The sequence below is a fragment of the Dryobates pubescens genome, chromosome 27, assembly GCF_014839835.1.
Source record: "Dryobates pubescens isolate bDryPub1 chromosome 27, bDryPub1.pri, whole genome shotgun sequence".
NCBI lineage: Eukaryota > Metazoa > Chordata > Aves > Piciformes > Picidae > Dryobates > Dryobates pubescens.
This window is the reverse complement of record NC_071638.1, coordinates 10,006,770-10,077,420: the sequence shown is the minus strand read 5'-3', so window position 1 is coordinate 10,077,420 and position 70,651 is coordinate 10,006,770. Positions and strand designations below refer to the sequence as shown.

Genomic DNA, 70,651 nt, shown 5'->3' with positions numbered 1-70,651 from the left:
AACTAGTCAGTGCTGCTCTGCAGCTGAGTGGCAGCTTGTCTGAATCACAGACTAGACACATCATGGGGCTCTGGACAGAACCAGCTCCATGCCTGTTTGCTACCCCTGGGACAGCCCTGGATGAGTGCACCTGTATCGTTCCACACTCCAGCCTTGAATCACAGAATCAGCCTGGCTGGAAGAGACCTTAAAGATCACCAAGTCCAACCAATCACCCAACCCTAGCTGGTCAACCAGACCATGGCGCCAAGTGCCTCATCCAGGCTTTGCTTAAACATGAACTCCCTCCTGGCTACAACCTCCCTTCAAGGAGCTGTGGATGGCAAGAAGGTCTCCCCTGAGCTTCCCCTTCTCCAGGCTAAGCAACCCCAGCTCCCTCAGCCTCTCCTCACAGGGCTGTACTCCAGACCCCTCCCCAGCTTTCTTGCTCTTCTCTGGACACCTTCCAGCATCTCAACATCTTTCTTGAGGGACCCAGAACTGGACACAGTACTCAAGGTATGACCTAACCAGTGCTGAGCACAGGGGCAGAAGCAGTGCTTTAGGGTGGCACCAGCCCAGGTAGTAAACACTCCTGCTCTGCCATATTGCAATGAGTCCCCTCAAGGACCATGGAGCTGCCATTGCTCACAAATGAAGGAAAAAGATAAAATACTGAAAAGCCATGGAGATACCACTGCTTATAGGATGACAGATCTAGGCCAGCTTCAAGCAAGCTGGCTAGTGGCCTTGGGGCAAGATAAGAAAAGTTGAGGCAAGGGAGAAAGAAATGTGACATAAGCAACAGTAGCTCTGATGACTACTTCCCATGTGATAGAAGGAAGGAAGCTGAAAACATGACCACAGTGACAAGCTCTTCTGCTCCCCCAAAAGGTTTATTAGGCTGGGTGCAGAGTTAGATGGCACTGGCTTGGTTTCAACATCCAGGCAACACACTTCTGCACCCAAAACCTCCAGATACAGTGGCAGGTTACCAGAGCAGCTGTGTGATGGACACTTCTAAACTTCAGTAGCTCTGTTTACTGCTTCACCAGGCTCCATCACACAGGACAGACACTTCCATAAGCCTAGGTTCAGGAGCTCAGCCTTGTCCTTACTACCTCCTGTCTGGGTGAAAAGGGCTGCCCACTACACACAGGGGCTTTAGGTTTCAGTGCGGCACCTACCTCTGCAAATACTGAATGGAACTAGCACTGAGCATAAGACTCCACTCTGAGGGTCAAGGACCTAAAAACTGGTATTGACATCCTCTGTGTGCCTAAAACAGTTTTCTGTCTCTGGCTACCACTACATAAAACAACTGCATTGTGCTGTGCTGGCCATGCAAATGTTTGTGTCAGTTTAGAGCTAGCTACTGGCAGTAGCTACACAGATTGTGAGGCAGTGAGGAGCCCAGTTTCAGCCCTTGCTCTAGCCTGTACCTCCTCAGATGGCTGGAACTGCTCAGGTGGAAAAAACACCCCAGACCTCATTCCCCAGAAAAGCTGACTTCTGAGGTTCAGCAGTCATGTGAAGCCTTTTTTTCTTTGGCAACAACTCTCTCCTCTTAGTGGCCAAAGTCTGCCTAAGATGCTCCTTAACTTCGAATTTGGATGTGAGCGATTCCTTGTCATTACCTGAGAGTCTCTTCAGTCCTGCTGGCAGTAGTGGTTTTTCCTCACTCTTGGTTGTTAAGAAGTTATTTTCCTTCTCTGTTTTGGCAGCCCTGTCTTTAGAAGCTGCCACCAGACAGGCTAGTTTTGCTTAAGTGGAGTGCATGCATAATGTGAGGGACCAGTGGGAACTGCTCTCCTTTCTGTGCAAGGTTGATGGGCAGCAAGTCCAGTGACAGCTTTGCTGATGCAGGGGAACTTGACAAAGCAGCAAGCTTTAAAGATCTACTGCAAATGGACAGCTCTGCCTGCCTGCCTCCTGACTTCTCAGTGGGTGAACACTTTAAACAAAGACAAAAACGAAAAGCTGACACAGTTTGCAGATGAGAAGAGTTGTTACACAAGAAATATGGACTGCTAGATGAGAAGAGATGTCGGGTTTAAAGATACCTCAGTGCCACAAAGAGAGACTGCTTAAAGAGAAGACCTGGGGCGGTTTAGTCTTGAGAAGAGAAGGCTGAGAGGGCATCTGGTCAAGATCTGTAAGTATCTGAGGGGTGGGTGCCAAGGTGAAGGCAATGGTCTCTTTTTGGTGGTGCCCAGTGACAGGAGAAGGAACACCAGGTACAAGCTAGGACACAGGGGGTTCTACCTCAATATAAGGAGACACTTCTTTACTGTGAGAGTGATGGAACACTGGAGCAGGCTGCCCAGAGAGGTGGTGGAGTCTCCTTCTCTGGAGACTTTCACCCAGCTGGATGCATTCCTGTGTGGCCCGCACTAGGTGATCCTGCTCTGGCAGAGGGGTTGCGTTCAGTGATCTCAAAGATCCCTTCCAACCCCTAACATTCTGTGATCCTCTGAAGAGTCCTTTGCAAATGAAAATTGCCTGTGCAAACTTAAGGTATTTATTTAGGAAGAGGGCACTTAAGAGCCTTTGAATAGCTATGGAGGTACACAGCAGCAACTTCAGAAGACCCAGAGACCATGAGAGAGAAGAGTTTCTTACAGAGCTCCCATTGCAGTGAGGGTACAAGGAGGACTGGTGTAATCTTTGCATCAGAAGCAAGGAGAACAGCAGTCTGAAAACTTCTGCAACAGATTGTTTCCATCCTGGTGGAAATGCTGGCTTCATCAGAACCAAGAGCTTCACAGGAGGACGGCCAGTTCGGGGGAGTTTTAGGCTATGCCTTTAATTTCTTTCACAGAGCTTGAATAGAAACATAGTAAAATGTAAATAAATCACTGCTGGGTGTAAACAGGAAAACCAAGACAATTCTGAACAACATCATTGGAAGAGATAAAGAACTTAAACTGGTGGTAGATTTGGGAGGAGATGTTGGTCAGTTAGAGGGCAGAAGGGCTCTGCAGAGGGACCTTGACCGACTAGACAGATGGGCAGAGTCCAACAGGATGGCAGTCAACAAATCCAAGTGCCAGGGGCTGCACTTTGGCCACAGCAACCCCATGCAGAGCTACAGGTTGGGGTCAGAGTGGCTGGAGAGCTGCCAAACAGAGAGGGACCTGGGGGTGCTGATTGACAGCCACCTAAACATGAGCCAGCAGTGTGCCCAGGTGGCCAAGAAGGCCAATGGCATCCTGGCCTGCATTAGGAATGGTGTGGCCAGCAGTAGCAGGGAAGTCATTGTGCCCCTGGACTCTGCATTGGTTAGGCCACACCTTGAATCCTGTGTCCAGTTCTGGGCCCCTCAGTTTAAGAAGGACATCGAGACACTTGAACATGTCCAGAGAAGGGCAACAAGGCTGGGGAGAGGCCTTGAGCACAGCCCTGTGAGGAGAGGCTGAGGGAGCTGGGGTTGTTTAGCCTGGAGAAGAGGAGGCTCAGGGGTAACCTCATTGCTGTCTACAACTACCTGAAAGGTGGTGGTAGCCAGGAAGGGGTTGGTCTCTCCTCCCAGGCAACCAGCACCAGAACAAGAGGACACCATCTCAAGCTGTGCCAGGGGAAGTTTAGGCTGGAGGTGAGGAGAAAGTTCTTCCCAGAAAGAGTAACTGGCCATTGGGATGTGCTGCCCAGGGAGGTGGTGGAGTCACCATCCCAAGAGGGGATTGGACGTGGCACTTGGTGCCATGGTCTAGTCATGAGGTCTGTGGTGACAGGTTGGACTTGATGATCTTTGAGGTCTCTTCCAACCTTGGTGATACTGTGGTATCAAAACAATCTCTCTTCTCTTCTCGCTTCTTCACTCTGGAGAGACACTATCTCCCTTCTGCTTGGCCTTGGCTGCACTGTTTTGGTTAAGTCTAACTTCTCTGCTCCTTTCTCTTTTCCCTTTTTGTCCAGGCAGGGGTCTGAGTAGGCAGAAAAGGAGAAGCTAGTAGCTTCCCCTGGTATCTTGGCCAGGGGGGTTCTTGTGCTGTTTATCAATTGTAAATCCCTGTCAATATTGTAACTCCTGGATATTTTTATACATATTCATTGCATTCCATTACAGAGTGTAGTTCTGCTTGTAAGTACAGCTTCCATTTGCTTCCAACTGAGCCGGTCTGGCGAAGTTAATGCTGGGGGTGGGGTGGGGAGGAAATTTCAACCCATCACACAGTTGAAGAAATCAGAAGATGTACTTTGACACATAGAGTTTGCCTGGTAACATCCTTGGTGAAAATTTAAGAACTCTAAACTAGAATACCATTATAAATATCCATAGGAAGCTTCCAATTCCCTTCTGCATGCAGTGGTGGGCAAAGATTTTGTACCCTGTGTGACACAGTAGTGAGCCTGGTACAGTAAGAAAATAAACAGCTGGGGTATCTGCATCTTAACAACACAGGCAAGAAAACCTGGAGAAGCTGATAGGGAAAAGAGAATGCATGAGCATCAGAAAACAGCTTCTGAGACCATTAAAACAAACGAGAGGTGACTCGCTCATGGTTCCAATACTGCCAGGGGGAGAAGGAATACAGAACACAGCATGCAGAATAGAATACAGAGTTAACCAGGTTGGAAAAGACCTCAGAGATCATCTAGTCCAACCTATCACCCAACACCATCCAATCAACTAAACCATGGCACCAAGTGCCTCATCCAGTCTCTTTTTAAACACCTCCAGTGATGGTGACTCCACCACCTCCCTGGGCAGCACATTCCAATGGCCAGTCTCTCTTTCTGGGAAGAATTTCTTCCTAACATCCAGCCTCATCCTCCCCTGGTGCAGCTCGAGACTGTGACCTCTTGTTCTGCTGCTGGTTGCCAGGGAGAAGAGACCAACCCTCCCCCATCTGGCTACAACGTCCCTTCAGGGAGTTGTAGAGAGCAAGAAGGTCTCCTCTGAGCCTCCTCTCCTCCAGGCTAAACAACCCCAGCTCTCTCAGCTGCTTCTCATAGGGCTGTGCTCCAATACCCTCACCAGCCTTGTTGCAGGTTCAGGGTAGAAGAGCATAGCAGGAACCAACATCTTGAAACTGAAGCCAGACAAAATCCAGCTAGAAATAAGGGGAGAAAAAATAGTATGGACAATGGCATAATATTTAAGCAAACTGTAGTGGAAATGATGGATTCACAGTCTTGTCTTCAGATCAATACTACACACTGCTCTGGAACACAAGCTTTAGCCAAGCAGAAGCCCTTAGGATCAATACAAGGATAATGAATGTAATTTAATGGCCTGCAACACATGGCAGGTCAGAGCAGATGATCTAATGCTCCCTGTGGCTTTGTAATCCAGGGACAGTTGTGCAAGATCAGAAGGTCAGGGGCAGAGCACTGAAATGCATCAGGGGTGTGTATGGCAGCCAGTGCCAGGACTACTATGCTACAAAACTAAGAAATATGGGACTTTGTTTTCACTTCCCTGCATGTCCATCTGTTGATTCTGTTCCTCCAGCAGAGGGTATTTAGTAGGTAAATGACATCACTGACTGTACATGTTCTTACAGAACTCTTTGGATAGCATGTCATTAGGGTCATATTTGCACTTCTGTTATAACATTTGTGATCATCATTTCCAGGCACAAGCAATGATGCTGATAGAGAAGCCTGGCAACCAAAGCACTTGGGAAATGGGAGACTGATGCACTGCCTTCCTTTACTGGAATGGCTTCCAACATGTAGATCTTGCCTGTCATTCACCTGAGCCATCCAGCTGTGGGTCTACTTGGGGCCCCTCTCTGTTCCTCCTGTAGGAGCTGGGGCTCTGTATTACAGTGAATGTAAACTTCCAAAGCATGGTGAGAGAAGGGCCTTGTTGGTTGTGGTTGCTGCTCCCAGCCCTGCTTCTGTATTTAGGCCATGGCTATCAGTACCAAACATCCACAGGATCACTTCTAACACAGCTTCTTCTGGCTCTTCTCTCATGCCAAACAGCCGTGGCTACTGCCCATGCTGGGGCAGAACGTGCCTAGCCCACGGCAGCCTGAGGTGATTGAAAGGTGAGGACTTCCAAGCTGCCTCAGGGGGGATATGGCACCAAAACCAGCAGCACTCTTTGAGTGCAGCTGCCAAGCCAGTTCTGTATCCACAGAGTTGTCCATCCATCAAAGCTGTATTTTACCAGCTTGGAGAGCAGGATGTTGTGTGGGACAGTGTCAAAGGATCTTATAGAAAAGAGTAGGATGAACAAATATATTTTATGCTAGACAACTTTCTCACATTGCAAAGCAGCAATGTCCGTAGCACGGGTGGGTATTTGCTATGCCCAAATCTCTGCCAGTACCTCCCATGAAAGCAGCTTCTCCAGCCTAAATGCACTTATGTTCCCCAGACTGAGCCATCACAGTGTCCCTTTACACCCACTGAAGCTCCTACAGCTGCCCATCTGGTGCCATGTCTCACTTCTCCCACTTTAGTCTATATATTCAACTCATAGCCCTTACTGTACCCAGTGCCAATCTGGGCCCTAGCACCCCTCTGAAGCACTGGGCTAACAGCCCTCTCCTCCTGAATGTTTTCTTATTTTTCCTTCTGCTCCTCATTCCCATGCTGAGCTTCACAACACCTTCTGGGGTGAAATTTCACCTAGCAAACAGGCTGGGCTTCCAGCCTGCCACAGATCTGACTCACTTGCCTGATCCTCAGCAGAACATGGTGTTTCCAGAACAGACCTATTACATAACTTCAGCCAACTTCCTTCAAGCAGGAAGCAGCTCAGCTGCCAAGAATAGCATGCATGTAAACCACCAGCAAAACTAAATGGTCTCAAACTTAGAATCACAGAATTGTCAGAGTTGGAAGGGACCTCAAGGAGCATCCAATTCCAACCCCCCCCCCCCCCCCCGCCATGGCCAGGGACATCTCACAGTACATCAGGCTGCTCACAGCCACATCCAGCCTGGCTGCAAAAACCTCCAGGCATGAGGCTTCCACCACCTCCATGAGCAACCTGTGCCAGTCTCTCACCACCCTCATGGGGAACGACTTCTTCCTCACATCCAATCTCAATCTCCCCATTTCTAGCTCTGCTCCATTTCCCCCACTCCTATCACTCCCTGACACCCTCAAAAGTCCCTCCCTTTCTTGGAGCCCCCTTCAGATACTGGAAGGCCACAAGAAGGTCTCCTTCTCTGGAGCCTTCTCTTCTCCAGACTGAACAGCCCCAACTCTCTCAGTCTGAATCCATAGCAGAGCAGCTCCAGCCCTCTGCTCATCCTTGTGGCCCTTCTCTGGACCCCTTCTAGCACCTCCAGATCCTTCCTGGAACAGAGGCTCCAGAACTGGACACAGTGCTCCAGGTGTGGTCTCACCAGAGCAGAGTAGAGGGGGAGAATCCCCTCCCTGGCCCTGCTGGCCACACTTCTCTTGCTGCAGCCCAGGCTCTGCTTGGCTCTCTGGGCTGCAAGTGCTCACTGCTGGCTCATGTTGAGCTTCTCCTCCACCAGCACCCCTAGGTCCTTTTCTTCAGGGCTGCTCTCAAGCCAGTCCCTGCCCAGCCTGCATTGGTGCTTGGGATTGCCCAAGCTGCAGGACCTTGCACTTGGTGCTGTTGAACCTCCTGAGGTTGTCATGATTCTAATAAGAGCTTTAGTAGCAATGCAGTTTACATCCAGAGGCATCCTTAACCTAAAGTAAGAAAAGTCACAAGGCCTGAGTGTCAGTTAAGGCCCCAGGTCTACCCCAGAAGCAAATCATGGTATTACAAGTCGGTAACATCTCAATTAGATGTGCGGCATTGCCAACACAGGCTGCAGGTGATGCTGACTTAAGTCTGACCTAAGACCAAGAATGCATTTTTCTATGTTGCATTACTTAGTTAAGTATAGAACTAAAGGGGCCAGGTGGCAACTTCGTATCGCTGGCAGTGCAGCAGACAAGAAGGTTCATAGGATCACAGGATGTTAGGTGTTGGAAGGGAACTCTGGAGATGATCCAGTCCAAGCCCGTGCCCGAGCAGGGCCATAGAGTCCAGCACAGGTCACACAGGAATGCATCCAAGGTGAGTTATCAAAGTCTCCAGAGAAGGAGACTCCACAACCTCTCTGGGCAGCCTGCTCCAGTGCTCCGTGACCCTCATAGCAGAAGTCTTCCTCCTGTTGAGGTGCAATCTCCTGTGCTGGAGTTTCTCTCCACTGCCCCTTGCCCTATCCCAGGGTGCAAGTGAGCAGAGTCTGTTCCCTCCCTCTTGACCCCCAGCTCTCAGATAAACATTTATTAGATCCCCTCTCAGTCTTCTCCCCAGACTGAACAGCGCCAGGGCTCCCAGCCTCTCCTCATCATGCAGTGCTCCTGTCCCTTCACCATCCTCACAGCCCTCCATGGGACTCTCTCGGTTTGGTATCATCAGCAAACTTGCTGACCAGAGTTTGTCTGTCTGTCCCCTCATCAATGTCACTGATGAAGGTGTTGAACAGCACTGGACCCAACACTCATCCCTGGGGGACTCCACTAGTTACAGCTCTCCAGCTGGACCTGGCACCCCTGACCACCACTCTTGGGACTCTGTTTTGTAACCAGTTCCTGATCCTGGTCGGCTCTTCTATCCCACACTTCCTGAGCTTGCTCACAAGGTTCTGAGTTCAGCTACTGAACTTCCCCTGTCAGCTTCTTCACTTTGGCTTAGAGTTCGTGCCTGGGCATGTTTAGGTTTTCCATGACTCTGCACCTCTCACAATTCTCACGAGTCTCTCTTGAGAGCTCCTGTTGAGTGACAGCATTACTAACACCACACTCATTAGATGTGTCACTCTGTGTAACCGCTAGAGATGCAAATACACACGGAAACAGTTTGCAACCACAGAATTCATTAATTAAGACCAAGGCTTAAAAGCATAAAGGGCTTTTTCTTTCTTATAAAAAAAAAGAGATTTCTCTGGGAGTTTATATGCCATTTGCTTTGACAAACTGTGGTGTACTTGAATTTCCTGAAAGATAAAGACTAAGACTGAATAAATTAAAGGTATCACAAGAGGATTGGGTTGTCTATATCCTTACTGAAAAAACCAAACAAACAAATCCCCAAACCCCTGACTATTTCTGTAGCTCAAAAATTAACCAATGAGTATTTTTATGAATTATCTGACATGTGTGTTGGAGTTTTTATTCTGCGGCAACTCATAACTAGCTCATGAGCAATTTGAAAGGGAAATCCTTTTTATGGCAAACCAAGATAGGAGTAATGCACCAGCATGCCTGTCATTAGTGTAACCAAACAGAGAAACAAACCAACAAAGTATCTGAAGCACAAAATCAATTTAAGAAGCAAAATTAATTACACTACATGGAGGAAATGTCTCCTAAAAGTCACAAGTTTAATGCAACCACTTTCAAGTCTGAAATAGCTCTGCAGAGAAACAAACAAACAAACACACACAACACTCAAGCTGTTATTTAGACAGTTTTCCGATCATCTTTCAGTAATATTGTGCCTCCGTAAGTCAGAACTGGACCAGCTGAACACTCGGCACTGCACAGCTCCGCAGGCTGCCCGGATCTCGCCTCCTCGCCCCGGTACGCTGTGAGCTGCCAAGGGAGGGAACGGCACCGCGCAGCTTGACTCGGGGCTCCCGCGGTTTCCCGTGTCCAGATGCTCCCCTCAGCGCCCGATCTTCCCGGCAGCTGACCCGTTCCGGGGGGCGACTGCAAACAATCCCACCCTCTCCAGGATGCCCAGGGCTGCGCCGCAGGCTCCTCGCACCGGCCTCGCCAGGGGAGCTGCACAAGCCCCGTACCGAGCAGCGGGAGGAGCAGCACCCCAGCGCCCGGCCCAGCTCCCAGCCCGCCCCTGCGGCCCGGGCCGCTGTTCGCCACCAGCCCGCCGGCGTTTCCCATGCAGAGGCTGCCCGCGCCGGCCCGTGCCTCAGCCCTTCCTCCCCGTGTCAGAAGGCGCCGGAGAGCAGCGTCCCCACCTCTCACGCTGTCGCCTTCCCCTCAGGAATTAGCCCCTCAGCGACGGAGCCGCCGCAAGACCAGCCCGAGGGAAGCCCGCACACGTCCGGGGGAGACAACCCCACCGCCCCCAGCCCCACCTGTTGCCCGCCCTTCCCCGCTGGCCCTCCGGCGGCCCTTTCCCGCCTGGCGCGTCCCGCCTGGCGCTGGCGGCCCAGCGGCGGGCAGGGGGAGGGTCGGGGGGAGGGGCAGGGCCGCTGGCGACCGCGCGCAGAAAAGGGAGCGAAGCTGCCCCGCGCGGGCGGGAGCTCCGTCCCGCGCCCAGCTGCCGCGCGCCGCCTGCCCGAGCGCTGATTGGGCGGCCGCGCTGCCGGGGCTCCCCGGCGGGCCGCTCCTGATTGGCCGGATTGTAAAGAGATGTCTGAGGGCGCCTGGCGGGAGCTGCAGAGACCCGCGCCCCCCGCCCGCCCGCCGGGCCGCCCGCCGCCGAGGTGAGGCCGCCGCGCCGCCCGCCGCAGGGGCCGGGCAGGCTCTGCCCCCCCCTCCCGCCCCTGGAGCGAAGTCCCGTGCTGCCGCGCTCCCTTCGCGTCCCGCCGCGGACGGGAGCCCGCTCGGGAGCGGCTCCTCTTAAGGGCCGGGCTAAAAGTGCCTTCTCGCTTTGCAGATGGAGGTGAGCGTCCTGTCGCTGCGGGACCTGGCGAGCGGCCGGCCGGGGCGGCGGGGCCGCGCCGAGGCGGCCCAGAAGGTGAGCGGGCATGGGGAGTTGTGGGGGAGGTGAGCGGGAGGTTTGATCTGTCTTCAGCGCCGCGGGGTCCCCTTGCACGCTACCGCCTCTCCCGGTGCGGAGCATCGCGCCGGCCCGGCCGCAGCGCGAAGTTCCAGGGGGGCGCCCGGGACTGCCACCCCGGCGCCCGGGACGGCTACCCCAGGGCAACGGCGCCTGAGCCCTGTGCGTGCTGCCTGTACGCGGCTCCGGCCCAGTTGGTAAGGCTGGGCGGTCAGGCCTGTGCCCCCCGGGTTCTTTCCCACTCCCTCCCTCTGGTAACATTTGGGGTGCTGCCTTTTGGACCGGCACACCTGCGCTGCCCTGTCGGTCTGTACATCTTACAGATGTGCATGTGCATGGTACCTGCTGGCACTCGGAGTACAGGGGCATCCGACACTACCCCAACGAAACAGCCATGAACCACACCACCGTTGTCAGCAAGCAGGGTGCATGCACGCAGGCTTTATTTCCAGGGAAGCAGGTTTTGGCTTTCACTTCAGCAAAACTCACATGGCAATTCGAGCATCCCAGGAGCTACTTCAGTGTAAGGTGGAGGAGGAGGTTTTTGTACAGGTTCAGCATTCAAAAGCTAACAAGTGGCCGGCCTGACATGTCACAGGAACAGTGCATTCCTGTTACATAGCAGCAGTTTGAGCATGAGGATAGGTATGTCCACTCTGCTTGTCTTCTGGCCAGGCAAAGTATGCCTGTAGCCATACAGTGGTGTTAGCAGGTAAAGAGCCTGTGCAGTGACATGCAGCAAGGAACAGGCTTATGGCTCCTCTCTTGCCTCACCAGCTAAGACACAGGATGTCTAACTTAGGGCATGCCTTGCTTAGTAATGCCTCCTGAAATAGACCCAATTCATCACCCAGTCTCCATGTTCAATCCTCCCAAGACCACATAGTTCTTGTCAGACTCAGTTCCTGTTATCTCAGGTGTTTGTTTTGATTCCTGCTGACATACTACGTTCATTAAGCCAGGCCTTCTTGTCCTTGTTGTTGTAAGCCATCTCTGCTCAAATCAAAGTGGATCTCGTACTTCTACCAACTGCCCTTGCAGTTTTGTGAAACACAGCTAGGAGTTTGTTGAGCACTGCAGCTACTGGGGAGGGAAAAAAGTGGGGGGGAAGAGGTAAAAAGCAAAATAAAGATCTGAAAAGTTGGTAGTAGACATGGTCCTACTGTAGTGCCACTGCCTTTTTTTAATTTTGGGGTATTTTTTTAGTGATATTTGTACAAACAGAAAATTTTGAAGTGGTAGAACAGCAAGATGCTTCAGCTGTCCTGACTGCAGATCCATTAGCACTAACCATAGTGAGCAGGAACTTGAGGGGGAAGGTAGACTTTCTCCATTACAGACCGAGTGTTGGTTCACTGCCAAATGTGAAATTGCAAGAACACATTGTGTGCCAAGGCTGTGTGAACATACAGTCTAAGAAGCATCCTGGCCTCAAAATTGACCCCTGTTTATCCTAGTGTAGTAAGCCTCAACTGGCTAACTCTTAATTGCTAAAAGGAGATATATTTGTTACATCCTTTGGGGTAATTTGTAGGTGGATGTATGCAGAAGTGTTCGCTGCAAGTACTCAGGGCACAACCTTTTTGACATGCCAGATTTGTTTCTACTTTGAATTGCTTCAGTTGTTACTAGAATTCCTCTCTGCTTTCTACCTAGGCTGTATCTAATAAGGTGATTTTTTGGAATCCCTTATTTAAATACCTGTATCAACTAAGTGATAGCTCAGTGGCTTCACATAAACAGCCAAACTTGGGAAAGTTCATAGAGCAAACCATTAAGAAGGTTTCCATTTAAGAATTCGACTTACTGCACCACAACCTCCCCCCCCCCTGCAGTAACACTCTCCAGCCTCCAAGCAGTCTTCATTGTGAAGAACAAATGAAGTGGTGATCGTAGTCTGAGCAAGAAGCTTGCACAGTTTGAGACCAACATCAACAAAGCCACAGCTAGACTGAAAAGCCAACAACTTCAAGCCTGATTTATAGTTTTTTAGAAGCAGTTTTCTGTTCTAAAGGCTTCACTCCCAACTTCAGCAGGTCACAAGATCTACTGGTTTTCTGGCTGATTATCTGGCTGCTTGGCTTTCTCTCGCTCAAGGTGCATGCAGTCATCTCAAGGGACTAAATCTCAACAGCACCAGGCAATATTAGCTAGAGCTCCAAGTAACACAGTGCCCAGTTTGTAGGGTACTAAGGTGAATTAAGTGATAGCTGGACTACAGAGCATTGATTTCACTGGACAGAAAGAAACAGCACAACTTTATGCATAGGCATTTCTGGAAGTCCTGCTCTGTGCCAGGCTTAGGATACCTGGACCTCAATTTTTTATACCCTGCAAAAGAAAGGCAGTATGGCATCCTCCTACTCCAGTCTGGTAGTCTTCATGAGCTATTGGCTCTAAATGCCAGAGTGGTGTTTCTTGGGTCTCAAAAACGGATGCCTTGGCACAAGAATATGGCTGATATTTTCTTCAGCCCTTTGGAATTAGTTGATCTGAATGTTAGGGAGAAATTCTTCACAGGAAGAGTGATTGGCCATTGGAATGAGCTGCCAAGGAGGTGGTGGAGTCACCATCACTGGAAGTGTTTAAGAAGAGCCTGGATGAGGCACTTGGTGCCATGGTTTAGTTGATCATATGGTGTTGGTGATGGGTTGGACCTGATGATCTTGAAGATCTTTTCCAACCTGGTTAATTCTGTGCTAATTCTTGCAGTAAGAGGAAGAGGTAAAGTTGGACCCAGGGAAGTATGAAAAAAACCTTAGACTGCAGAGAGGGACTGGAGGGAGTGGAGCTTCATTCAAAGAATGATAGAAATCAGCTGATGAATTAGACTTCTTTCTAGCAGCTGTTAGCTGTAGTCCAGGAGTATTGTAACAGACAATTTCTCTGCTGTACTGATCAGCAGATAGTGCAGATGCTGAGGTGGTTTCACTTTCACCTGAAGTTACATCCACTTTGGTGTTTTATGACAGCTCAGAGCTGCATCCTTGGAATGGCCTTTGACTGGGGACTTTTCAAGCAGAACACTGTTTTCTTGCTCAGTGTAATGTGACCAGTGCATTATTTCAGTTTCAATCCCAGTTTGGTGATTTATGTTTGTGGGCAATGCTGTCATACTAACAGTGAGGATTTAAAAGCCTGCAAGGCCACAGTTTGACTGCTTGACCTCAGGGTCTGTAATTCAGGGCAATATCTCATACACACTGCCTCTGGTACAACAGCATGCAGAATACCTGTACTGCTTCCAACAAAGGCAGAACAACTGTGCTAAATAGGAGTGTCAAGGCATGAGTCATTAAATTACCTCTGTAAGAGCAATGAAATTGATTGTGGAACTGTTTTCTTTCCTGTTGTGCCTAAAGAACTTTTTGTTTAATAGGAAAACATATTTGATCGATCCAGGATGGCTCCAAAAACTCCCATTAAGAGTGAACCGGTTGATTTATCAAAGCAAAAAGGCTGCACCCCAGAAAGAAATCCAATTACACCTGTAAAGCTAATTGACAGACCTCAGCCTGATCCCTGGACCCCCACTGCTAACCTGAAGATGCTTGTTAATGCTGCTAGTCCTGATATGAGGGACAGGGAAAAGAAGAAAGAGCTCTTCAGACCCATAGAAAACAGTGACCAGAGCGACACACCGGATTCATTACAGGTGAGGCTCAGAACGTGGTTACCGTATGTTCAGTCAAGACTCAGACCTTCCTTAGGTTGTGCTTCAGTTTTCTTCCAGCTGGTCCTTTGCTCCTAAGGGCAATTGTCTCTACAGCACTGGCTGAGCAGCAGGACTTTCCAAAGCTAGAAGTAACTGTCTTACAAGTAACCCCCCAAGAGCCTGGCTATTACTGTAAAGGACTATGAAGGAATTAAAGCTTGAATGTGTCATTTCTCCCCACTTGAAGCACTTCTGAGGCTATTTTCTGACCTGCATTAGAAAGGAAATTGCCAGATCAGTTTTAAACAGGCAGCATTTTCAAAAGCAATTTGACAGGGGGAAGGAATGTTTTTCAGCATGCTTTTGAAACCTTGTCCACAGAAGCTTTGCAGAGTGGTCAGCTGAAACCACTTTCCATCAAACAGTATGGCCAAGTGTTTGGAACACTGACTTGCCAAGACTCAGGCAATGCATCATTACAGTTTTCTTCCTTTAGACTTTGTTGTTGTTGTTGTTCCAACCACAACTTTGATTATTTATGTTTTTTTCCTGGAGAATATCTGCTGATATCAGTGAGAGGAAGATAGTTCTGGGAACCTCCTACATTATTTTGTAGGTGCAGATCACTCTGTAAGTTGCACACCACCTACAGTAGTCTGAAGGATTCTGCACTTTGGATAGTCATAAAGGAATCAACAGTTGTCTAAGGACAATTCCTAACAGAGCTTCCAGTTAGTTAAAAACAGTTGATGTTAAAGCCTGCTAAGACCATGTAGCATTTTGGGGGTGGCAACTATAGGGAGTTCAAATCTTTTCTAGTTAGTAAGGCTTGCACTTAATAATTTTCTCCACACAGAAAGCTGGCTTGGAAAAGGTGTGAAAGAGTTCCTGTGAGAATGCTGCTATTTCCATATCATAAAAAAAAATCAATTGAATCAGAGCAACAGCCTGCCACAAGGTCACTTGGTCACAATGAAGATCTCCTAAGCAAGGAAGTCTGGGGTTCAACAGCTGCCTCCACTCTCAGCTTTTCTGTGCCAGATGCTGATTAGCTTTTTCCTTTCAAAACAAAAAATTGACACAGTGCAAAAAAACCCCTTCCATCATTCTCATTTTGTAAGAAACAAACACACCTCTCCATGTGTTCTTGCCATCACACTTCTGCTGTTTGGTGGGGGTTTCTTCTTCTCCTTGCAGGCACAGAAAGGCCTGCAGCGTTCACTGAATTAACAGCTTGACTGAGTTTAAGGTTCAGAGGCTGGCTGGTGCCTTCTGTAACCTCTCACCATCATGCCTCCTCCCCACTACCAACCCCCAGTTTCTTACAGTTAGAGAGGCAATGTGAAGGGCAGTAAAATCTCTTGAAAGAAGGACTCTGTGATGGCTTGCACAGCTTCTGGATTAGAATAGAATTAACCAGGTTGGAAAAGACCTTCAAGATCATCAAGTCCAACCCAGAGCCTAGACACAGAGGTGTTTGATGGAATATTCCTCCTCCTCTCAGAAAGAATCATAGAACTGCTAGGGTTGGAAGGGATCATCTAGTTCCAACCCCCCCTGTCATGGGCAGGGACACCTCAGACTAGATCAGGTTGCTCAGAGCCACATCCAGCCTGGCCTTAAAATCTTCCTTCCATCTGCTACTCTTGGGTGTTTGGTCTTACTGCTGCTTCCTTAAGCATAACCATTTTTTCCATTATTAGAAAGTCTGAGCTCAAATGTTGCTGACATATGAAATGTGCCTTCTCTGGCTATGCCTTCCTTCTAAAGCTCTGCACTCAAGGGTCAACCTTTTCCTTTTTCCCAAACAGTATGATGTGGTAGAAGACAGCACGGTTGATGAATTTGAAAAGCAGAGGCCCAGCAGGAAACAGAAAAGCTTAGGCCTCTTGTGCCAAAAGTTCTTAGCTCGTTACCCAAGTTACCCATTGTCAACAGAAAAGACTACTATTTCCTTGGATGAGGTGGCTTCCATTCTTGGTATGTATACCTGCAAGCATGAGGTAACAACTGGTCACCTGGGCTAACAGAAGAGGAGAGCCTTCAAAAGATCAGCTCTCAGAGAGACTACATTCAGGCTCTGTCTTCCCCCCTGCTGTGTCTGCGTGCTCTTCTAAGCCTACCAATCAAAAGTTCAAAATGCCTAACACTCCTAGGTCTCTTTACTGCTCCACAGCACTGCTGTTCTCAAATTTGCTCCCTGAAGGTACTTTTTGCTAGGCAGATCTTTCCTTCATCTGTTTTCCAGCTCTGTTGCTTTCCTCAGTTTTCAATTTGCTGAACACCAGAGGAGTTACAAGTTGCCAACTCTCTGAGGGAGGGCTTACAAACAAACAAAGTCTGTCAAAAGGGAAGGCTTGGGGAAACAACTGCCAATTAGTGGGTGCAGGAAATCAGTTTGGTTTACTGCCTGACTTCAGCAACACACCTGACCTTGTGTCTTCAAAGATCTCCTGGCTCATCAAGGTTGTCTTAGCTTTAAATTCTGTCTTGGGGGAAGGTGGCCAGGAGACCTGCAAGAGTAGAAGGAGACAATGTGTTCTGTTGAGGTGGTGAGAAAGCATTGAGGAGCCTGTTTTCTGGGCCTGCTCTTAGGTTTGGTTGTAGTATCAAAGATTGATAAAATATCTGAGAGAAGTAATAAAACTCAGGAGAGAGAACTGAGCCAGGTCACACTAACACCAAAAAGATCCAGGTCCTTGGCAAGGTTGTGCCTTAGCTGGGAAGGGCTTTACAGATATTAAATGAAATCAATACTGTATCTACATTTAGAATTCAGGTATCTTTTGGGGGGGGGGGGGGGTGTGGGAAGAAAGTAGCAAGTTTGAAAGGTGTCAGTTTGGGGAAGAAAGGGACCAGAAGGGTGATGTCCCCTGTGACTCTTGTTCGAAAGTCATTTAAATACTCATTTGTTTGCCTCGGTAATGGGAAGTGGAAATGAGAATGCAGATGAAATAAATAGTTAAAGTGCTTCCAAGCAAATTGTTCTTTTAGATTTTGCAGTTACTCCTCTCTCTGTTTGCATGAGAGGCTCGTGCTCCAGCCCTGTTCAGCTAAACACGAGCAGGGCTCTATTCTGTGCTGGGAGAGATGCTACTTTGCTTTCCTAAGCACTAGAACCTTCCTGTTGGAGGTTTCACCTCTGAGAAGTTGAGTGTGTTTTAATTTCCCTTTGGCTTGTCTGTACCTACTTGCTTCAGAGACCACAACATTTACTGCTGATCTTTGTTACACAGAGAGCAGCAGTAAGTGTTGTAATACAACTTTGACTTACAAATGTCTGCTGAAAACCTGTGGAAAGCCCACAGAGGGGGTGACAGTGGTGTCCCTCTCTTTCCCTTACTAACTAACTGACTGGTGTCTGTCAGGCTGATGCTGCCTGACAGACACCAGGATATGTGTAGCACTCTTGTTTTGCTAGAGTATCTCTCACTCTCAAGTTCTCCATGTACTTGGAAATATTCAGAGATTGTTTATCCTAGCATCTGTTTGAGGCTGGAAAGTATTACCCATGTTCTGCAGGTGCAGCAAGGCCTTGTGAAGCCTTGCAAAACCTTTCCTCTAGGCTAGCACTTCTGCTCCACCCATGTTAACTGTTAGGAGATTTCTGGGGCAGACGATGCCACCAGTGTATAGTGCACTGTCTCATATACAGCAGCTGTGCTTCAAACAATCCTGAATGTGAATATTTGGGGCAGTGAGCAGAGCCACCTGTGTGTTATTGAATCCCCAACCTTGCACACACAAGTCAGCTGAACCCAAGTTAGACATACTTCACAGATTTCATGTTGGGGTAGACCCAGCCAGCGCTGAGGACTCATTCCTGCAGCATCTAGGAACAAAGGGTTGCTCTGCACCTTATGAAGCCTTTGATTCTCCATTGCTTGGTACCTGCTTAGCAAGTAATTGTGCCATTGGAAGTGCAAATGGAGGACTACTGGTTCCAGCAGGAGTGGGCTTTTATATCTACTGTGTGTCAGTGCCAGGCTCAGAGGCTTTCCTGCCTTCTGTTACACACAGGCTCTGAAGCTCTCTGACAGGAAGGGCCAAAGGGCTTTGGGGGCTTCTTGGCTTTTGGGGTTTTAGCTCAGAGCACTCTGAAAGGGCCTGAGTGGGGCTTGGCAGACTGCAATCAGTTGTCCTAAACACAGTGTAGATGCTTGTGATGAAGCTTATGATGAATTGCTGGGCCAGCAATTTAGTAAACAGACCAAGAGCATCAGACCATGAGGCTAGCCATAGGCAAGTCAGCTGTGCAGATGTGGGCAGATCCAATGTGATGTGTCCAGGTGAACAGTGAGAAACGTCTTGTGAAGGCTCAGGTGTGAAAGAGCAGCCTGCTCTGTGTTCTGCTGCTTCTGAAGAGCACATTGAAAGTAGACGAGCATGTGTGTCTGTGTTCTTTCCCCCCCTCTTAAACCAGGAGTTGAGCGGAGACGGATTTACGACATAGTGAACGTCCTGGAGTCCTTGCACCTGGTTAGCCGTGTGGCCAAGAACCAGTACTGCTGGCACGGCCGGCACAACCTCAGCCACACCCTGAAAACACTTCAGGAGGTAGGAGAGCTGCAGTATGGGGAGCTAATGGCCTTCTTCCAGCACAAGGAGCAGGACTTGGAGTACAAATTTGGAGAACACAAAAAGGAGCCTGTTCCTGATTCTCAAGACTGTCCCTTACTGGACTTCTCAGAACCAGACTGCACCTCTGGTAAGATAACTGATGTGATACACAGACATAAGCTGCTTTCTCCAGTTTACTAGCTGACCTTTTCCCCCTCACTTGGCTTTGAAATTAAATAATGAGAAAATATCCTTTGCAAAGAGCTGCAGAATTCACCATGGGGGTAACAGAATTCTTCTGTCCTGTCCCTAGCATGGCACTCAGGACAGAATTTTCCCTCTGTCATGAAGTGTGGCAGGAACTTCTGCCAGGCTCTCCACCTGTACCTGACAGTAAATACTTTGTGTCTACAGCAGGTGCCAGCTTCCACTTGTCCACTGTTTGTGTGCTGGCCATGTAATACACAGTGCTTTAAGTTACAGAATCCCTTGGAGTCACAAAATTATTGTGGCACAAAATTATATGGCAACATAGCTTTGAATAGCTCTGAATTGCTCAGTTATTTGCTGCCTTTCAAAAGATTTCTGCTTCCCAGTGAGGAAACAATTCCCCCCACACACCTTTTTTTGTGTGCCAAACCTGCTTGCTAAGTTGTTGAGCTGTGGGGGATGACATGTGCTAAGAGGCTTGGGTGTTATTTGTGACACAGCATCTGCAAACAGCAGAAAGGACAAGTCCCTGCGGATTATGAGCCAGAAGTTTGTCATGCTGTTCCTTGCCTCCAAGACCAAGATAGTCACTCTGGACACTGCAGCAAAGATTCTAATAGAAGAGACCCAGGATACAGTGGACCACAGCAAATTTAAAAGTAAGCTGGCTGTTGAGAGGTGACTCAGTCAGTGAGTAAGGGAAAGAGAGGGGCTTGTTTGGACTGACTCCAGTGGCTAACAGCAAGAGCAGCTCGGGAGTCTTCTGCTGAAATATGGTTTGGTTGTTTGGGGTTCTTTTAATTGCAAGTTGCAGTATGTGGAGATGTACTGTGAGGGTGACAGAACACTGGAACAGGCTGCCCAGGGGGTCGTGAAGTCTCCCTTTCTGGTGATATATAAGACCTGCCTGGATGTGTTCCTGTGTGACCTGCTCTAGGTGCTCCTGCCCTGGCAGGAGGGTTTGACTGGAGAAGCTTTCCAGGTCCCTTCCAGCCCCTAACATTCTGTGATTCTGTGAAAGCTTGGCAGGGGGAAGAGTCAACTTGACAATTATCTCCCAAGTTTTAGCTTCAGAAAGAAGAAAAATAATTTTGGGGGGGGGGTGTCTCTATTTTTTTTGGTATACTCAGCTTCCCTGTACTGTTCTGAGTGATTTTTCAGACCTTAGTGAAATGAAAAATGATGTTTAATTTAATGGTATTGATTATTTTTTTCCTCCTCTCCAGAAATGTGTTACTTCTCATTTTTGCCCCAGCAATCTTTTCACAGCTGGGTGGCAGAGTTTGCTTTTCAGTTAGTGGACATTAGTATTTTGATTCCTTGGACACCATGGAAAATTGGTAAATAGTTCTAATTGGTGAATAATGCTTCTAAACCAAAGACTTTTATTCCAAGTTTTTAAAGCACTTCTAAAATGAAGTACTTGCACTTCAGTTTTAAAGTTCAACCCCAAACACCACGGAGGATGTGAGGAGTTGAGCAGGATGTGCTGTGGGTATCAGCTCAAACTTGCTATTTATAGGAGTCACAGAGATTTTTCTAAGAGTGTTACTTTTTTAAGATGATAAATAGGTGTCCTCTTGTGATCAGCTGTGTACTCAGGTGCTTCTTGCCCTCAAGGACTGGAGCATGTGCCCTGTGAGGAGAGGCTGAGAGCCCTGGGGCTTTTTAGTCTGGAGAAGAGAAGGCTGAGGGGGGATTTAATAAATGCTTGTCAATATCTGAGGGCTGGGGGTCAGGAGGGAGGGGACAGGCTCTGCTCAGTTGTGCCCTGTGACAGGACAAGGGGCAATGGATAGAAACTCCAGCACAGGAGGTTCCACCTCAACATGAGGAGGAACTTCTTCACTGGGAGGGTCACAGAGCACTGGAACAGGCTGCCCAGAGAGGTTGTGGAGTCTCCTTCTCTGGAGCCTTTCAAGCCCCATCTGGCTGTGTTCCTATGTGACCTGTGCTGGATTTTCTGGTCCTGCTCTGGCAGTGGGCTTGGACTCGATCTCCAGAGGTCCCTTCCAACCTATAACATCCTTTGTGAAAGCAGAAAAGGTAGTGCCACCTTTCAGAGGTGTTTGGTGATGTCTTCTCTTGTGCTGAGAAATAATAGAATTGAATCAGACCCCAAGAAAAGCAGCTGAGCTCCTGGAAAAGAAACATTTAGCATGGAAAATGATTGACTGAGTGATGTTACCGTAATCACTTTATACCCCTTCTGGATGTGTTCCTGTGTGACCTGTGCTGGATTCTCTGGTCCTGCTCTGGCAGGGGGGTTGGACTTGATGACTTTAGGAGGTCCCTTCCAACCCCTAACATCCTGTGATGGTGTAAGTGCTTGTCTTCCCTCCACATGAAGACAGGCTGCCTTCTCTAGGCCAGCTGGTGTTGTCATCACTCTTTAACCCATATCCATCAACATGAGGTATGTGAGTTTAAACCTGAGCTCCTAAGGTGGTTCAGCAGCTAAAACACGAAGCAGCAGTAATAAGCTGGTGGAGGCTGGCAGGGTGAGCTTCACAGGAAGTGGATTAAGATTTTACCTGCCTTGTCTGTGAGAATCACAGAATCAACCAGGTTGGAAGAGACCTCCAAGATCATCAAGTCTAACTGATCACCCAAACCTAGCCTAATCAGTTAGATCATGGCACTAAGTGCCTCATCCAGGCTCTTCTTAAACACCTGCAGTGATGGGGTCTCCACCACCTCCCTGGGCAGCACATTCCAATGGCCAATCTCTCTTGCTGGGAAGAATTTCTTCCTTACCTCCAGCCTAAACCTCCCCTGGCACAGCTTGAGACTGTGTCCTCTTGTTCTGGTGCTGATTGTTTGGGAGAAGAGACCAGCCCCCACCTGGCTACACCCTCCCTTCAGGTAGTTGTAGAGAGCAAGAAGGTCTCCCCTGAGCCTCCTCCTCTTCTCCAGGCTAAGCAACCCCAGCTCCCTCAGCCTCTCCTCATAGGGCGTGGTGAGAGTGTGTGATGGAATCAGCAGGCTGGAAGTGTGAGTGCTGACTGTCTGTGCCCTCCCCTGCCAGCCAAGGTGCGCAGGCTGTACGACATCGCCAACGTCCTCACCAGCCTGGCCCTGATCACCAAGGTGCACGTCACGGAGGAGCGCGGCCGCAAGCCAGCCTTCAAGTGGATTGGGCCCGTGGAGTTCCCTGCCCAGACTGGTAACTTGTGTAGCTTCCACTCCTTTCCTTCTTGTTGTGGCAAGTGCTTCCCAAGTGGAATAGAATCATAGAATTGTTAGGGTTTGGTTCTGCTGCTCAGGTGGCCTGTGGTAGACCCCTGCAGTCACATTGCCTTCCCCTGGCTTCCCCTTAATGCTCTCAACCAGCTCATCATCCTTGCCCAGGTGGAGCTCTACTGATTCCAGTTGGTCACTGATACAGAGAGCAACACCTCCTCCCCTCCTGCCCTGCCTGTCCTTCCTAAAGAGCTTGTACCCATCTACCCCTACAGTCCAGTCATGGGAGTCATCCCACCAAATGTCAGTAACAGCCACTATGTCATAACATCCTAGCAGTGCAGTGGCCCTTAATTCATCCTGTTTATTGCCCAAGCTGTGTGCATTTGCATAGAGGCTCTTCAGCTGGGCTGGCCGTGCCACTCTGTCAGGTGAATCCCCCTTGATTCCCTTGGGGTGCCCCAGTGCTTCATCCTTGGCTTGCCTCAGGGCAACAAGTGGAGAGCCTTTGCTAGCATCCATCCCTCTGCCTCCGGTGAGCTGCCCCAATGTTTGTCACAGGCAAGCATGATATTAACAACCCCTTCCCCTTTCGAATCTAGTTTAAAGCCCTATCAATGAGCCCTGCCAACTCCTGCCCTAGAATCCTTTTCCCCCTCTGGGATTTTTCTGTGTGTGAAGAACACTCCAGCATTTCATTCTCTATCCTGTGATTGTTAACCGCTGGCCAGCTCAACGTTTCCCCTTGTCAGACTTTGTACCTAAGAGCTGGAACTGTAGAGGGATGTTGAGGGATTCTGTGTCTTGCTGGTATTTTTACACTGACTTCCACAGCTGTGTGAATAACTGTATGAATCCTACAGCAATGGCAGATAATGCCAACATCTCCAAAGCTGGGTTCCCAGCTTTTCTGGGTTGCACAGTCTCAGTATTTCTGTCATAAGCAGGTGAATTGATGTCTTTGTAAGGGGGTCTCACCAAGGTAGAGCAGAGCTGTTCCTTGCACACATCTCCTTGTATAAAAGCTTTGCCTGCAAAGGAGGCAACAGTGGGCAGAGCATCTCTGCGAGCTGCTGATTTTTGGCTAGAAGCCAGAGCAAAGAGAAGCCCTTTGGGAACATATTTGGGTCAGGCTAGTGCCAGGACCAAGTGAAAGTGAAGGATTGTGTAATGCCATCTTCATACTCCTCCTCCTCCAGACTACACATGCTAGAGTGTAGCTGCAGCTGCCATGGAATGGAAAGGAAGGGGGTCCTTATCTCCCAGTGCTTACTGACCTTAGGTCTGCTTCAGTGGTGTGGGGTTTGAGATGGTACAGAAGTTACCTCCTGTGGCCAGGTTTGGTAACATGGCAGAAGCCTAAGCCATAAGCTGTGTTCCCTGAAGGACTGTTGTACATAATTATGTTCCTGCAGATGAGCCAAGAGGGCACAGCCCATCCTCTGATCCTCTGCCAGGGACACAGAGAGGAGCCTGTGGTAATGGGCAGCACAAGTTTACACGTGGCGCTTCACTGAACTGCACACAGCCTTGTGGAGGGACCAGAAGGAAGGGCAGTTCTGAGCCCAGTAGCCCACATCAAGAGAGGCCAGGTAACTACTAATGAAGCATCTTCTTTTGTGTCTTGCTTGAGCTGCCCAAATATGGCCTCACCAGTCTAAGGCTCTTGACTGGGTGAATGAGCCTAATTAAATATGTGACTTATCCTTGGGAGGAGGTGCCTATATTTCTACTGTTCATGTGAAGAGTCTTCTCTCCTGGACCCTCCAGTCAAGGGCCTGAAGTTAGATGTGGTGCATCTGAGCCATACTGCCTTCAATCTGCAGTTTGTTTTCTGGTAAATGTTTTTGCTCTCTAACTGCATCTATACTACACTTTCTTCTGTTGAAATCTGCTAGAGATAAAGCCACCAAAGCTTGAGTTATTGTGTGGTTCCTTACATAGTGGAATTTACTGTAACAGTCTAATGGAGAGCTGTTGAAAAAGCATGAAGCCATTACAGGGCTTTTCACAGTTCCTTTTTATAGGAAATGGAAATGTTGAGCATCTCTCTGGGACTCAGAATTGAGTGTCTTGCAGGTTGCAGCTCCAGGTGATTAGTGGGGATTATGAAAATGTGCCAGGATAGAAAAAAATTATACCAATTGCTTTAGATGACCAGCATCAAAATATGCTTGCTAAACATACCTGTTACTAATGGAATGCTCCTTTGTTCTTGCAGCCTGTGTTGTGAATTCAGATGAATATTGCTCCCAAATGATCAATCCAGCAGCTGTCTGCAGGCAGGAAGTAGAGGAAGATTTTAGGTAGGTTTGTCTCAACTCCTGTCCAGTTTCAGCCTTGTGCATATCATTGTTAGCTCAGGGCTGGATTGCATTGATGAGACTGGGCTGGAGCACCTCTCCTATGAGGACAGACTAAGAGAGTTGGGGCTGTTCAGTCTGGAGAAGAGAAGGCTCCCAGGAGACCTAATTGTGGCCGTCCAGGATCTGAAGGGGGCCTACAAGAAGGCTGGGGAGGGACTTCTCAGGATCTCAGGGAGTGATAGGACTAGGGGGAATGGAATGAAGCTGGAGGTGGGGAGATTCAGGCTGGATGTGAGGAGGAAGTTCTTCCCCATGAGAGTGGTGAAGCCCTGGAATGGGTTGTGCAGGGAGGTGTTGAGGCCCCGTCCCTGGAGGTGTTTAAGCCCAGGCTGGATGAGGCTGTGGCCAGCCTGATCTAGTGTGGGGTGTCTCTGCCCATGGCAGGGGGGTTGGAACTAGATGATCCTTGTGGTCCCTTCCAACCCTGATAGACTGACAAAGATTGCCAGAGAATCTCATTGCTACCATTTGAATGCTGATAGGTCTCAGTGTTCCCTTCTGGGGTATATGTTTGTTTGTTTTCTTTTTCATGGCAAATTGTACCACTGTTGTCCTTCAGTAGTTCTTCATCTCATGTGTGCTTATATAGGACATCCCTGCCTCCTTTGACCTGTTTGGGTAGGCTGAGCAAATCATGATTCCATGTAAGAGCATTATCTGTCATATCATAGAATTGTCAGGGTTGGAAGGGACCTCAAGGATCAGCTAGCTCCAATCCCCTGCCATGGCCAGGGACACCTCACAATACAGCAGCTTGCTCACAGCTGCATCCAGCCTGGCTGCAAAACCTCCAGGGATGAGGCTTCCACCACCTCCCTGGGCAACCTCTGCCAGTCTCACCACCCTCATGGGGAACAACTTCTTCCTAACATCCAATCTCAATCTACCCATTTCTAGTTTTGTTCCATCCCCCCCAGCCCTATCACTCCCTGACACCCTCAAAAGTCCCTCCCCAGCTTTCTTGGAGTCCCCTTCAGGTACTGGAAGGCCACAAGAAGGTCTCCTCATGGCCTTCTCCTCTCCAGACTGCACAGCCCCAACTCTCTCCGTCTGTCTCCATAGCAGTGGGTCTGTCCTAACTGGAATTTGTTTGTGAATGATTGACTCTGCTCAAGTGCACCCAAGAGCCTTGTTCTGGCCAAAACCTGGGAAGTCTGCATCTCTGTAATGAGACAAAATAAAAAGTGACCCTCTGTGTAAAAGTAGTGATATGGAGGAGGAATTTCTCCACACTTCTGTCTAGCAGTGGGTTTGTTTGCTTTTGAGGATCAAGCAGGGGCTTCATTGTGGACTCAATGTTTTACCATTTCTCATTAGGGTTTTTTCCCCTCTTGTTTGTTTTTTTTTTTTTTTTTAGGAATAAAGCTTGTGCTACAGAAACAAATCTAAATTCAGCAAGGAACCCAAGCATAGCCTCACCTCTCTCCCTTCTTCCAGTTCCTATGGACTCTGATTTTTGTGTCACCCCTTTGCCTCAGGCAGTTTTCCCCCTGGTGCAGGCAGATGTGCCAAGCTTCTCGCTGCCAAATGGCATCAGCAGCCAAACTCTGCATCCTTCCCCACCAGCAGTCACCAAAACAGAAAATGAAAAGCCTGCCCTGCTCCCCAACCAACCCTTCCTGTGCTTCCCATCTTCATCCCTTTTAATGTTGTATGGCAGTCTTCAGGAAAACAACTTCAGGGAGACCACTGCGGGAGATGCGGGAGGCAGGAGTGCCGTACCGCCAGCTGCCTGCCAGAAGCGCAGCTCCCACCAGTGCACAACACACTCTGCCCCTGGACATGATGAAGAGCCAGCTTCTAAAAAGCAAAACTTGGAAGAGAGTGATGTGCCCCTCTCACTTGTAATACCTAAGGTAACAAAGTGAATTTCATTATCACTTAGGCTTCCTGGGAGCGAGGAGGAAGTTTCGCCTAAGAGAGTGTTTTCCCAAGTGAAAATGCACTGCACCACTCTTGTCACAGATCTATGAATCACATTGCAAGAGGCCTGTGTCAGGAAGGAATGGCACAGGCTGGGAGGTGTTTTCACATTACCAGGGGGAAAATGAGCTGTGATTGCTTGGCACAGTGAAGCGATGCTCGTCCGTTCTTTGGACTCAGTGTCCCGAGCGTTGTCTTCAGCAACGCAGCCTGCCAGAGAGGAGGAAATCAACGTGTCTGTACCTCCTGCCTGCTGGCCTGGGGCTCCCAAAGAGCAGCAGCACTGCTTGCTTCACTCAGCCATAGCAAGGGTAGTTTGTACTTTCCCCCAACTCCAGCCTGAGTTCCTCTCTCTCAAGCCTTCTGTTGCCTGCAGTGAGAAGAGGAAATGATGGTGGAGGTGAAGTGCATCTATCTCACAGTTGTGTTTACTACTGAAAATGGGCTCAAGATTGTGTCAGTGTTCAACTACAAGCCATTTGAAACAGGTGGATTTCCTTACCAATAGAGGGAAGGGAATCCCCAGGCTCAGGTGCTTCTTGTCCAGTGCCCCCAAGTACTGGAAGTGAACTATAGCACAGGGCTTGGGCTTCAAAGCCTCCAACCAAATTTCAAGTTTGGTGATTGGCTGGTCACAGTATCACAGTATCACCAAGGTTGGAAGAGACCTCAAAGATCATCAAGTCCAACCTGTCACCACAGACCTCATGACTAGACTATGTCACTATGGCCATATCCAATCCCCTCTTGAACCCCTCCAGGGATGGTGACTCTACCACCTCCCTGAGCAGCACATTCCAATGGTGAACAACTCTCTCAGTGAAGAACTTTCTCCTCGCCTCTAGCCTAAACTTCCCCTGGCACAGCTTGAGACTGTGTCCTCTTGTTCTGGTGCTGGGTGCCTGGGAGAAGAGACCAACCCCCACCTGGCTAGAACCACCTTTCAGGTAGTTGCAGAGAGCAATGAAGTCTCCCCTGAGCCTCCTCCTGTCTAGGCTAAATAACCCCAGCTCCCTCAGCCTCTCCTCACAGGGCTGTGCTCAAGGCCTCTCCCCAGCCTCGTTGCCCTTCTCTGGACACGTTCAAGTGTCTCAATGTCCTTCCTAAACTGAGGGGCCCAGAACTGGACACAGGACTCAAGGTGTGACCTAACCAGTGCTGAATCCAGGGGCAGAATGACCTCCCTGTTCCTGCTGGCCACACTATTCCTGTTACAGGCCAGGATGCCATTGGCCTTCTTGGCCACCTGGGCACACTGCTGGCTCATGTTTAGGTGGCTGTCAGTCAGCACCCCCAGGTCCCTCTCTGTTTGGCAGCTCTCCAGCCAGTCAGTGTTGTGCTGTCCTTTGCACAGATGGCCATTTTACTCTAGCTGAGGAAGGTGCATGAGATACTCTGTACTGTGTTATTTCAGCTTGGACTCACCACTTCCTCTTGTGTTTTTGCTTAGAAGCCTTCTGAGCCAGCTAAGGCAGCAACTACACCAGGAAGTGGCTGTGCCTCTGCTGAGCACCTAGAAGGTTTTCATCTTGACCATACAAGTCCTGTTGCACCAGAAGCTACAGACAAGGAGTCTAGCAGGCCTTTAGATTCTCAAAAGCAAGAAAAATGTTGTCAAAATGAAGACCTTGGTGAACCCTCTCTAGGAAGAGAGCACATCTCTAAGGAAAATGGCAGTCAGCCTTTCCTACCACAGTATCTTTATGTTCAGCCTACTGCAGGTAAGGGCAGCCAGGGGATCTGGAGTCATTCAAAATTCTGCCTCAGTTCACTGCTCTGCTCAAATAAGGATGCCTGCAGATGCATGAAGAAGTCATATTTGGTACAAAAACTCTCAGCAGTTTTCTGTAGCAGTTTCATAGCTCTGAAGTCTCTTGATTCCAGATGTGAACTGTTGCTTCCCTGAAAATACAGGCACTTTTCTGAGGCACCCAAGCATTCAAAGAGATTAATAATGTGGGGGGTTGCATGCCTTGAATTCAGTGCAGCCAAAAAAGGCACCTATGCTGCATTCCAAACTCGGGAGCTGGAAGGCTGGGTTTGGCAGTAGGAGAGCCAGACCTGTGCAGCAGCATTCCCCTCAGTGGGGAATTCACTCATCTATGAACTTTGTAGTGTCTTGCCACCTGCATCACCAGGCTGAGGCACTGGGAGTGTAGCCAGGCCTGCTCGCAGGTCACTGCAGCTGGAAGTGCTACCAGAGGATTCTGTGAGCACCGTTTTGCCTGCCTGGGGTTGTGTGGAGTTTTGTGGGACCAGGATGTGTGTGGCAGATTTCCATGGATACTGCCTTAGTGCTTGACTCACCTGTGGCAGAGAGTGGAGTCTGCTGGGTTGTGTTTATAGAATGGAGATGCTCAGTTTGCAGATGCTGATCCTGGCGTTTTGGAAGGTCAGGCAGACTGAGCAATAGCAGCTCCTGTTTCAAAGCTGTCTGTTCAGCTGTTCTGAGGAAAATGAGCATCTTGGGGCTGTGTCTCTTCTACTTGGTGGTTGGCTTGTGTTTTCCCCTCATTGCAACCAGTGTATATTTCCATGCAGCAGTGGATATGATTCCTGTTAGTGGGAGGAAAAAAAGAGTTGTGTTGGGCCAAGGTGTTGCTTGTAACTGAAGTTAGGAGCAGGGAACGGCAAGCTGTGTGGTTGGTGCTTAACAGGAGCAACGTCAGTGGCTGCAGATACAGTGGTCAGACAGAAGGGGGGGAGCTGGAGGCAGGTAGGAGAAGGGAACTCGACCCAAGAACTTTGTGAACAGTTCCCTTCCTTCTTTTTCCATGTCTGCATCACAGTTTTCTCTTTCCTGTTGTAGAGGAAGCAGCTTCACTTCAGTTTGGTCACTGTATTGATGCCTGGCTTTTTCTCCCCTTGATTTAGGATTAAGCAATTTTAACTTGCTGTTGTCTGCAAACCAAGCCCCTGGTGGTATCAGCCTGGCTGCAAGCCCATTGCCTTCTGTGGGTGTCCCCTGTGTCATGGTGCCATCGGCAGCTCTGGCTTCCTTCCCTCTCGTCTGCTCTCCTGCGCTCCCCAGTTCTCTTTCCCCGGCTCCCGATGGCTCCTTCTCAGCTGCCAGCTCTGTCAATTTCAGCGTGCCTGGCCTGGCCTCAACCACGCCTGTTCTCATAGGCACCACCGCTGTGCTCACTCCCAAGGTGTCACCCACACCTTTGGTGGATCCCCAGCAGCCAGCCCAGCCTGCTCTGCACCTGAGTCCTGTGCTGGCAAGATCCTGCACTGCTGTGAAGCTGGACTCCCCTGTCTGTATGGGGCACCCCGTCACCCTTCTGAAGCTGCAGCAGGTGAGAAAGAGTCAGAGGTGGTGGTTTGAGTAATGATAAAAACAGCACTGCCAAGCCTGTAGGCTCACAGGCTGCAGCTGGTGCCAATATCAGAGTGATAAGTTAGAGAATCATGGAACTGTTAGGGTTTGAAAGGACCTCAAGGATCAGCTAGTTCCAACTCCCCTGCCATGGGCAGGGACACCTCACACTACAGCAGGTTGCTCACAGCCACATCCAGCCTGCCCTTCAAAACCTCCAGGAGTGAGGCTTCCACCACCTCCCTGGGCAACCTGTGCCAGTCTCTCACCATCCTCATGGGGAAGAATTTCTTCCTGACATCCAATTGACTCAGTGAGAAAGAGGCTGTCAGCTTTGGCAACTGGTGGGCAGCTCCAGAGCAAAAAGAGGCAAAGGCTGCAGCTTTTCACATGGAGCTTCTGAAAGGATGTGTGATGTGGTTCCCCACCATGGCAGGGTATAATGCTTAATGCTGTCTTGTGGTGGGTTGAAATTCCACCCCCCCCAACATTAACTTTGCCAGACCAGCTCAACTGGAAGCAAATGGAAGCTGTATTTACAAGCAAAACTACACTCTGCAATGGAATGCAATGAATGTGTACAAAATATCCAAGATTTGCAATACTGACAGGGATTTGCAATTGATAAACAGCACAAGGACCCCCACCCTGGTCAAAGAGCAGGGGAAGCTACCAGCTTCTCCCTCCTTGCCTCCCCCCTTACCTCCTTAGACAAAAGGGACAAGTGAAAGGAGCAGAGAAGTTACTTAGCCAAAATAATGCAGCCAAAGTCAATCAGAAAGGAGTGGGCTGCCTAGGGAGGTGGTGGAGTCACCGTCCCTGGAGGTGTTCAAGAGGGGACTGGATGTGGCACTTGGTGCCATGGTCTAGTCATGGGGTCTGTGGTGACAGGTTGGACTCGATGATCCTCGAGGTCTCTTCCAACCTTTGGGAGAGATACAAACTCACACAGTATCACAGAGTGAAGCAGCAAGAAGAGAAGAGAGATAGAATAGAATAAACCAGGTTGGAAGAGACCTTTGAGATCATCATGTCCAACCTATCATCCAACACTACCCAATCAACTAAACCATGCAACCAAGCATCCTGTCAAGCCTCGCCCTGAACACCCCCAGCGACGGCGACCCCACCACCTCCTCGGGCAGCCCATTCCAGTGGGCAATCACTCTCTCTGTGTAAAACTTCCTCCTAACCTCCAGCCCAAACCTCCCCTGACGCAGCCTGAGACTGTGTCCTCTTGTTCTGGTACTGGTTGCCTGGGAGAAGAGACCAACCTCTGCCTCACCACAACCCCCCTTCAGATAGTTGTAGAGAGCAATAAGGTCACCCCTGAGTCTCCTCCTCTCCAGGCTAAGCAACCCCAGCTCCCTCAGTCTCTCCTCATAAGGCTTGTGCTCCAAGCCCCTCACCAACCTTGTTGCCCTTTTCTGGACACGCTCCAGCAAGTCAATATCCTTCCTAAACTGAGGGGCCCAGAACTGGACACAGTACTCAAGGTGCGGCCTAACCAGTGCAGTGTACAGGGGCAGAATGACCTCCCTGCTCCTGGTACAACCAGTTTTAGTGCCTTATCTCTTCCAAGGGGATTGTTTAGAATTGTCTTTGTGTTCCTTTTCACACCCAGTAGTGCTTGCTTTACATCTTTACTACTTTCTGTTCAAGATCTGTGGAAAAATTTTAAAGGCATAGCCTAAGGCTCCTGTTTGTGTGCGTGGCTCCAGGCTTTGAGAAGAGCTGCCTGAATGCCTGTGGTTTTGTTTCCCCAGCAGCCTTCGTCTGCTCCCCTCACTCCCAAGAGCATTCGTCCCGCGTGCCACGAGGCGTTCTTCAAAACTCCCGGCAGCCTCGGAGACCCTGCCTCCTGCAAGAAGAACGAGGGCACCCAGCCCAGGAATGCCAGCTCTGTGCAGAGGAGACTGGAAATCTCTAGTACCACTGCTGACTGACCCCGCTCGTCGCAGAGGGTGGGCAGATTGTCCTAGGAGCCCGTGTTGACTACGAGAGAGCAATCTCTTGGCTGACAAGGAGCATGTTGAAAGGTCATCCCTCCTGGCGTGCTACCCACTCTCTACTCACCCACCGGCTCTGCTAACCACCTTCTTTACACCCTTTAGTACTGAAACCCTTCTGCTGCGTGGTTCCTTCAGTACTGATTGGAATTCAGAGGCTGTGCTTCAGATGGCCTTGAGAGCATCAAATTGTACCTGCAGTGTTAATTTGGAAAGCTCTCTCTTGCTTGAGGATATGCAAATAGATTTTCTTGGAGTCCCCAGGGATTCTTTGTCATGGTTTAAACTCAGATGTCTAGCACTTAGCTGGGGGAAGGATTCTCCTTTTCTTTTCCTTTCCTTTTTCTTTTCCTTTCTTTTTCCTTTCCCTTTTTTTCCTTTTCCTTTCCCTTTTTTTGTCCTTTTCTTTTCCTTTCCCTTTTTTTTGTCCTTTTCTTTTCCTTTCCCTTTTTTTTGTCCTTTTCTTTTCCTTTCCCTTTTTCTTGTCCTTTTCTTTTCCTTTCCCTTTTTTTTGTCCTTTTCTTTTCCTTTCCCTTTTTTTTGTCCTTTTTTTTTCCTTTCCCCTTTTTTTGTCCTTTTCTTTTCCTTTCCCTTTTTTTTTGTCCTTTTTCTTGTCCTTTTCTTTTCCTTTCCCTTTTTTTGGTCCTTTTCTTTTCCTTTCCTTTCCTTATACTCTACTTACCCTGAGTAAATCTCTGGTGAAAATGCTCAGTTTGCAGTTGTGAGAGACAACTGCTTCCTTGGTTGCAATCTGTCAAATCCTCCCTCTCCAGTGCAGCCTTTTGCTAGTTATTTTATACATGCAGTGGGATTTCATGCTCAGAAAGGGGTGGTTTTGTTTGGGTGGTGTTTTTCTTGCAGCTTCAGAGCAACAGATTTTCTCAGGGTGGGCTTACTTGAATGTCAGTTGGTGGTTTTACAATTTGCCCAGCACTTGTGGTTAGAAAAACCTAACAATGAGGTTAACACAATAGGATTGAATGTATACATGGGGAGAATATTAAGACCAAAATAACTGTGAATGTTGCATTTTTTTTGTCATTGTGCTAATGAGTTATATTAATCCTTGGGGGTTGGTGGGGGTGGTTTGTTTTTCTTTTGCCCTGAGCAAAATGTATGCCTTTAGGTGTAAAAATAGAAAACCTGATTCCTTCAATAAGTTAGACAAGGTAATCTGAGAGTGCCAAGCCACTGTGTTGAGATGTCACATCCCATTTAAGTACATAGGCTAGACTTTATGACCAAGGGATACTGGGAAGTTGTTAACCATGTGATTAGATTCAGTCTAACCTGAGTCTACTTAAGTGCCTGTTTAGTGGTTTACTTAAGTCTGCTTAAGGGGGGGGTGTACTTAAGTGCCTAACTCTTCACTTAGAGGATTTTCATATCTAGTTCATAGTGTATTGGAACATACTTGGAAGACAAGGGAGGTCTTACCTCTTGGTGTGTATCTGTCCAGACCATAACAAGAAGCTGGAAAGAGCAGGAGCCGCTAATTTTGGAAGTGTGTGGGGGAAATGGTTTGTATTCCTTAGAAGACGACAAAGAGGAAGAAAAGTCCCAAGAGTTAACATTCAGCTGGTGCTATTAATAATCACAGACTTGATTGTGTAGGACATCATTTTAAGGGGTCACAGAATCACAGAACTGATACTGTGGGGGACATCATTGTAAGGCTTCATGCTCTTACACTTGGGTGTGTTTCCCCTGGTGTGCTTGAATCTGTGCCGTGTCCTGTTTTAAAGACAGCGAGTGTTGCTGGTGAGATCCTGTTCCTATGGACTGCCAGCACACGAGGCTGTCACCATCAGCTCTTCTCTCACTGGTACTGGTTTTTCCAAGGGTAGGCACAAGTGTCAGATGTGCTACTTGGTTGCTTAAGGCAGACCAGGACTGTAAGGGTTGGTCTTTATTTTTATAATGAAATGTGTTATAAAAAAGGAGTTTTAAGAAAGACTTTTATTGAAGCTGGGGCTTTGAGTAATGTGGCCTTACCTTGGAAGAGACCAACAACAGCCTTACAAAGAGGGCTGGTTAGCCCTTGCTGAAAGAAAATCTAGAGTGGAATTAAACATAGGAAATTTTGGGGGTGGCAAAGGAATCTTCAGTCCCCCCCCAAATGTTAAGGGGTTTGGTGTTTTTCTGATCACACTACAGCCTGCAATGTTTACAATTGTGGCTTCTGAATTACTTCTTCTCACACACCCACAGACTTCCATTTCACTCCCAAAGTGAGTGTGTGATTGGCACGCTGGTGCTGCCCCTGCACTTGTGCTAGTGTGCATTTGTTGCTGTTGGAGCTGGGAGCAGGCTGCCAGGGTTCAGGGGGGCGTGGTGGATGTCGATTCCCTGAACCTTGTCGTTGCTCAGATGCAGCCTCGTAGCGCAACGGCCGCTGGGGGCCGAGAGGAGCGTCGGAGCTGGTACTGACTCCAGTCAAGGCATGGGTGCTAAAATTGCCTTGCTTTTGTCAATAATGTTTCTCAGTGCCATAACAAACCTAATTATACTTGAAAATGCAGGGACTGAAAAGGAATCTTCAGTTTCCAATCTCTGCTTCCAGTTGTGAGTTTCCATAAACACAGCGGGTCTGCAAGTGAGGATCAACTCCTTCACAATCAAAGCTGTGTGATGGGGCATGGCTGCAAGGGCAGATTTTGGACCTGGGAGAAGAAGAGGGGGGCTCATGTGCTCTCTCTTGTGTTTGTCAATGCAAAACTCTCACTAAAATAGGAGTGGGACCACTGAAGCAGTCGAGCAGCAAAGGGATCAACACTACCTGCAGTACCTGAGCTGCTGAGCTAGACCGGCAAGGGGGAAGGGTTGGTTGGAATGAGTTTTACCTTTCCCACCTTTGCCTTCACTAAAAGCTAAGAAGTAAAATAAAGTAGGAACAGCTCATGGGCCAAGAAAAGCAGAATTTCTGTTTGCACTGAGGCAAGGTGCACAGCCAGGACGTTCTGCAGGGGTTCTGAAACCTTTCTGTGCCAGGAGAGTTGCTGAGGTGGGTGAGCGTGTAAACCTTATACTTGAATCTACCTGCCACGTTTACACTTCTGATTCTTTTGTAAATTGGTGCTGTTTCTGGAATAAAAAAAGAGCTGGATTCTGTCATGGGAAGCTCCTTCCAGTTTGTGTCTTTGCACTGCTAGTTTCATATAGGTCTGAAGTTTATTGCTGTTCATACCATGAGTGACTAGTCATCCTGCTTTTCCTGCTCTCTGGCCATCCTTCCATCTCTGCCTATAGCTTTACTCCAGTCACACTGCTGGGCTGAATGCTTCTGGTTATTTTTATGTTGTTTGTTTGGTTTTTTTTTACTATACTGTCTTTTAGCAAAAATATTAAACTTTTACAGAATAAAAGCTGAATGACAATTGTGCCTGTGACTTCAGTATGGGGAGCACCCTTGAAAAGAAACATCCGTCCCGACCGGGTGTTGGTTCTGAGCACTGAGCAGCAGAGGACGGCTTGACTGGGGAGCCCTTGTGCCTGGCAGGTTCACACTGGGCTCTGTGCAGTCCCTTGTGCCTGGCAGGTTCACACTGGACTCTGTGCAGTCCCTTGTGCCTGGCTGGTTTTACACTGGGGCTGTGTGCAGTCCCTTGTGCCTGGCTGGTTTTACACTGGACTCTGTGCAGTCCCTTGTGCCTGGCTGGTTTTACACTGGGGCTGTGTGCAGTCCCTTGTGCCTGGCTGGTTTTACACAGTCCTGTGTGAACCTCTTGTGCCTGAGTGGTTCACACCTGGATGTGTTACATGCACAAGGACTAGTGCATTGCAAACTAGCTCTTGAAGCCCTGGAGCTGGCCAAGAGAACAACCAATGGCCCTGGCCCAGTACTGTGTGTTCCCCACCCTGACTACCCGGGGTGCCCATCCCAGCTCTCCACAGGATGGCAGCACTGCCTGTCTGGCCCCAGGCACCCAAGAGCTGTAAAGCCCTGATGCAAGGTTGGCTTCCCACAAGTGAAGTCAGCGCTTGCTTGTGTGTGCTCGCTGATCACCAGCTGCTTGTATAGAACTGTTAGGGGTTGAATTAGATCTCCCCCAGTAACTTTTTTGTACCACAGAGAGAAATCTCAGCACAGCCAGAGCTTAGGAGCAAAAATGGAATTGTATTTAGGAAAGAAACTAAATCCAAACAGTTTAAAAGGCAATAAAGAGGTACAGAGTGTATGTACAGCAGTGTGCCCAGCTGGCCAAGAAGGCCAATGGCATCCTGGCCTGCATCAGGAATAGTGTGGCCAGCAGGGGCAGGGACTCGGGTAGCCCTGGACTCAGCACTGGTTAGGTCACACCTTGAATCCTGTGTCTAGTTCTGGACCCCTGAATTTAATAAGGACATTGAGACACTTGAATGTGTCCAGAGAAGGGCAACAAAGCTGGGGAGGAGTCTGGGGCACAGCCCTGTGAGGAGAGGCTGAGGGAGCTGGGGTTGTTTAGCCTGGAGAAGAAGAGGCACAGGGTAGACCTCCCTGAAGGGAGGTTGTAGCCAGCTGGGGGTTGGTTTCTTCTCCTAGGCAACCAGCACCAGAACAAGAGAACACAGTCTCAAGCTGTGCCAGGGGAGGTTTGGGCTGGAGGTGAGAAGTTCTTCCTAGAAAGATTGGCCATTGGAATGTGCTGGAAGGTGTCCAGAGAAGGGCCACAAGGATGGTCAGAGGGCTGGAGCACCTCTGCTATGAGGACAGACTGAAGGAGTTGGGGCTGTTCAGTCTGGAGAAGAGAAGGCTCCCAGGAGACATAATTGTGGCCTTCCAGTATCTGAAGGGGGCTACAAGAAGGCTGGGGAGGGACTTCTCAGGATGTCAGGTAGTGATAGGACTGGGGGGAATGGAATGAAGCTGGAGGTGGGGAGATTCAGGCTGGAGGTGAGGAGGAAGTTCTTCAGCATGAGAGTGGTGAAGCCCTGGCATGGGTTGTCCAGGGAGATGGTTGAGGCCCCATCCCTGGAGGTGTTTAAGCCCAGGTTGGATGAGGCTGTGGCCAGCCTGATCTAGTGTGGGGTGTCCCTGCCCATGGCAGGGGGGTTGGAACTAGATGATCCTTGTGGTCCCTTCCAACCCTGACTGATACTATGATGTATGGCATTAACAAGCCCTCCACTGGCTCCAGCTCCACTGGCAGGACCATGGCCATGACTTCCATATGGAGGAACAAGGTTGTAGCTCCTAGCAGTTCTGAGGCTTACTGAAGCACTTACCACTCCCCCTTTGGAAGTGAAAAATACTTTGAGGGTAACATCAAACTCCCTCTGCTTCAGTTCTCTCCAAAAAATGGAAAATTAAGTGCAGTGTCATTGTGGATGAACATCTTAGTGCTCCACATCCTGGGCTGGGGAGCCCAGAGCCAGCTGGGAGACAAAATTCACCCCCTGGTGCTGGAAGGTGTTGGAGGCTGCCAAAAACCCTCGGAGGCAGGAGTGAAAGGAAAGCCTCTGACAGGTGACAAATCAGAGCCTGCTCCCAGCTCATCCAGGGGAGCTGATCTTCACCACCCATCTTGGGCAACAGGGAGGACTTCCTGAGAGCTGCCTGGCTCTTGGCAATGCTTTCTCCTTCCATGCCAGGGAGCTCCTGAGCAAGGCTCCATGGCCTGCACAACAGTTCTGTTTACAGGGGGGAGAAGAAAGGCTTTATACACAAACGGAGCACATTTAAGCCGTGCTGGCTGTGGTCCTCTGAGAAGATCTGTGTGGGCAGAAAGAATGAGCCTCCAGATTCTTTCTGAATAATTAATTTCTTGCACTAGAGATGCCATGAGAATTTAGGAGGCCTTTTCAAGTACTTTTTCCACGGCCTTCTGGAGCGATCAAATGGCTCCAAATGGCGTCGGTCAACCTCAGCTTAAGCTCTGAGGGCACAAAGCCTTCCCTGGTTCCCCCAGAGGCCACAGGGACTTTGTTGGGGCGTAGGTAAAAGCTGCACTGCTCAGTTGCAAAGTGCCATGACCTCCAAGGCTGGTACCATGGGACCTCCTGCAGGACAGCAGACCCTGCCTTCGTTGGAGTTCCTCCAATTTACTCCACTTCCCCAAAAGCCAAAGTTCTCATGCTCACCCTGAACGTGACACTTCAGGCTTTATGCCTTTCCCCCATCTCTGCCTGGATGCTTCTCACCCTGGACGTGGCAGCAGTAAAATTTCACAGATGATTTACCAAATTTGGGTAGGAGTGGAGCATGAAACTTGTATTTTGCCAGCAGTTGCTTTCCTGTTTCAAAACTGGCAGCTGTGAAGCAGCAGCTTGCAGATGACCTGGCCTGTATTAGGAATAGTGTGGCCAGCAGGAGCAGGGAAGTCATTGTGCCCCCTGTACTCTGCATTGGTTAGGCCACACCTTGAGTACTGTGTCCAGTTCTGGGCCCCTCAGTTTAAGAAGGACATTGAGACACTTGAACATGTCCAGAGAAGGGCAACGAGGCTGGGGAGAGGCCTTGAGCACAGCCCTGTGAGGAGAGGCTGAGGGAGCTGGGGTTGTTTAGCCTGGAGAAGAGGAGGCTCAGGGGTGACCTCATTGGCCTTTACAACTACCTGAAGGGTGGTTGTAGCCAGGAAGGGGTTGGTCTCTTCTCCCAGGCAACCAGCACCAGAACAAGAGGACACAGTCTCAAGCTGTGCCAGGGGAGGTTTAGACTTGAGGTGAAGAAAAAGTTCTTCACTGAGCGAGTCGTTCGCCATTGGAATGTGCTGCCCAGGGAGGTGGTGGAGTCACCATCCCTGGAGGTGTTCAAGGGGAGATTGGACGTGGCACTTGGTGCCATGGTCTAGTCATGAGGTCTGTGGTGACAGGTTGGACTTGATGATCCTTGGGGTCTCTTCCAACCTTAGTTATACTGTGATACTGTGATGACTTACCCCCTAGGTGTGGCGTGGCAGCGAAGGCACTGCGAGGAAATCAGGTCACAGGCTCACAGGATGATATGGGATGGAAGGAACCTCTGGAGATCATTGAGTCCAACCCCCACTGCCAGAGCAGGACTACAGAATCTAGTGCAGGTCACACAGGAACACATCCAGACAGGGCTTGAAAGTCTCCAGAGAAGGAGACTCCACAACCCCAGCTGAAGCCCAGTAATCACCCAGCCCAGCAAGCAGGCTGATCTGATGCCAAGCAGGGAAGCTGAGACAATGGATCCAAGTCCAGTCCAGTATCATGGATGAAGGTGTGAGTCTAGGTACAGCTCCTACCCAGCTGCCACCTAGCCCATGTGGGACCAGCAGTAAAGCCTTGGCTGGAAAGCAGATCCCAAGAGAGAGGAGGGGCAGGACTCCACCTTTAGTTGTCTTCACTGCAGCCCTTACCTGAACAAGATTCAACTAAGCTCCTCAGTTTAGCTAATGTGATGCCTCAAAGGTGAATGCTCTCCAGGGCAATGACTTACACAAAGTGTTCCACTTCAGGTGATTGATGAAAAGGCTAAAATTTACTTCATACCACTCTGGAGAGCTGCGTCCACAATCAGATAGAGTAGCACAGCATAGCATAGCATAGCAATAGAATAACATAGCATAGGAATAGAATAGAATAGAACAGAATTAACCAGGTTGGAAAAGACCCTCAAGATCATCAAGTCCAACCTATCACCCAACACTATCTAATCAACTAAACCATGGCACCAAGTGCCTCATCCAGTCCCCTCTGAAATACCTCCAGGGATGGTGACTCCACCACCTCCCTGGGCAGCACATCCCAATGGCCAATTACTCTTTCTGTGAAGAACTTTCTCCTCACCTCCAGCCTAAACCTCCCCTGGCACAGCTTGAGACTGTGTCCTCTTGTTCTGGTGCTGGTTGCCTGGGAGAAGAAACCAACCCCCACCTGGCTACCACCTCCCTTCAGGTAGTTGTAGAGAGCAATCAGGTCTCCCCTGAGCCTCCTCTTCTCCAGGCTAAGCAACCCCAGCTCCCTCAGCCTCTCCTCACAGGGCTGTGCTCCAGACCCCTCCCCAACTTTGTTGCCCTCCTCTGGACACCTTCCAGCATCTCAACATCTTACAAAAGCTCCATCACATTTCCTAAAGAAAATTGGCTTGTGTGCCAGAGTAGATTCCAAGATAGGGAGGAAGGTTAAAATGACTCTAATCCAATAGTGTGGTAACGAGACAAAGTGATTAATTACACCTCCATAATGAGAAAGAGATTGTGCACAGGCTTGAATCAGCTTTAACAGATCACCTTGTAAGCTGACTCCACGTTCACCTATACCCACTGGCACTACTGGACTCTAGTTACTACTGCTTCAGTGTGAAACCAAAGAATAAAGGCTGTGATAAAGACACAGAGAGAGAGCACTCCTGTCTTGGGCCCCTCCCTGGCCAAAGGGAGCCTCATTGAGAGGATTAGGCATAATCAGATGGGGTTAGAAAGAACTTCTCCCTTCCAGCATGACTTCAAAGAGAGGACATTTGGTCCAAATGCCAGCAGCATGATGAGCTGGATGGAGCCAGTGTGGCCCCTTGCTGTATCATACCCACACAGAAGCAGTTGAACACAATCACTCCTAGGATGGCAGCAGCACCCACTGCTCACTGAACAGCAGCCTGCTCTTGGCTGCAAGGGGAATTCTGCCCAACCACATCCTGGCCAAGGGATTCAGAGTGTATCTACAGTTCCTCTCTGGATGAGCTCCTGCCTGACCTGCCCTAGCTGATCTTGCTTTGGCACAGGGGTTGTACTGGATGATCTTCAGAGGTCCCTTCCACCCCCTACCATGCTATGACTCTGTGACTTGTTAGAGCTGATGGCTTTTTGTCCTTGACAGGCTACCAGAAAGCTGAATGATAAGCAGCCTGCTGTGGCAGTTTTAGGCTATGCTGGGGGAAACTTCAACCCAGCACATCTGCATGCCCTCCTCTGCCAGCACCAGGGGAAGGTCCAGCTGCCACAGCAGCATTGCAAATACCTGCCTAACCACAGCTGACAATCCTCAAGCCCTCTTCTGGTGGGATTTCATTCCCTCCAAGCTGTATCCTGTCTGCTCACCAGTTTGTTTACAGCAGCTTGAAAAATGTATACTGGGTGGGGGAAGGGAAAGGAGACACTGAAAACAGCTTGGAGGAGGAGATGCTAAACTAAAACTGATGCTGTGGAGGAGAATAGCAAAAGGAATTCAGGAACTTTTGCAGTGACAACAGCCAGCCAGCAAGTCGACTGCAGCTGAATCAGAATAGATCCTGGATCATGTCCATTTCAGCTCAGGAAAATGGGAAGCAACTGTTAGATGATCACAGCTTGGGAAAAGCTTCTGCAAAGAGTGAGCAATGTCATCAGATCCGGCCAGTCACTGACAGGCTGGGCCTGTGATGCTTTTTCATGGCAGTCCCTGGAGCTGCTCCTCCAGCCTGCCATGGGATTGCTGCAGCTAGCACAGCTCTGGGGTTCAGACAGCACTCCAGGACAGCTGGAGACACTGCTGCCTCTGCCTGTTTATGTTACCAGAGGGGGAAGCCCTTGAGGTCAAGCCACTTGCATTCCCAGAACACAGCCCCTCGGATGAACACCCAGTCCCCTCCCATGTATTCCTCTTATAGCACTATCCTGATGAGTCTCATCCTTCCCCATGCTGCTAAACAGATGAAGGACCTGAGACCCCTCCCCAGCCTTGCTGCCCTTCCCTGGACACCTTCAAATGTCTCGATGTCCTTCTTAAATTGATTAGCCCAGAACTGGACACAGGACTCAAGGTGTGGCCTTTTCTTCTATTATTGACTCATTGATTCTACTGGCACTGCAGACTGAAACTTCTGCTGGTTTGAATGAAACAGTGAATCCTGTCAGCAGAAATCCACAGAGCAGTTTGCATCTGTAAGTTCCATTTGTGGTTTCTGGCCGAGGAGCCAAATCCTTCTGCGCCCCCTCTCAAGACAGTACAAGTTACATCATTGTGGTGGGCTGAAAAGCTCCCTGAAACCACCACAGTAGTGAGCCAAATATCCATGTATATAGCAGAGATGATTTTCAGACTCTCCATTGAATGGGCAACAGTTTAATGGGCTACAAATTTAATGGGCAACAAAGCTGGGGAGGGGTCTGGTGCACAGCCCTGTGAGGAGAGGCTGAGGGAGCTGGGATTGCTTAGCCTGGAGAGGAGGAGGCTTAGGGGAGACCTTATTGCTCTCCACAGCTACCTGAAGGGAGGTTGTAGCCAGGTGGGGGTTGGTCTCTTCTCCCAGGCAACCAGCACCAGAACAAGAGGACACAGTCTCAAGCTGCACCAGGGGAAGTTTAGGCTGGAGGTGAAGAGAAAGTTCTTCCCAGAAAGAGTAATTGGCCATTGGGATGTGCTGCCCAGGGAGGTGGTGGAGTCACCATCCCTGGAGGTGTTCAAGAGGGGATTGTATTTGGCACTTGGAGCCATGGTTTAGTTGTCAGGAGGTGTTAGGTATTAGGTAATAGGTTTGACTTGATGATCTCTGAGGTCTTTTCCAACCTGGTTGATTCTCTGATTCTGTTCTATGAACATTGTGTCCCTGGAGCCAATTGTGACTAGAGGTTATCTACATGTCCCTGGCTTCTGAGTTCACACCACTGAAATGCAAGTCTGGAACAGGAGCCACAGAGAGGCTGAAAATATTTCAGCTGATACAAAACTAAGCAAAAGTTCTGCTTAGCAACAAATTGCTGTGAGCACAGCACTGCCATACCCAACCTCCTGTCTGCTCTGGCCAGGAAAATCACATTACAATCCACAGCAAGTGTTTGAGGAGCTGAGAAAAGGACTGAAGTGGTGCTCCAGCTAACACAGATAGAGAATTGCCGACATAGGCTGGGCAGGGGCTGGCTTGAGAGCAGCCCTGAAGAATAGGACCTGGGGGTGTTGGGGGAGGAGAAGCTCAACAGGAGCCTGCAGTGAGCACTTGCAGCCCGGAAAGCCAACCAGAACCTGGGCTGCAGCAAGAGAAGTGTGGCCAGCAGGGCCAGGGAGGGGATTCTCCCCCTCTGCTCCACTCTGCTGAGACCACACCTGGAACACTGTGTCCAGTTCTGGAGCCTCTGTTCCAGGAAGGATCTGGAGGTGCTGGAAGGTGTCCAGAGAAGGGCCACGAGGATGAGCAGAGGGCTGGAGCTGCTCTGCTATGGAGACAGACTGAGAGAGTTGGGGTTGTGCAGCCTGGAGAGGAGAAGGCTCCCAGGAGACCTTCTTGTGGCCTTCCAGTCTCTGAAGGGGGCTCCAAAAAAGCTGGGGAGGGACTTTTGAGGGTGTCAGGGAGTGATAGGACTGGGGGGAATGAAACAAAACTAGAACTGGGTAGATTCAGATTGGATGTTAGGAAGAAGTTGTTCCCCATGAGGGTGGGGAGAGACTGGCACAGGTTGCCCAGGGAGGTGGTGGAAGCCTCATCCCTGGAGGCTTTTGCAGCTAGGCTGAATGTGGCTGTGAGCAACCTGCTGCAGTGTGAGGTGTCCCTGCCCATGGCAGGGGATTGGAACTGGCTGATCCTTGAGGTCCCTTCCAACCCTGACAATTCTGTGATTCGATGATTCTAACTGTTTGGATGGGAAGAGACCTCTATGATCATTGAGTCCAACCTGAACCCAGCACCACCACGGTGGGCTGGAGATTGGAGAGGATGAATGTCACAGCCAATTCCACCACCTTGTGCTTGGCTGTTTCTTTAATTCTCCTCTATGCAAACCCAGCTTTGTTTGCAGGTTGGGACACAAACATCTGAGTGGTCCTCAGCAGGTCGTGGTGGGCACCAGGAGGCCTCCACCTGAGCACGGAACTGTGCTGTAATTTACACCCCTGCCTTGAAGGGCCACTAATTAGTTAATATCTGGCCACTGGCCACTGGCCACTTCTTAGTTAATATCTGGTTGGAGATCAGGACAATTTCTTTGCTGCTGGAGTGGTCAGCCAGTGGAACAGGCTGCCCAGGGAGGTGGTGGAGTCACTGTCCCTTGGAAGTGTCAAGAAACCTGTGGACGTGGCACTTAGGCATGGACTTGATGATCTCTGAGGTCTTTTCCAAGCTGGCTGAATCTGTGATTCTGTGAGAGACACAACCCTCTGCCTCCTCCAATTAGCTGCACTGATTGTTTGTGTAGAACTCCACCTTTGTTTGTGTAGGACTCCACCTTGAGTCCTGTGTCCAGTTCTGGGCCCCTCAGTTTAAGAAGGACATTGAGTCTCTTGAATGTGTCCAGAGAAGGGCAACAAGGCTGGGGAGGGGTCTGGAGCACAGCCCTGTGAGGAGAGGCTGAGGGAGCTGGGGTTGCTTAGCCTGGAGAAGAGGAGGCTCAGGGGAGACCTTATTGCTGTCTACAACTACCTGAAGGGAGGTTGTAGCCAGGTGGGGGTTGGTCTCTTCTGCCAGGCAACCAGCACCAGAACAAGATGACACAGTCTCAAGCTGTGCCAGGGGAAGTTTAGGCTGGAGGTGAGGAAGAAATTCTTCCCAGAAAGAATAATTGGCCATTGGAATGTGCTGCCAGGGAGGTGGTGGAGTCTCCATCCCTGGAGGTGTTCAAGAGGGGATTGGATGTGGCACTTGGTGCCATGGTCTAGTTATGAGGTCTGTGGTGACAGGTTGGACCCGATGATCTTTGAGGTCTCTTCCAACCTTGGTGATTCTGTGAAAGCATCCCTCAACCCTGTGCTGTCAGGGTCCTGTGACTCTGCTAGAAGAGAGCCCTGATACACACATCTGAAAAGGTCATTCCTGCCCTGAAAATTTAACTCCAGCTAAGGTATATGCAGAGGCTCATCCATACCTTTGTACAGTAAAGCAGACTGGGCTGGGGGAACCTGCTCCAGCCCAGGCACAGGATTAAGTAAATAATCACAAAGTGCTTATGGGGTCTTGAGTGATTTACTCTTGGGAGAAGCAGTAAGTCAGGATAATATAAGGAGTGTGCACATCACTCTACCCTCTTTGAAATCTGATTGGCACTCAGGCTCACAGACCCTTTGCTTTCAGAGGACTGGCTTGGGCAGCAGAAATGACTCTCACTTCAAAACAGTCCTGATCTGGTGAATGTAGAAGAGGAATATTCCCCAGAGCTCCTAGGAGTTGCCAGCCCATAAAGGAATCATAGAAACATGGAATAGAATAGAATAGAATAGAATAGAATAGAATAGAATAGAATAGAATAGAATAGAACAGAATTAACCAGGTTGGAAGTGACCTTTGAGATCATGAATCCAACCTATCACCCAGCACCATCTAATCAACTAAACCATGGCACCAAGTGCCCCATCCAGGCTCTTCCTAAACACCTCCAGGGATGGTGACTCCACCACCTCCCTGGGCAGCACATTCCAATGGCCAGTCTCTCTGTCTATGAAAAATTTCTTTCTCACCTCCAGCCTAAACCTCCCCTGGCACAGCTTGAGACTGTGTCCTCTTGTTCTTCGTGTTGGTTGCTAGAGAGAAGAGACCAACCTCTGCCTCTCTACAACCTCCCTTCAGGTAGCTGTAGAGAGCAAGAAGGTCTCCCCTGAGCCTCCTCTTCTCCAGGCTAAGCAACCCCAGCTCCCTCAGCCTCTCCTCACAGGGCTGTGTTCCAAACCCCTCCCCATCTTTGTTGCCCTTCTCTGGACACCTTCCAGCGTCTCAACATCTTTCCTAAACTGAGGGGCCCAGAATTGTCAGGGTTGGAAAGGACCTCAAGGATCATTCTCTTCCAACCCCCCCCTGCCGTGGGCAGGGACACACCTCACACTGGATCAGGTTGCTCAGAGCCCCCTCCAGCCTTTCTTTCACATCTGTGTGATCTGGTTAATCCTCACTGTGAGCCTAGCCACCACCTTCTCACAATGTTTGTTAGCCTCTCAAATGCACTTTGATTGCCTCAAGTCATGTTTCAGCAAGTGTTTTTTTTCCTTCCCTGGAAAACATATGTGAGCTCAGCAGTCCCAGAACAGGAAGCATTTCTCTTTCTGTGATTGTTTTAGCCTGCCTTGCCTTAGCAATTGAACTTTCCCTCGGCAACAAAGCCACAATAAACCTTCAGTTTCCATTGGACCCCAGGAAAATGAGAGCAGAGTCTGCTTAGCTTCCTTTGCCTGTGGACTAACAAACAGACCATCAGCGACTGTCTGCAAGCTCTGGCTATCTGTCTCTGTGAAAGGAGCAGACACTGCAGGAGCAAATGAGACTGCAAGGAAGAGGGAAGCTGGGGGATTAATAATTACAGGAAAGGGAACTCATTTAGGAGCCAAACATGCTCATTATGTAACTAAAGCTTTGTTCAGGGCCATTCAGATGATAAAGCAGTGTAAACTCAGAGTCAGCTAATGACTTGCTTGAAGTGCTTGGGAAGCTGAAGGGCTCTTATTTTTTTTCAGCATGAGCCTTGACCAGACATGGATCAGGGTGACTGTCATTATTAAACGTGTCCTGGACACACCAGGAATGCTTTCCTGCCCCAGAAAGAATAAAGTCTCTTCTCTTGCTAAGAGGTTGGTGGTGTGAGCGAATCTCAGGGAGTTTTGTACTTGAGAGAGACTTCTCCTACTAAGGCAAGAAAAGACAAGGAGGAAGGAAGAGCAGCCTCATAACTGCTCTTCCACAACAGAGAATACAGAATTAACCAGATTGGAAAAGCCCTTTAAGATCATCAAGTCCAACCTATCACCCAACACCATCTAATCAACACAACCATGGCACCAAGCGCCTCATCCAGGCTCTTCCTAAACACTCCCAGGGATGGTGACTCCACCACCTCCCTGGGCAGCACATTCCAATGGCCAAGCTCTCTGTCTGTGAAAAATTTCTTCCTCACCTCCAGCTTAAACCTCCCCTGGCACAGTTTGAGACTGTATCCTCTTGTTATGGCACTGGTTGCCTGGCAGAAGAGACCAACCCCCACCTGGCTACAACCTCCCTTCAGGTAGTTGCAGAGAGCAAGAAGGTCTCCCCTGAGCCTCCTCTTCTCCAGGCTAAGCAACCCCAGCTCCCTCAGCCTCTCCTCACAGGGCTGTGCTCCAGACCCCTCCCCAGCCTCATTGCCCTTCTCTGGACACCTTCCAGCATCTCAACATCTTTCTTGAATTGAGGAGCCCAGAACTGGACACAGGACTCAAGGTGTGGCCTGCCCAGTGCTGAGCACAGGGCAGAATGACCTCCCTGCTCCTGCTGGCCACGCTACACACTGTGTATCCTCTACATCAGGAATCGAACCGGCTTCTCTGTGGTGGTGGTGGCGAAGTGTGTGTCTGGCTGTTCGTCTCCTGCTAGATGGCAGCAAAGCCACAAACCCTGTGACCACAGCTGGTTGTGTCACCCAAGAGCAGATGTGCATGGTTTCCCTGGGCTACCCTCCCAGTAATCCTGCCTGGTAAAGGCAAGTAGCCCGATCCGGTGTTTCCTGGTCCATTTCATGCCGTGCTGCTGTTTCCCCTATCTCCATGTGTCCCTACCTTGCTCATGGTGGAAATGAACTCATCCAGCCTCAATGCAATCGAACAAAAGAGGTGTGGACAATGGCTCTGCAGTTATTTGCTCTGCACAGGGACTGGACAGCAGCATGTGCATCGAAGCAATGGTAGGCTGAACATGAGCCTGCAGTGTGCCCAGGCAGCCAAGAGGGCCAATGGCATCCTGGCCTGCATGAGGAACAGTGTGGGCAGCAGGAGCAGGGAGGTCATTCTGCCCCTGTACACTCCACTGTTTAGGCCACACCTTGAGTCCTGTGTCCAGTTCTGGGCCCCTCAGTTTAGGAAGGAGGTTGACTTGCTGGAGCATGTCCAGAGAAGGGCAAAAAGTTGGTGAGGGGTTTGGAACACAAGCCCTATTACGAGAGACTGAGGGAGCTGGGGTTGCTTAGCCTGGAGAAGAGGAGACTCAGGGGACACCTTCTTGCTCTCTACAACTACCTGAAGGGAGGTTGTAGCCAGGTGGGGGCTGGTCTCTTCTCCCAAACAATCAGCACCAGAACAAGAGGACACAGTCTCAAGCTGTGCCAGGGGAGGTTTAGGCTGGAGGTGAGGAAGAAGTTCTACACAGAGAGAGTGATTGCCCATTGGGATGTGCTGCCCATCATTGGAGGTGTTCAGGAGGAGACTTGCTAGGGTGCTTGGTTGCATGGTTTAGTTGATTAGGTGGTGTTGGATGATAGGTTGGATATGATGATCTTGAGGGTCTCTTCCAACCTGGTCTATTCTATTCTATTCTATTCTATTCTATTCTATTCTATTCTATTCTATTCTAACTACTGCGAGTTGACAGCTCCTGCTTGTTTCTATGGCACTACAGTTCTGCCAAAAAGACCCCCCAGAAAAACTCAAAAAGAGGTTACCAACCAACCTGGGACAAGGCCTGACTTCATTTTCAGAGGTGGAAAGGGGAAATGGGTCTGGGGGTCCTAGTGGGTGGAAGGTTGACCATGAGCCAGCAATGTGCTCTTGTGGCCAAGAATGCAAATGGCATCCTGGGGTGGATTAGAAATGCTGTGATCAGTAGGTTGAGAGAGGTTCTCCTCCCCCTCTACTCTGCCCTGCTGAGGCTGCATCTGGAGTATTGTGTCCAGTTCTGGGCCACTCAGTTCAGGAAGGACCTCAGGGAACTGCTTGAGAGAGTCCAGCACAGAGCCACAAAGATGATGAAGGCAGTGGAAGATCTTCCTTAGGAGGAGAGCCTGAGGGGGCTGAGGGCTCTGTAGCTTGGAGAGGAGGAGCCTGAGAGGTGACCTCATTGCTGTTGATAAAGATGTGCAGGGTGAGTGCCCAGAGGCTGGAGCCAGGCTCTGCTGGGTGATGCCCAATGCCAGCACAAGGGGCAGTGGTGGAAGCTGAGGCAGAGGAAGCTCCATGGAAACAGGAGGAAGAATTTTTTCCCTGTGAGGGTGACAGAACCCTGGAAGAGGCTGCCCAGGGGGGTTTGTGGAGTCTTCCTCTCTGGAGATATTCAAGCCCTGCCTGGATGTGTTCCTGGCAAGGGGTTTGGCCTGGATGATTTTTCAAGTTCCCTGTCAGCAACATGGATGATTTCCAGTCAGGCTTTTGTGAGCACTCACACACTTTTTCAGTGGCTGTCACCAAGACTTCCACTACTTCCCTGTGTTAGGGAGATCTCCTCTAGTGTATTAAACTACAGCGCAGGAGGCAAAGGTGCATCAGCTTGGTATGTCCATCTGGGGCTCACTAATGCACCTGCCAACACCTTCTGGGGATTCAGCACACAATGAAGTTATGGATTTGAATCTTATTTCATTTTAATGGCACCCCACCACCACCTCCATGTAGTATTCTGTTGTTTGCCTGGGAAATTAGGTGCTTGAGGGGATAGGATGAAAGGAAGAACTGAAAAGAATAACCACCTTGCAGTTGCTTGGAGCAACTAATCATAGCATCCCATACAAAAAACAACCCCCCCACCCTTCAGCTCCAGGGTACAATGTTTGTGAGAATGAACACCACTTATTCCTTCATTGCTGTAAAAGATGAGGCACTCACAGCCAGGGACCATGGAGAGTTGTAAGACATTTAGTAGCAGACATCAGCTGTGTTTAAAGACTGTTGGGCAGTGGTGCAGTTATTCATGGGACAGTTGCTGCAGCCACCAACTGGTGAGTGGGACACAAAGGGTAAGCTGCCCTCTTAACCTCATAAACAAAAAAGTCATTCAAGTGATCATAGGATCAAGACATATTAGGGGTTGGAAGGGACCTCCAGAGATCTTTGAGTCCAAGCCCCCTGCCAGAGCAGGACCATGGAATCCAACACAGGTCACACAGGAGTACATCCAGACAGGGCTGGAAAGTCTCCAGAGAAGGAGACTCCACAACCTCTCTGGGCAGCCTGCTCCGGGGCTCCGTGACCCTCCCAATGAAGAAGTTCCTCCTCATGTTGAGTTGGAACCTCCTGTGCTGGAGCTTTTATCCGTTGATTTTTGTCCTATCCCAGGGTGCAAGTGAGCAGAGCCTGTGCCCTCCCTCTTGCCCCCCAGCTCTCAGATATTGATAGACATTTATTAAATCCCCTCTCAGTCTTCTCCTCTCCAGACTGAACAGCCCCAGAACTCTCAGCCTCTCCTCACCAGGCAGTGCTCCAGTCCCTTCAGCATCCTGGTAGCCCTCCCTTGGACTCTCTCCAGCAGATCCCTGTCCCTCCTGAACTGGGGAGCCCAGAGCTGGATGCAATATTCCAGGTGGGGCCTCACCAGGGCAGAGCAGAGGGGGAGAAGAACCTCCCTGGGTCTGCTGGACACACTCCTCTGAATGCACCTCAGGATCCCATTGGCCTTCTTGGCCCCCAGGGCACATTGCTGTTCCATGCAGAGCTTGTTGCCCACCAGCACTCCCAGGTCCTTCTCCACAGGGCTGCTCTGCAGCAGATCCCCTCCCAGCCTGTACTGCTGCAGTTTATTCTTCCTTCCCAGGTGCAGGACTCTGCACTGAGCCTTGTTGAACCTCATTAAATGCCTCTCTGCCCAGCTCCAAGTGTGTCCAATTCAGTCCCACTCCTATATCCACTCCATTGCAGTTCTATTGCACCTATAGTGCTGAAATTCCACTCCAAAGGGCCAGGTGATGAGTTAAAAAGCAAAACATAGCACAGGGTGGCATGTCAGAGCACCTCAGTCACTCCCAGCACCAAAATGTTTCATCTTAAAGGTAGGCACAGCCAGCTGGCACATTTCATTACAGCTTCAGCTCCTTGATGATCTGAGCTTGGGCAGCAGATGAAACTCATGCAGGAAAACATCTGGGATTGTAACCTGTACCTCTTCTCCAATCTGCATACTTACAGCACTGCTCATGCTTTAATTTCCCTTGCTCAGGCTCTCCATGTCAGTAGTGTCTTTGAAATGTGTCACAGATACACACATCTGTATCTCACTGCATCCCTGTGCTGATAATTCATTCATCCCAGATGGAAAAGGAGGATCTCCATCCTGGTTGACTTTATCATGACACTTTCTGAGCGCTGTCCTTTCCTCTCCAGAATGGAAACTGGGTTTGTTGGATTGCTTGATTTTCTTAGCTTGCTTTTGCTCTCTGCTAGGTCATACCCTGTGTTCCTCCACCTGTAGTAAAGGAGATGGAACCATAGGGGGAGAAATAGCAGAGGGGTGACTCTGACACAGCAGAGACTTCTGTCTGCCTACCTGAACCATAAGGTAGTTACAATAAATCTCCCTCCATTTCTCCTCCCAAGCTATGTTCACTGTTTGGCATTTGCTGAACTATAGTAGAAATAAAGCTGGAGGTTGATGACCCCCCATAAAATGTGTTTGGTTTGTTGTTGTTGTTGATGATGATGTTTCAGGCAAGAAGAATTTTGTATCTAGTAAAGCAACATCAGCTCATTTCTTACCAGAGCAGACATCCTTGCTTTCCATGAACCTCTGCATGATCTGCCTCAGGTCTATGATGAATAAAGGGCCAAAGCTGGATGAGTTTATCTCACAGAATTAGCCAGCTTGGAAAAGACCTTTGAGATCATCAAGCTCAACCTCTCACCCAGCACCACCTAATCAACTAAACCGTGGCACTGAGTGCCTCACCCAGGCTTTGTTTAAACACTTACAGGGATGGTGACTCCACCACCACCTCCTCCTTAGTCAAAGAATCCTGTGGAGAAGAGTGAGGAGCCAAAAGGCTGGTAAAGGAAATAAGCCCCTTGCTGAAATTCTTGGACCAAGTAAGAGAAAAAGAGAAGAGAAGAGAGGAGAAGAGAAGAGAGGAGAAGAGAGGAGAAGAGAAGAGAAGAGAAGAGAAGAGAAGAGAAGAGAAGAGAAGAGAAGAGAAGAGAAGAGAAGAGAAGAGAAGAGAAGAGAAGAGAAGAGAAGAGAAGAGAAGAGAAGAGAATGGTGTAGAATAGCATAGCAGAGACTAGAATAGAATAGCATAGAATAGAATAGAATAGAATAGAATAGAATAGAATAGAATAGAATAGAATAGAATAGAATAGAATAGAATAGAATAGAATAGAATAGAATAGAATAGAATTAACCAGGTTGGAAAAGACCCTCAAGATCATCAAGTCCAACCTATCACCCAGCACCATCTAATCACCTAAACCATGGCACCAAGTGCCTCATCCAGCCCCCTCTTAAACCCCTCCAGGGATGGAGAATCCACCACCTCCCTGGGCAGCACATTCCAATGGCCAATCTCTCTTGCTGGGAAGAACTTCTTCCTCACCTCCAGCCTAAACCTCCCCTGGCACAGCTTGAGACTGTGTCCTCTTGTTCTGGTGCTGCTTGCCTGGGAGAAGAGACCAACCCCCACCTGGCTACAACCTCCCTTCAGGTAGTTGTAGAGAGCAATCAGGTCTCCCCTGAGCCTCCTCTTCTCCAGGCTAAGCAACCCCAGCTCCCTCAGCCTCTCCTCACAGGGCTGTGCTCCAGACCCCTCCCCAGCTTTGTTGCCCTTCTCTGGACACCTTCCAGCATCTCAACATCTTTCCTAAACTGAGGGGCCCAGAACTGGACACAGGACTCAAGGTGTAAGAGTCACATCTGTTGGTTGGTTTTTTTTCCTCTATATATTCTTAAGGCAGAATGAATGCAGGGAAATACATTTCTGGTGTATTTTAAAACCATCACAGAGAAGGACAAGGCCATTTTCAGACAGCAGGCAGGGGGGAAAAATACTTTCTGGGAATGAATGCAATCTTTGCTGGAACGAGTCCAGAGAAGAGCAACAAAGTTGGTGAGGGGTTTGGAACATAAGCCCTACGAGGAGAGGCTGAGGGAGCTGGGGTTGCTTAGCCTGGAGAAGAGGAGACTCAGGGGTGGCCTTATTGCTCTCTACAACTACCTGAAGGGAGGTTGTAGACAGACGGATGTTGGTCTCTTCTCCCAGGCGGCCAGTACCAGAACAAGAGGACACAGTCTCAGGCTGTGCCAGGGGAGGTTCAGGCTGGATGTTTGGAAAAAGTTCTATACAGAAAGAGTGATTGCCCATTGGAATGGGCTGCCTGGGGAGGTGGTGGAGTCGCCATCACTGGGGGTTTTCAGGAGAAGACTTGACGGGGTGCTTGGTGCCGTGGGTTAGTTGTTTGGGTGGTGTTGGATTGGTTGATGGGTTGGACGCGATGATCTTGAAGGTCTCTTCCAACCTGGTTTATTCTATGTATTCTATGTAATAACACTCTGCTCTGGTGCAACAGGGGACAAAATTCCACTCATGATTGCTGCCACCACAGGGACTATTTGAGACCGATCCATAGCAGCATTTTCAGGAAGACATACACCCCAACTTGAAAGCACTGTGCAGTAGCAGAGATGTCATGCTCAAGAGAACTTAATGCAACAGCAAATTACCAGATGCCTAGTTTTGAACATGGAGTGGTAACTGTGCTACACTTGAAAAAAAACCATGGAGTTTTCTCCTGGGCCTCTGTTATTACAGATACTGGCATGGTGGCAGATTGTATCTCCTAAATGTGCTTAATTATAGTTAATAGTGTTTTGTCTCAGGCATTGCTAGTTGGGAATGAAGGGAATGCCTGGGAATGAAGGGAATGCCTGGGAATGAAGAGAGTTGCCAAGCTTGGAGAGCTACAGACCTGTCAGGGAGCTACAGACCTGTCAGTCTCACCTTGATGCCTGGGAAGGTCATAGAATCATAGAATGCTTTGGGTTGGAAGGGATCTCCAAAGCTCATCCAGTCCAACCCCCTGCAGTCAGCAGGGACTAGATCCCCAACTGGATCAGGCTGCCCAGGGCCTCCTCCAGCCTCCCTTGGAACATCTCCAGGGAAGGAGCCTCAACCACCTGGCAACCTGTGCCAGTCTTCCACCACCCCCATAGGAAAGAACTTGCTCCTCACATCCTATCTAAATCTGCTCTGCTCTAGTTTGAAGCCATTGCTCCTTCTCCTGTCCCTGCAGGCCTTTGCAAACAGTCTCTCTCCATCCTTCTTGTAGCCCCCTTCAGGTACTGGCAGGCTGCTATTAGGAGCCTGGAGCCTTCTCTTCTCCAGGCTGAACACCCCCAGCTCCCTCAACCTGTCCTTGCAGCAGAGCTGCTCCCACCCCCTGCTCATTCTCATGACCCTGCTCTACTCATGGAGCAGACCATCTTGAGTCCCATTATGCAGCATGCAAAGGGCAACCAGGTGATCAGGTTTATATTGGATATTAGAAGAAACCTTTGCAATGAAAGGATTATCAAATGCAGTCCTCAGGCAGATGGCTGAATCCCCATGCCTAGAGGTGTTTAAAAGGAGCATAGGGATAGTGCTAATGGACATGGTTTAGGACCAGACTTGGCAGAGCTAGCTAATGGTTGGCCTGGATGATGGGTTGGATGATAGGCTGGATGAGATGATCTTGAAGGTCTCTTCTAACTTGGCTTAGTCTATTGTAGTCTAGTCTAGTCTAGTCTAGTCTATCTTACAGGGCTCTTCCAGCTGAAATGATTCTGTGCTTCTAAGACACAGTGATGGGGAGCCAAGGAATATTTGTAATCCAGGCATTCCTTCAGAACAGGATCAGTCACTGCCTGGGCTCATTGTTGTGTTTAATTTGTGTCCAGTTTCTGCCAAATACCATAAACCAGAATACTCTTTCCTGTATATCCATTTCTACTGAGAAAACAAAACCAAAACCAAAGCAAACAGAACCCTGGAGGAATGCCAGAAGAGGAAAGCAATTGCCAAGCCACCCACCCAAACAACTGAAGCACTGCACATCCTATTGCACTTCACAGCAGCTGGGATCAGAAACGCCACAGAATGCTCTCCTGCCATCATTTTACAGACAAACCTTCTGGGCTCTTCCAAAAGCAGGGACTGCCAGAGCAGGCCTACAGCACTGATTGCCCAGGAGATATCTGATAAGGCTTTGTCTTGACTGGGATGGGATTTAGAGCCCTTGAATATGGCTTCAGCACTGCAACCACTGCAGGTCAACATCATGGAATCATAGAATCAGTAAGGTTGGAAAAGACCTCAGAGACCAAGTTCAACCTATCACCCAATACCTCCTGACAACTAAACCATGGCTCCAAGTGCCACATCCAAGCCCTTTTTGAACACCTCCAGGGATGGTGACTCCACCACCTCCCTGGGCAGCACATCCCAATGGCCAATTACTCTTCCTGGGAAGAACTTTCTCCTCACCTCCAGCCTAAACTTCCCCTGGTGCAGCTTGAGACTGTGTCCTCTTGTTCTGGTGCTGGTTGCCTCACCACCCCTGCTCACTTCCACAGACATTTCCTTCCTGCACACAGGCACAGGGATGCTTTGGGAAATCAACCATGCTCTGTTCTTCTTTGTTGAAACTCTGATCTCTGGAGGTTTTTCAGGCCAGGCTGGCTGTGGCTGTGAGCAACCTGCTGTAGTGTGAGGTGTCCCTGCCCATGGCAGAGGGGTTGGGACTGGCTGATCCTTGAGGTCCCTTCCAACCCTGACACTTCCATGACTCCATAACACAAGATAGCTATCTCTTGATGAAAAAGAACCAAAAAAAAAGTACTTCAAAGTCATAGAGAAACCCTTGGCCATAGCCTCCATGTTCTTGCTGCCAAGCAAGGTCTCCTACAATAGCCTGGGCTGGATCAGCCCCTCTCAGGCTGCTGGAGGCTGTACAGCTGCTCCAGGTTCCTCATGCTGTGAGGCTGAATGGTCAGACACTCGCAGGAGGCAGCAGTTACAGGCTGGCTATCCACATACCTTGAGATTATCTGCCCTGCAGAAGAGCTCTTCTGACTGCTGCACAACTTCCTCCTGCCCAGATGAACTAAGAATTTTTCTTTCTTAAACGCCATTTACATCCTCCAGATGATTTCCAGAGAGATGAAGCCCACTCTGTCTCTGGCCAGGCTTACTGAGCCCTCTCAGTCATCCCTGCTTAATTGGATGCCTTGAGCCCCTGGGGTGTTTGGTGCCTCAGGAGCATATGGAAAGTTTCATGAGTGTGACACTGAAAAATGAGGCAAACACAATCTACCCAAGGGCAAAAAGTGACTTAATTCGCAGGATCACACAGGATCACAGAGTGTTAGGGGTTGGAAGGGACCATTGGAGATCGCCGAGTCCAAGCCCCCTGCCGGAGCAGGACCATGGAATCCAGCACAGGGCACACAGGAACACATCCAGACAGGGCTGGAAAGGCTCCAGAGAAGGATACTCCACAACCTCTCTGGGCAGCCTGCTCCAGTGCTCTGTGAGCCACCCAGTGAAGAAGTTCCTCCTCGTGTTGAGGTGGAACCTCCTGTGCTGGAGTTCCTTCTATCCATTGCCCCTTGTCCTATCTCAGGGTGCAAGTGAGCAGAGCCTGTGCCCTCCCTCCTGACCCCTAGCCCTCAGATATTGATAAACATTGATTAAATCCCCTCTCAGCCTTCTCTTCTCCAGTGACTCTCCTTCAGTGAAGCACTTGGGATTTTCCATGTTTTCAAAGGTCACCTTTCTGTTTACATGAGTGGGTGGTGTGTCCAAGAGATGCACAATGAGAGGAAGAAGGATTTCCAGCACTCAGAGAAACTTTTACACAGGCTTGCAGCGCACCCTTTGAAACAAGGCAAGAAGGAAACTAACACTCAGCATGTGCTGGCAGCTCCAAACAAGAGGGTAGCCATGTGAAACAAAAGCTGAGGGTGTGTTTTGACATCTGAACAGGAAAGCCAGCATCTTTAATGGGCCCCCATGTCTTTAGTTCATAGCAACAACTCTTGAGGCTTGGGGTGGATTTTTCCAGGCTCACAGCAGGAAAGAGGATTTCCAGGATGCAGCAACCTTGACCAAGAGTGACCTTGCCAGGCTGGACGGATGGGCAGAGTCCAAGGGCTTGAGATTGAACACATCCAGGTGCCAGGTTCTACACATTGGCCACAACAACCCCATGCAGTGCTACAGGCTGGGGTCAGAGTGGCTGGAGAGCAGCCAGGCAGAGAGGGACCTGGGGGTCCAATCAGACCATCACTCCAGTGGGCTTGGATTGGCCAGGAGGACTGGGGGAAGTCATAAGAAAAAGAGACAGGTGAGGTGACAAGAAGACAAATTAATTGGTTTTGGATGTCTGTAGCAGGTCTTCTTTCACCTTGGTCTCTGTTCCAGAGTTTCAAACACCCAGCAATGGGTTCAGAGTAGATGGCTGCACAAAGAAGCTCACAGAAAGCACAGAATCACAGAGTTGTCAGGGTTGGAAGGGACCTCAAGGATCAGCCAGTTCCAACCCCCCTGCCATGGGCAGGGACACCTCACACTACAGCAGGTTGCTCACAGCCACATCCAGCCTGGCTGCAAAAACCTCCACGGAAGAGGCTTCTACCACCTCCCTGGGCAACCTGTGCCAGTCTCTCACCACCCTCATGGAGAACAACTTCTTCCTCACATCCAATCTCAATCTCCCCATTTCTAGTTTTGCTCCATCCCTCCCAGTCCTATCACTCCCTGACACCCTCAAAAGTCCCTCCCCAGCTTTCTTGGAGTCCCCTTCAGATACTGGAAGGCCACAAGCTGCCCAGGGAGGTGGTGGAGTCCCCATCCCTGGAGGTGTTCAAGAAGGGATTGGATGTGGCACTTGGTGCCATGGTCTAGTCATGAGGTCTGTGGTGACAGGTTGGACTTGATGATCTTTGAGGTCTCTTCCAACCTTGGTGATACTGTGAACAAGGTCTCCTGGGAGCCTTCTCTTCTCCAGACTGCACAGCCCCAACTCCCTCAGTCTGTCTCCATAGGAGAAGTCTCTTCCTTGAGGATGTGCAGGCCAACAGAACAAACCATGCTTCTCTCACAGCAGTTCTGGTACTTCCAAGAAGGAAGAAGAGGGCTGGAGGACAGCTGCAGTATGCTGACAGTGTTTACTTGTTGTGCTGGCTCATTGTGGAGCTATTTTTCATGTTCAGACTTTATTCTTTGCTTATCTCCTGTCCGTCTGTCCACAGGAGGGTCACTGAGGTTAATGGCTGCTTAGTTTCCCCCTGTAGTATCCTCTAGACAGTCTGGGTAGTGTCTATCAGCAATGTGTCAGCCTTGGGCTGACTCATCATGGCAAATCAAATCATTCAGCCAGCAGGATTAACCACAGTTTGCAAGCTTTACACAACAAAATATCTTGAGCCTGACTTTCAAGATGATAGAAAGCAAGTTTTGGATCACCCACATTAGTCACCTAAGGCTGCCTTAGCATCCAGAGAGAGAGAGAGAGAAAGAATAAATCAAGTTGCAGGAGGACTAAAAAGCATTCCAGAGTTTCTTGTCTGTGGAAATCAGAGAGCTTGAGACAATGAGGCTCTTAATTTAGGTGCCTCATTAAGAGCCTGCAATGCAATGGGATTAATTTGTTCACGTCACTGCAACAACAGAACCCTGGGGGGGTTGCTGCTTTATTTTCACTTGGAGAAAGGCTACCTCATCACTTTCCCAGGAGCCTTTGATCTCACCCCAGTGGCTTTTCTCAGGTTGCTAACCCTTAAAAGAATAAAACATCCCCTTTAGAGAGAGGGTGAGTGTAGAGACAATTGCAGCCAAAGGGTTGGGGAAAGCAGGGCAAGGTCATAGAATCATAGAATCAATAAGGTTGGAAAAGACCTCAGAGATCATCAACCTGTCACCCAACACCTCCTGACAGCTAAACCATGGCTCCAAGTGCTATATCCAATCTTTTTTTAACACCTCCAGGGATGGGGACTCCACCACCTCCCTGAGCAGCACATTCCAATGGCCAATCTCTCTGTCTGGGAAGAACTTTCTCCTCACCTCCAGCCTAAACCTCCCCTGGCACAGCTTGAGACTGTGTCCTCTTGTTCTGGTGCTGGTTGCCTGGGAGAAGAGACCAACCCCTTCCTGGCTACAACCTCCCTTCAGGTAGTTGTAGAGGGCAATGAGGTCTCCCCTGAGCCTCCTCTTCTCCAGGCTAAGCAACCCCAGCTCCCTCAGCCTCTCCTCACAGGGCTCTGCTCCAGACCCCTGCCCTTCTCTGGACACCTTCAAGAGTCTCAGTGTCCTTCTTAAACTGAGGGGAGAATAGGATTTCAGCAGGAAATGTGCTTCTCTCCTCCCTGCAATGGTTCAGAAAAAGAGTATCAGGCTTTCTGCTGCTCCTCCAAAGGCTGAGTGTTTAACCAGACGTGCTGCCCTCTTGCCTGAGGACAGCTGCAACAGGCAGAGAGTATTTTAAGAACCCAGTGCTTTTATTAAGTGCAATTATAGATGTCAGGAAAGAAAACAAGAAAGGGCTGTTACTCAGTCCCTCCCAGCTCTCAAGATTCACAATAGCCTGCCCCACTTTGCCAAGCTATAAAGCAAAAGGTTTCAAGCCAGTCAGAAACAGCCAGGGTAGGAATCTAACTGACCAAGCTCCCAGCTATCACACACCACATTCATAACCTTCTGCCCACCTCATGGTTTCACAGTAAGTGTTCTTGCCTGAGGAGGGAGATGACTCTGTGTGGAAAAATCACTGTCTCAGGTTACACACAGTTATACACACAGCTCAGTGCAGCCTTTCAGACACATTTTCCAGGGGGAAAAAAGCATTAAGTTATTCAGAGGCTTAGCTGCTGTTGAGATGAAAGCTATGATGGTTGTAGCCAGGTGGGAGCTGGTCTCTTCTCCCAGGCAGCCAGCACCAGAACAAGCGGACACAGTCTCAAGCTGCACCAGGGGAGGTTTAGGCTGGAGGTTAGGAGGAAGTTTTACACAGAGAGAGTGATTGCCCATTGGAATGGGCTGCCCAGGGAGGTGGTGGAGTCACCATCCCTGGAGGTGCTCAGGAGGAGGCTTGATAGGGTGCTTGGTTGCATGGTTTAGTTGATTAGGTGGTGTTGGATGATAGGTTGGACACGATGATCTTGAAGGTCTCTTCCAACCTGGTCTATTCTATTCCATTCTATTCCATTCTATTCCATTCTATTCTATTCTATTCTATTCTATTCTATTCTATTCTATTCTATTCTATTCTATTCTATTCTATTCTATTCTATAACATCAACTCCCAGACTGTATTAATAATGAGAATTGTTCAGACCTAGGGGCAGGATCTTGCACTTCACCTTGTTGAACCTCATGAGGTTCACCTAACCCCACTTCTCCAGCTTGTCCAGGTCCCTCTGGATGACATAGAATCATAGAATTGTTAGAGTTGGAAGGGACCTCAAGGATCAGCCAGTTCCAACCCCCTGCCATGGCCAGGGACACCTCACACTACAGCAGGTTGCTCACAGCCACATCCAGCCTGGCCTTAGAAACCTCCAGGCATGAGGCTTCCACCACCTCCCTGGGCAACCTGTGCCAGTCTCTCACCACCCTCATGGGGAACAACTTCTTCCTCACATCCAATCTGGATCTACCCACTCCTAGATTTGTTTCTATTCCCCCCAGTACTATCTAGGGACCAGATGCATGGAACTGTGACCAGAGACCAGATACTTGGAACTGAGCCATGGCATGGGACTGCGTTTTGCCAGCATGTGAAAGTATCGATGTCCTGGCAGCATCCGTGTCCTCCTGCCTTGGTACTTCACTCTTTCATTTCCCCAGAGTGTGTAAAGATGCAAAATTCTTTTTTGTGTGCCTGTTTTTGTGACCTTCTCAAAGAAGGATCTGGCAGAACTTACCTTTTCCTCCTTCTCTACTCTGCCCTGGTGAGACCAGCCCTAGAATACTGTGCCCAGTTTTGGTCTCCCCAATTCCAGAGAGACAGGGACTTGCTGGAGAGAGTCCCATGGATAGCTATGAGGATGATTGCAGGACTTGAGCATCTTCCCTGTGAAGAGAGACTGAGAGCCCTGGGGCTGCTTAGTCTGGAGAGGAGAAGGCTGAGAGGGAATTTGATCACCATCTGTGGTGGGTGCCATGATGAAGGTCTCTTTTTGGTGGTGCCAAGTGATAGGACAGGCCACAACAGGTACAAGGTAGAACCCAGGAGGTTTCACCTCAACACAAGGAGACACTTCTGTACAGTGAGGGTGACAGAGCCCTGGAGCAGGCTGTCCAGAGAGGTTGTGGAGCCTCCTGCTTTGGAGACTTTCCAAACCCACCTGGATGCATTCCTGTGCAGCCTGCCCTGGCTGATCCTGCTCTGGCAGGGGGGTTGGATTGGATGATCTCTGGAGGTCCCTTCCAACCCCTTCCATGTTGTAACTCTGTGATCACCCTCCTCCTCTCCAAAGGCATGTGCTTTAGCCAGCAAAAATGACTGAGTTTAGTAGAACTGAGGGCTCTGTCTTGGCTTCTTTCTACTCAAATCTATCTGTATTCTGCACCTCAGGTTGGGAGCAACAGAACCTTAGAAACAGAGTCACCCACAGCCTTTACAGCCTCGCAGATCGTCTCTTCAAATCACTCCCAGCACCTTCAACTAGAGCTGTGTTTGTTGGCCTCCTTCCTTATCTTGCACACACACAGAGTTTCTATAACTCCTTTCAAATGGACTTCTGAGGTTTTCTTCAGCACTTTGGGTATCAAGTTACCCAATGGTTATGCTTAGCCCTGGCTCCCCAGCCTCTCTCCCTAACCAGGATGTTTATTTTCCATGAGGCTCTTAAAAGTTGAACCTCCTCCCTGGAGTTTGCATTGGTCTGGCAGGGTCCATTCCCTCCCACAGGCACCCACTAGCCTTTAACAAGGTAAGCTGACCTTAAGGGGTGTCCAGTTCCCAAGCAAAGCTGAGATCTGGGACAGAGATCTGCTCGAGGGAATCCAACTGAGAGCTACCAGGATGCTGAAGGGACTGGAGCACAGCCTGGTGAGGAGAGGCTGAGAGCCCTGAGGCTGATTAGTCTGGAGAGGAGAAGACTGAGAGGGGATTTAATAAATGCTTATAAATAGCTGAGGGCTGGGAGTCAGGAGGGAAGGGACAGGCTCTGCTCACTTGCACCCTGGGATAGGACAAGGGGCAATGGATAGAAACTCCAGGAGTTCCACAGGAGGTTCCACCTCAACAGGAGGAGGAACTTCTTCACTGGCAGGGTCACAGAGCACTGGAGCAGGCTGCCCAGAGAGGTTGTGGAGTCTCCTTCTCTGGAGACTTTCCAGCCCTGTCTGGATGTGTTCTGGTCTAGTCATGAGGTCTTGGGTGATAGGTTGGACTTGATGATCTTTGAGGTCTCTTCCAACCTTGGTGATACTGTGTGTGTGTGTGACTTTCCATCCCTGTCTGGATGCATTCCTGTGTGACCTGTGCTGGATCCTATGCTCCTGCTCTGGCAGGGGGTTGGACTCAATGATCTCTGGAGGTCCCTTCCAGCCCCTACCATCCCGTGAGCCTTTGAGTCTGTGATCTCACCTACCTCAGATCCCTTCAGCTTGGCTGTGCTGCCTCCAGGAACATATTGATATGGATGCATTTTGCAGGACCTTGAGGGTGCTCAGGTTGAAAAAAAACTTGTCAGTACCAGTTAGCTTGGTCTGCTTGAGCCAGCTGAGCATGACTTTTGCCAGCTGAGCATGACTTTTGCCAGCTGAGCATGATTTTTGCCAGCTGAGCATGACTTTTGCCAGCTGGCTGTTTGGCAAGATTCACCTCTTTCAGCAGGATTTTTATGAGGGTTTACCAATAATGGGGATTAGCCTTGATTTGAGCTCTTGAAGTCCAGACACTGGTACAAGCACAGGTATGCAGTCCCCAGGGCACAGGAGGAACTAGCTGCTTCTGCCCCCTCTGGTGGGTTGAAGATTCCAACCCCCAGCATTAAACTGCCTGACCAGCTCAGCTGAAAGTGAATGAAGCTGTAGTTTCAAGCCAAACTACACTCTACAGTGAAATGCAATGCATGTGTACAAAATAGACAGGTTTTGCATGTATTTACAGGTATTTACACTTTATTGACAGCACAAGACCCCACCCTGGCCAAAAACCAGGGCAGCTGCTAATAGCTTCCCAGTCCCTGCCCTCCTCCTTACCCACCCCTGGGCATAAAGGGACAAGAGCAAGAGCAGAGAATTGTTTGTTAGACTTAGCCAAAACGAAGCAATACAGCCAAGGCCAACAAAGAGCCAGCAGAAGCAAGTTAGTGTCTCCCAGAGAGAGGGAGGAAATGTTAGCCTACACAGCTAACTCATGCTGACAATCTGTCCAATGGGATTTGTTTAGAACTTATCAATGTTTTCCTTTTTTTCACACCCAAGAGCCTTTCATTTACTTTCTGGTCAAGATCTGTGGAAAATTTCCCAGGCACAGCCTGAAACTACCACACCCCCAGAGCCTGCCCCTGCTGGAAGGTTGCCTCCTGCCCCACCAGTGGGCATCACCAGATTTCTCACTCAGAACAGCAGCAGCAGCCACCACCATTCCCTGGCAGGTATACTATGCCCAGCCCAGAAAAGATGACACCACCTCCCAGGGCTCAGGTCTCCAGCACAGGCACAGCAGAAGCTGTTCTCTTCAGGTCCCCAGGCAGACACCAAGAGCTGGCCAGGGATCCTCTGTTGCTGCTGCGCTCTGTGTACGCTGCGCTGGCAGCAGCGTTTCTGTTAGCCTGACTGCAGCTACACTGTGCTGCTGGCACAGAGCTTCTGTATTAAAACCCAGGCCTCTGCTCCAGCCAACATTCCTGCCCCAGCCAACATTCCTGCCCCAGCCAGCATTCCTGCTGCAGGCCTAAGCTGGAGCTCGCAGCCAGCTGTGGCCATAGGCAACAGCAGCATCCATAGGCAGCCAGCAGCATCCATCTGCTCCTTGGTGCAAGCTCTGTCCTGGAACATGATGCTGTAGCAATGGCTCACTGGAAATGCTTCTGAGTTGTTGGGGTGTTTTTTTCATCTTTCAGCCTAAAGATATTATGTCAGAGTATGCAGCAGATATGCAGTCATTACCTCCCCCAAGATTCAGGCCCCAGCAGGAGCTTTTCCTGGACCTCAGAGAGAATGGAAAGTTTGGAGGATGGTTGTTATTAAAGCATAACCACTCCAAAATACCCATCTTCAGCCAACAATAGAGGTCTGGCACCATCCATCTGCGTCTAGCCAGCTTCCAGATGCACCTAAACATGCACACAAGAAGGAGTCACGCTGAGAAACAGCTACTGTCACCCACACTTAAGGGGACTGCAGTGCAGGGAATAGCTCTGCTTCTGCCATCCATTCATTCAGGGAGACTGAGCCAGGCTGGAGAGCTGGGCAGGGAGAAATTTAAGGAAGTTCAACAAGGGCAAGGGTAAAGCTTTGCACCTGGAAAAGAACAACCCCATGGAGCAGTACAGGTTGGGGACTGAGCTGCTGGAGAGCAGTGAAGGGGAAAAGGACCTGGGGGTCCTGGTGGATGGGAGGTTGACCATGAGCCAGCAATGTGCTCTGGTGGCCAAGGAGGCCAATGGCATCTTGGGGTGGATTAGAAGGGCTGTGATCAGTAGGTCAAAAGAGGTTCTTCTCCCCTTCTACTCTGCCTTGCTGAGGCTTCATCTGAAGTATTGTGTCCAGTTCTGAGCCCCTCAGTTCAGGAAGGACCTCAGGGAACTGCTTGAAAGAGTCCAGCACAGAGACACAAAAATGATGAAGGCAGTGGAAGATCTTCCTTATGAGGAGAGCCTGAGGGAGCTGAGGGCTCTGTAGCTTGGAGAGGAGCAGCCTGAGAGGTGACCTCATTGCTGTTGATAAAGATGTGCAGGGTGAGTGCCCAGAGGCTGGAGCCAGGCTCTGCTGGGTGATGCCCAATGCCAGCACAAGGGGCAGTGGTGGAAGCTGAGGCAGAGGAAGTTCCATGGAAACAGGAGGAAGAATTTTTTCCCTGTGAGGGTGACAGAGGCCTGGAAGAGGCTGCCCAGGGGGGTTGTGGAGTCTCCCTGTCTGGAGATATTCAAGCCCTGCCTGGATGTGTTCCTGTGTGATCTGCTCTAGGTGTTCCTGCTCTGGCAGGGGGTTGGACTGGATGAGCTTTCAAGGACATTTCCAACCCCTAACATTCTGTGATGCTGTGATTCCTTCCCACAGATTTCACATTGATAAATTCTGCCATAAAACTAACCAGGGTTCATTGTGTCTTGGGCTCTCTCTTTGGCTGTAGTCCTTTGCGCTTACAGATTCTCCAGGTGCCACACAGGGAGGAAAAGCATTACACATGTCTGCATGTTATGGTGCAGGAAACATTTCTTCCCAGGTCAATAAAAAAAGTACATGGTACATGGTACCTGGAGCAGAGCTGCCAACAGCATCTTTTGAGCAGGCAAGCAGACCTAAAGCCACATGGCTGCTGAGGCAGTGACCAGGTTTCAGCTGGCTGTGTCCCAGAGAGGGATTTACAGTCCTTGACTGTGCCAGCATTGAGGGCTAAGAGGCAGAAACCTGAGCTAGCCAAAAGGAAATGCTTAAAAGAAGGGTGTAATATAACCTAACTCCCTACTCCTCCTGGCCTTGGATGTCTTCCCACAAGCTCCCAGAGCTGGACTGCCAGTCTAAGCCCTGACATGGCTCACTGTCTGGGCAGGGGTGCTCCCCCCTCTCACACACACTGCTTGCTGTGCAACAGGGATGGAGCAAACCACAGCCAAGTAACTCATGCTCTGACCTGCCTTCCAGTGAGTGGTGGGTTGAAAATTCCCCCCAGCATTAAACTTCCAGACCAGCTCAGATGTAGCCAGGTGGGGGTTGGTCTCTTCCAGGCAACCAGCACCAGAACAAGAGGACACAGTCTCAAGCTGATCACTGCTGGGCCCCATGCTCTTTAACATCTTTACTGATGATCTGGATGAGGGCATTGAGTCCATCATCAGTAAATTTGCTGATGACACCAAGCTGGGGGCAGGAGTTCATCTGCTGGAGGGTAGAGAGGCTCTGCAGAAGGACCTCGACAGGCTGGGCAGATGGGCAGAGTCCAAGGGCAGGAGATTGAACACATCCAAGTGCCAGGTTCTGCACATTGGCCACAGCAACCCCAGGCAGTGCTACAGGCTGGGGTCAGAGTGGCTGGAGAGCAGCCAGGCAGAGAGGGACCTGGGGATGCTGGTTGATGGTAGGCTGAACATGAGTCTGCAGTTTGCCCACGTGGCCAAGAGGGCCAATGGCATCCTGGCCTGCATCAGGAACAGTGTGGCCAGCAGGAGCAGGGAGGTGATTCTGGCCCTGTACACTGCACTGCTTAGGCCACACCTTGAGTCGTGTGACCAGTTCTGGGCCTCTCAGTTTAGGAAGGAGGTTGACTTGCTGGAGCATGTCCAGAGAAGGGCAACAAAGTTGGTGAGGGGTTTGGAACACAAACCCTATGAGGAGAGACTGAGGGAGCTGGGGTTGCTTAGCCTGGAGGAGACTCAGGGGTGACCTTCTTGCTCTCTACAACTACCTGAAGGGAGATTGTAGACAGGTTGGTCTCTTCTCCCAGGCAACCAGCACCAGAACAAGAGGACACAGTCTCAAGGTGCACCAGGGGAGGTTTAGGCTAGAGGTTAGGAGGAAGTTCTACACAGAGAGAGTGATTGCCCATTGGAATGGGCTGCCCGGGGAGGTGGTGGAGTCACCATCATTGGAGGTGTTGAGGAGGATACTTGCTAGGGTGCTTGGTGCCATGGTTTAGTTGATTAGGTGGTGTTGGATGATAGGTTGGACACAATGATCTTGAAGGTCTCTTCTAACCTGTTTTGTTCTATTCTATTCTATTCTATTCTATTCTATTCTATTCTATTCTATTCTAGTCTGGTCTGGTCTGGTCTAAATGAAACTGCATTTACAAGCTAAACTACACTCTCCAGTGGAGTGCACTGAATGTGCACAAAACATGCAGGATTGACAGGTATTTACAGTTGATAAGCAGCACAAGGACCTCCCTGGACAAAACTGGGGGAGCTAGTAACAGCTTCCCCCTCCCTGCTTCCTCCCCTCTGGTACACAACAGAGGAGAGAAAGAGCAGAGGGTTGTTAGTTAAGATACTAAGCCACAACAGAGAACACAGCCAAGGTCAGCAGAGCCAAGCAGAAGCATAAGTTAGTATCCCCCAGAGCAAGGAGGCTGAAAAGAGAGGAAGACTACTTACAGATCAAAGTTTTGTGTCTGCCATTTGTCCAATGGGATTATTTAGATGATTTTCCTCTTTACACCCACACATTTCTTCCACAGCTACTGCTCACTTCTGGTACCTTACTCTTCTCTCCTTGGCAACACCCACCAGCAGACACTGCCCTAGGCTGTCCCTAATGCAGAGGTGCCTGTGGCTTTCTCAGCTCTTACTAGGAGCCTGAGCCACCCTGCCCTCCAGGAACATTGCAGTATCACAGTACCACAGGACATCAGAGGTTGGAAGGGACCTCCAGAGCTCATCCAGTCCAACTCCCCTGCCAGAGCAGCATCACCCAGGGCAGTCTGCACAGGAATGCACCCAGGTGGGTTTGGGAAGCCCCCAGAGAAGGAGACTCCACAAACTTGTGGCCTTGCAGTATCTGAAGGGGGCTCCAGGAAAGCTGGGGAAGGACTTTTGAGGGTGTCAGGGAGTGATAGGAGTGGGGGGAATGGAGCAAAAGTAGAAATGGGGAGATTCAAATTGGATGTTAGGAAGAAGTTCTTCCCCATGAGGGTGGTAAGAGACTGGCACAGGATGCCCAGGGAGGTGGTGGAAGCCTCTTCCCTGGAGGTTTTTGCAGCCAGGCTGGATGTGGCTGTGAGCAACCTGCTGTAGTGTGAGGTGTCCCTGCCCATGGCAGGGGGTTGGAACTGATCCTTGAGGTCCCTTCCAACCCTGACAATTGTGTGATTCCATGATAGAAATGAAAAGACACAGGAGGACCTAAAATCTACCACACCAGGACCACCAGAGCTATTGTAGATGTAAGTCCTTCCCTAGGCTTGAAGTGGCACCAGGCACTAGAGGCTGCCTTTGGCCCTAGCTGTCCATTGGGATAGAGATCTTTGCTGGGCCTGGAACAGAGTGCTTCTTTTCCCTCATTCTTCATTGGGATGCACATTTGGCATGTCACAGTTCCTGTTTAACATCTCTATTTTGAGATGCTAATTACTTGCTGAAACTTCAGCCTCTGAGATGAAGCTTTCCAGACCAGGTTTCTGCCCTGGCTTAATTTCATTTAAATGTGTAAGTGACAAAATGCAGCTCTTCTTGTAGGCAAGGGAAAATATTCTCCTTTCATCTGAAGGAAAGGGGAAAAAGTGATAGTGTGCCTCCAACATCTTTGGTGTCAAAAATGAGTTGGGAGCAAGAAAGGATGAAACACTATAGGAAAATAGTCCTTGGAAAGCAGTGAGGTTTGTGGTGTTCCAGTGAAGCCAGCCAAGATCTGGGGATGATAGTTTCCACATGCCCTGGTCTGCACAGCTATTCCCCCAGTTCTTGCATAAAATGAGGCAGTGCTGGGGCATGGGGATACTGTTCCTCATACAGACTAAAGTACTTCCCTAGCCACTGAGGTGGGCTGCAGCCCTTGGCCACGAGTGCAAGCGTGGGGGAAGTGAGTATGTGGAACAGCATGAAACTTTAACAGGCAGAGATGACCACTGGAGGTGAGGAGCTTTGACCTCCTTAATAGTTGGTGGGCTTTGGTAAGCTACTCTGAGGATGGGACTCCTAATAGCAGGCATCCAGGAGCTTAGATAGAATAGAATAGAATAGAATAGAATAGAATAGAATAGAATAGAATAGAATAGAATAGAATAGAATAGAATAGGATAGGATAGAATAGGATAGGATAGGATAGGATAGGATAGGATAGGATAGGATAGAATGGAATGGAATAGAATAGAATAGAATAGAATAGAATAGAATAGAATAGAATAGAATAGAATAGAATAGAATAGAATAGACCAGGTTGGAAGAGACCTTCAAGATCATCGTGTCCAACCTATCATCCAACACCACCTAATCAACTAAACCATGCAACCAAGCACCCTATCAAGTCTCCTCCTGAACACCTCCAGGGATGGTGACTCCACCACCTCCCTGGGCAGCCCATTCCAATGGGCAATCACTCTCTCTGTGTAAAACTTCCTCCTAACCTCCAGCCTAAACCTCCCCTGGCACAGCTTGAGACTGTGTCCTCTTGATCTGGTGCTGGGTGCCTGGGAGAAGAGACCAACCTCTGCCTGTCTACAACCTCCCTTCAGGTAGTTGTAGAGAGCATAAGGTCACCCCTGAGCCTCTTCCTCTCCAGGCTAAGCAACCCCAGCTCCCTCAGCCTCTCTTCATAGGGTTCCAAGCCCCTCACCAACTTTGTTGCCCTTCTCTGGACACCTTCCAGCAACTCAACCTCCTTCCTAAACTGAGGGGCCCAGAACTGGACACAGACCACAATGTGTGGCCTAACCAGTGCAGAGTCCAGGGGCACAATGACCTCCCTGCTCCTGATGGCCACACTGTTCCTGATGCAGGCCAGGATGCCATTGGCCCTCCTGGCTGCCTGGGCACACTGCAGACTCATGTTCAGCCTACCATTGTCCAGCACCCCCAGGTCCCTCTCTGCCTGGCTGTTCTCCAGCCACTCTGACCCCAGCCTGTAGCACTGCATGGTGTTGCTGTGGCCAGGTGACAGCAGGCTGGCAGAGAGTCAGTTCAGGTGTTTCAAAGCTGAGCCCTTGGCATATTATTCCTGGGGCTGGTTGCTGAGCATCACACCCTCCCCCTCCAACACACAAAAATCTCTCTTTTGTTACAGGATTTAAATACTGCTAAGATTCATTAGCAAAGGTAATTTGGGCCTAATTAGTCTTCTAATTTCTCTGTTATCCCTTGTTGGAATATGCCCTCAGAAAGTAGTAGAATGGTTTGTAATGTCTGCTAATCACCATAATCTGATTTCTCTTTAATTATACATGTAATGGGGAAACTAATTGGGAGATGAAGGGCATTTGGAAGGGCCAAAATATGTAAATGATGAAAAGTCTGGAATATTATCACCCAACAACACCAGCAACATCCCCAAAATGCTTTTGAGCATATGGAAGAACATTTGTTTCCTTGTGGCACAAATCTCAAATCCCTTCACTTCTTTTAGGGCTGCTGATTGTCTTCAAGGGCTGCTGATTGTCTCCAAGGGCTGCTGGTCTCCAGGCTGGAGCAGGATAGGTTCCATGGATATTCAGTGGCTTGATGCTCACATACAAAGGGTGGCTGTCAATGGTCCATGTCCAAGGGGAGGCCAGGGACAAGTGGAGTCCCTCAGGGATCAGCACTGGACAGTGGCATTGAGTGCACCCTCAGCAGGTTTGCTGATGACACCAAGCTGTGTGGTGCAGCTGACAGCTGGAGGGAAGGGATCCATCCAGAGGGACCTGGACAGGCTGCAGAGGTGAGCCCATGACAACCTCATGAGGTTCAACAAGACCAAGTGCAGGGTCCTGCAGCTGGGGCAGGGCAATCCCAGGCCCTGATACAGGCTGGGCAGGGACTGGCTTGAGAGCAGCCCTGAAGAAAAGGACCTGGGGGTGCTGGGGGAGGATAAGCTCGACAGGAGCCAGCAGTGAGCACTTGCAGCCCAGAAAGCCAAGCAGAGCCTGGGCTGCAGCAAGAGAAGTGTGGCCAGCAGGGACAGGGAGGGGATTCTTCTCCTCTGATCCACTCTGCTGAGACCACAGCTGGAGCTCTGTGTCCAGTTCTGGAGCCTCTGTTCCAGGAAGGATCTGGAGGTGCTGGAAGGTGTCCAGAGAAGGGCCACAAGGATGATCAGAGGGCTGGAGCTGCTCTGCTCTGGAGACAGAATGAGAGAGTTGGGGTTGTGCAGTCTGGAGAAGAGAAGGCTCCCAGGAGACCTTCTTGTGGCCTTCCAGTATCTGAAGGGGGCTCCAAGAAAGCTGGGGAGGGACTTTTGAGGGTGTCAGGGAGTGATAGGACTGGGGGGAATGGAGCATAACTAGAAATGGGTAGATTGAGATCTGATGTTAGGAAGTTGTTCCCCATGAGGGTGATGAGAGACTGGCACAGGTTGCCCATGGAGGTGGTGGAAGCCTCATGCCTGGAGGTTTTTGCAGCCAGGCTGGATGTGGCTGTGAGCAACCTGC

At 49.6% G+C, this 70,651-nt stretch overlaps 1 protein-coding gene across 1 annotated transcript; it reads left to right on the top strand.

Annotated features, from left to right (window-relative positions):
- Window positions 1-10,534: 10,534 nt before the first annotated feature.
- On the top strand, window positions 10,535-31,819 carry E2F7 (E2F transcription factor 7). Its single transcript, XM_054173885.1, has 12 exons — window positions 10,535-10,615; window positions 14,037-14,312; window positions 16,124-16,292; window positions 18,736-19,020; window positions 19,583-19,741; window positions 22,111-22,248; window positions 23,681-23,857; window positions 24,487-24,571; window positions 25,989-26,487; window positions 28,005-28,275; window positions 29,429-29,853; window positions 31,643-31,819. The coding sequence occupies exons 1-12, from the start codon at window positions 10,535-10,537 to the stop codon at window positions 31,817-31,819; spliced, it is 2,742 nt and encodes a 913-aa protein (XP_054029860.1).
- Window positions 31,820-70,651: the final 38,832 nt, after the last annotated feature.

What these genes read in the sequence shown, in the direction of transcription:
- E2F7 (XM_054173885.1), top strand. Translation starts at nt 10,535, where the DNA reads ATGGAGGTGAGCGTCCTGTCGCTGCGGGACCTGGCGAGCGGCCGGCCG. An exon ending in TTATGTTCAGCCTACTGCAG is followed by an intron (nt 28,276 to 29,428) that starts GTAAGGGCAGCC and finishes CCCTTGATTTAG; the next exon opens with GATTAAGCAATTTTAACTTG. An exon ending in CCCTTCTGAAGCTGCAGCAG is followed by an intron (nt 29,854 to 31,642) that starts GTGAGAAAGAGT and finishes TTTCCCCAGCAG; the next exon opens with CCTTCGTCTGCTCCCCTCAC.